This window comes from Apium graveolens, chromosome 10 (assembly GCF_009905375.1).
Source record: "Apium graveolens cultivar Ventura chromosome 10, ASM990537v1, whole genome shotgun sequence".
In the NCBI taxonomy this organism is placed as follows: Eukaryota; Viridiplantae; Streptophyta; class Magnoliopsida; order Apiales; family Apiaceae; genus Apium; species Apium graveolens.
The window spans coordinates 212,834,414-212,906,502 of NC_133656.1; the positions used below are offsets into that span (position 1 = coordinate 212,834,414).

General features: G+C 33.0%; 4 protein-coding genes and 1 long non-coding RNA gene across 7 annotated transcripts; 3 read left to right on the plus strand and 2 right to left on the minus strand.

Moving 5' to 3' along the window:
• The first annotated feature begins 7,794 nt into the window (after positions 1 to 7,794).
• On the plus strand, positions 7,795 to 13,928 carry LOC141688907 (mRNA-decapping enzyme-like protein). The gene is made up of 8 exons (XM_074493052.1): positions 7,795 to 8,192; positions 9,254 to 9,294; positions 9,540 to 9,589; positions 10,069 to 10,213; positions 11,665 to 11,721; positions 12,317 to 12,437; positions 12,792 to 13,253; positions 13,568 to 13,928. Exons 1-8 carry the CDS (start codon positions 8,034 to 8,036, stop codon positions 13,622 to 13,624), a joined length of 1,092 nt encoding a protein of 363 aa, XP_074349153.1. The 5' UTR covers positions 7,795 to 8,033; the 3' UTR covers positions 13,625 to 13,928.
• Positions 13,929 to 25,950: 12,022 nt separating this feature from the next.
• Positions 25,951 to 29,705, minus strand: LOC141692815 (protein trichome birefringence-like 9). The gene is made up of 4 exons (XM_074497755.1): positions 28,597 to 29,705; positions 27,632 to 28,021; positions 27,294 to 27,452; positions 25,951 to 26,797 (listed from the first exon to the last, which is right to left on the minus strand). Exons 1-4 carry the CDS (start codon positions 29,004 to 29,006, stop codon positions 26,464 to 26,466), a joined length of 1,293 nt encoding a protein of 430 aa, XP_074353856.1. The 5' UTR covers positions 29,007 to 29,705; the 3' UTR covers positions 25,951 to 26,463.
• A 4,850-nt stretch (positions 29,706 to 34,555) lies between these two features.
• On the plus strand, positions 34,556 to 37,144 carry LOC141692430 (uncharacterized). Its single transcript, XM_074497271.1, has 4 exons — positions 34,556 to 34,749; positions 35,045 to 35,210; positions 36,085 to 36,247; positions 36,684 to 37,144. Exons 2-4 carry the CDS (start codon positions 35,073 to 35,075, stop codon positions 36,893 to 36,895), a joined length of 513 nt encoding a protein of 170 aa, XP_074353372.1. The 5' UTR covers positions 34,556 to 34,749; positions 35,045 to 35,072; the 3' UTR covers positions 36,896 to 37,144.
• Positions 37,145 to 38,497: 1,353 nt separating this feature from the next.
• LOC141689256 (uncharacterized) lies at positions 38,498 to 40,581 on the plus strand. Its single transcript, XR_012562297.1, has 3 exons — positions 38,498 to 38,938; positions 40,244 to 40,345; positions 40,459 to 40,581. It is a non-coding gene; the product is annotated as an uncharacterized LOC141689256 (long non-coding RNA).
• On the minus strand, positions 40,416 to 44,014 carry LOC141689255 (B3 domain-containing protein At2g36080-like). Of its 3 annotated transcripts, none has more exons than XM_074493496.1 (3): positions 43,189 to 44,014; positions 42,548 to 42,792; positions 40,416 to 40,551 (listed from the first exon to the last, which is right to left on the minus strand). In XM_074493496.1, the coding sequence occupies exons 1-3, from the start codon at positions 43,877 to 43,879 to the stop codon at positions 40,501 to 40,503; spliced, it is 987 nt and encodes a 328-aa protein (XP_074349597.1). In that variant the 5' UTR covers positions 43,880 to 44,014; the 3' UTR covers positions 40,416 to 40,500. The 3 variants fall into 3 exon arrangements, with proteins under 3 accessions (XP_074349597.1, XP_074349596.1, XP_074349598.1); XM_074493495.1 differs by having other exon boundaries at positions 42,548 to 42,795; XM_074493497.1 differs by having other exon boundaries at positions 42,548 to 42,786; positions 43,189 to 44,012.
• Positions 44,015 to 72,089: the final 28,075 nt, after the last annotated feature.

Here is a 72,089-nt window from a genome sequence, read left to right on the forward strand (position 1 = left end):
TAATTAGATTGATTTAGTTTGGTCAGTATAATGGCTGCGGGTTAAAACAAAATTATACGAAACCAAAAAAAAATTAAAAGATAATTAATCATTATTTAGAAATTTTAAATAAATATATTTCAAATCTTCAAAATTTTGATTGTTCTAAATAAAAATTTTGGTCAAAATATTTGAAGTTAATTTTAAATAAATCCCGAAATATAAGTAATAATAAAAAATTATAAAAATTAGTACATGAATTATAAAAAAGACTAAAGACCGGAATAGTGTATCACAGACCTATTCAGAATTGTTGTATGATATGAAACGAGGAATGTACCTTCCTAGCGCTTTCTAATTTTCTCCATTTATCCGTGAAGATGATCATTTGCTTGCGGTATCCAAACAGTCCGACAAAATGGGAAATAGGCTTTGAGCCCGTTTAAGGTAAAATATGGTTGTGCCAAACAGGCACCAACTCTGTTTATTAGGAGTTTTCTTGTAACTTACTTTCGGTACATTATTGATGTGTATACACAGTAAGTCTCTAATTTATCGTTATCTTTGTTAATTAAATATTAATCTTTTTCCTTAAACTTATTTGTTTAATTTTTTGGTCACTGTAACTTGGTTTGTGAGATCTTTAAACGAGATTGATACATGTATTACCCAAAGACACCTTAAATGTTGTTTCTCTTATTACTTGATATTCAAGTGTGTATTACATAATATCCCGGATTTTCAAAAATAATAATTATTATTTGAAAATTTTATATTCATTTTCTAATTTGTAAGGAATAAAATTATGAATATTTATTCCTGTTTGATTAGTCTGTGTTATTAAATGGCCCAAGGTCCTAATTGTTAGTCATGTTTTGATCCCTTTAGGTATTGTAAAATTATTTTACTATTTTCAAAATTTTATTAAAACCGATCTTTTTATCAACATCAGTGATTTGAGTTCGTTTTAAATTTTAGGGATCGAGTGAATATTTTATCCGCGTTAAAAATTTTATTTGGTATTTTGTCCGGGTTCACCCCGGTGTAGGGTGCGTTGTAAAAATACTCAAAAGTTGTATTTAACGATTATTTTGTTACAGGTTAAATGAATGTCTCATGTTAATTTAAATTATTTCGAGTCATGATATAACATAGAGTAGACGAAAGTATACAATAAGGACCAAAATATTTTCGGATAATTGTTATATGTTTAAATTTTAATTAGACGAAAGTATACGTTATTTGGACGCATGTCTAATAACTTAGGTTGCATGTAGCGTGTTTTGAATGGTGTTACGTGAGTTGGTCCTCATTATAATTATTTTCGGGATTTATTGTTAATTTAGAAAAGGTTTCGGTTTTCAAATATTTATCGGACCGGGACCCTACTGGGACGTTAAAGCCTACAAAATTCGTGTTTTTATTTTTATAAAATCAAAAATCTTTCGAATATTCAATGCATTTATATTTTTAGAATATTCATTATTTTTGGGAATTTTGACATAATTTTTATATTTATTTGAATAAAAACTTTTCATCGTTAATTATTATTTTTGAACTAATTATTTTATTAAATAATATAATTAGGCCCCGTGTAATTTTAGAGGTATTAATTTTGTAATTATAAATAATTTTGTTATCAATAAAATTTTATTAAAAATCATATTATTGTTTATATTTCTCAGAAATTCAAGAAAATCTATATATATGAGTTTGAGTGTTCTTGGAGATCAATCGACTGTTTGAGCATGTTAGGGATTGAAATTCTACACCTAGAGGGGGTGAATAGGTGTTATGTTAATTATAACCGATTTTAATAAGTTATCAAATATTATCAAATTGTCAGACAGTTTGTTGTTAATTCCGAATATATGTTGTCAGCAAGTTGACACTCGATATGCATTGCAGAAAATAAATAATAGCATGTAAATAACACAAAGAGTTTTAGCCAAGTTCGACCCCTATGTCTAATGGTCTACATCCTGATCCCTTACCAAATTGATAAGAGAATATATTATTAATCATTCAAATGATACGATTACAAGATTTAATAATATATCTCCTTTTTAACATTGTCCTGATAGCAGTTTGCTGATAACACGTGTTCACTTGAGTGAATTGCCCTCTAAGCCCTATACAAACCAGCATAGCTTTCTCTAGCAAGCTAAACTCCCTGAACCCTTGTTATCCAAACTCTACTACTCAGCAACAAATGTTTACATCTTGAACAATACAAGTTTAAATGCAAATTACAATGAAACTATGAACTTTATGAATATAGATATGCGTGTATATGTTAGGGCTCAAAATAAAGATATTCAGTGTACGCAAGTTGTATTTTCTCAAATGCTATGATTTATACTTCGTGGATCAACCTTAAAACTAGTATACCCGATTATATTTATAGACTAAGTTAACTTTCAAAATAATAAAGCAACCTTTTAGTTCCTGACCAAGTCTCACGGCTTAGTAGTTGTTATTTGAACGTTAAACTCATCTTAAATTTATTTAAACTAAAGATAAGATAGATAATAAAAGGTTTGAAAACATATATCTTTAGTTTAAATTTAAATACCAATGCGGCGGCCTCAATCCCGGGGTCAAGAGTTGACGTCACTCACCACAAATACGAAAAATATAAATAACAAGATTATTATTAATATATACTAACTCGACCCCAAACCAAGATCCGATCCAGGTTCAAGTATGATTCAGGTTCACATTATTACAAACCATTTATTCAAAAATCTGACACACTCTAACTTTATTTAGCAACTCATCAGACCGCACGTGGCCTGATATACACTACCTCTGAGGAGCCGGGTTCTGAAGGGGCGGGAACACGGGTCTGTCTGACTGGTCTTCTAGGCATCTGCGATATATATAAATAACAGGTTGCAAGGGGAGCATAATCGCTCAACAGTACCAACATATGAATAACAGGATAAAAACAGTAATGTAAACAATGATAGGAACAGAGCTATAATCATGTGAACAACATTATATAATGAAAAGTTGAGATAACTGGATATCACCGATTAGCATGCTTTTAATAAAACAAACATAGTAGTGTGTTGTGTAAGTACCAGAGTCCAATTTTAGCATGCTATTCACATTTATAAAACCACTGTATCAACTACTTATACCCTTACGGGAATCACAAATCCAAATCAGATACGTAACGGATATGTGAAGACAGCTGATCAGGCTATCAACACCAGACGGCTCTATCTGCCATCCCATTTACATGTTCCGGAACTCAGAGACTAGCTAGGTCTCTGACCTGCTAGACTAATCGGTTATATAGTGCGCGCAACCGAATTAGCCTCTTACGCCAACTCGATAGGCCTACTCTAGCCCCTATGTATCCCATATATGATCGTTTTATCCAGTTTTCAAAATACTTGTAACTATCTTATTTCAAAATCATTCGTTTTACCAGCACACATATAAAATCCAGTTCGCAAATCGTTTCATTCGAGATAGGTACCCTTCAAAGTTACTTTTCCCCAAAACAAATTGAAAATAGTGATTTATAACTACAGGGGATACGTAACTTAAAACATTTTTGTTCCATTACGAGATTAAAACATTAGCTATTCATACGTACTGAACCATAAAAGAATGGTCAGGGGTACTTGCCTTGCAACGCTTTCGGAAATCCTAAGTAGCTTTCACGCTGATTTTAGTCCTGATGAGACTTGACTGGGATCTACAAACACGAAATACCCTAATCAGTTATATCGACATGCTTGATATCCTCAATCCCTAATAACCCAATCCGATAACCCGACTCGTATAATTATTATACACACAATCACGTAATCATGTAGTCCATATACAAATAAGGATATAACATTTAATATAGTCAAGTACGTTTGAAAATAAATTTTTAGAAAATTTTGGCAGCAACTCCTTTGTTTATAACCCTACCCGTCGATTACAATCGACGTCAATAATCACAACAATCCACAATTTCATCACAATATCAATTCCACAATCTCGTAATTATTTCTGTACAATCCATAATACAATTTATTTTCAAAAACATTTTATTTGTTTATAAAATTTAGGACTCAGAACAACGTCATCATCGCCCATCGTCCGCTCGTAAAAAGTTATCGCGGTATGGCGGTAAAATTTATTGGTGCCCGAATTCTTCGGGTTTCCAAATAAATTCCACCGATTTAAATAATTTCCCGCAATGAAATCTTTTATTTCACGAAAATTATTCAAATGAATTTTCTGCAGAAAATAATTAAAATTATAATAATATTCTAATTGGAAATTTGCAAAATAGGAAATAAACAACATCACAAAACAGAACACCACCCCGACTGAACACACACACAACCGCGTGCAACCCACGCGCCACCCCCCCACCGGAGACAGGGGAAGGGTGACGGTGGGAGATGAGGAAAGATGACAACCATACACCCTATTTGTACACACACATATACACGCAAGTGTATACATATATATATATATATATAGGAGCTGAATCAAGGTAATTACCGAGAACAAGCCGGAGGAGTCGAGCCCAAACGGCGACAAACACCGAGAAGCAAAAGAAAGGAACGAAACCGAGAAGAAAGGAAAAAGAAACCGGGAAGAACAGTCGAGACAGAGAGACTGGAAGAGAGTGAGAGATTGAGAGTGATGTGAACAAAATGACTAACCCTTCATGTCACTTAGTTGCACGACACATGTCCAGAATAAATGGATACGTGTCGTTTTATTTTTCTCCTGACTGACTGCAAGGCATATATATCGTTTTAATTTATAATTACTGATATAACTCGCGAATAAAATATTAACCAAAACATTATCAAAATAATCACAAAATTTTATAAATATCCCGAATTTTATAGAAATATAAGTTTCAAAATTTTAAAACAATTTTTGAAGTGCACTTTTTACCCGCAATTTAACAAATAACGAAACAATGCGCAGGTGAAATTATTCCCGAAAATTTCCGAAATAATTTTAAAATTACTAGAATATTATGAGCTTAATAAAATATAAATTTTATGATTTTTGAAGAATTCTGGATTTAGATATGGATTTTATAAATAAACAACATCAGAAAATCATTTAAGGATAAATAATTAGTGAAATGTTGATTTCTAAATTTTATAAAGTCCTAAAAATAATTATTGAATTTATAAAACTACAAAACCAATTTTAGAGACAATTCAAATATCTATGAAATTAAAACTATAATGAAATTACTTTTAAAAGTATAACAAAATCACATATCTTAATAATAAATCATAAAATTCCAAGCATATATCAATAGATCACAGATAATTAATAAAAATCTACACACTGCTGCCAAAATTCAGTACACATGTTTTATTTAATTATTTATTCAATTATTGCACTTTTAAATATTGAAAATAAAAAGAAATTATATGAGTCGTTACAACCAATCTATAGGAAAGTTGTTAGGATAAAACGATTGATAACAACTTTCTAGAAAATACCAAATGGTTTAATAAAAGAGTTTGAACATCTGAGGAGCTTTAATATTTTTTTGGACTGATAAGTATGTTAGTGCTAACTGTAGACTGGGTCATTTTAATTTTCATACTTGTTTTGTTTGTTGGTAAGGTGTTTTAAATGATTTTTTTGTGTCGTTACAAAACATTAAGCGGTGAGTATGCTAATTTTCCGGTTCATGTGATACATGTTGGCTAGCAAAATATGAGCATTCCGTAGTCGAAATGCTAATTATCCCGGTAAGGCGGTAGCGCGATATATGTTGGCTTGTAAAATCTGAGGACATATAGCATACTATACGTAGTAGTCGTAAATTAGTGTTACTGAAGTTAAAAATTTAGTTTGTTAGAGGAACATATAGACGGAAAGTAATGTTAAGTGAAGTTAAAAATTCAATTTGTTTAGTAAATTATTAGAACTTGGTCAAAATCTTATTGTGTACTGTGAGGACAGGGGATAGAAATTTAAGATTGCGTGCAAACCCTATGAGCAAGCTCCGACTCAGAAAACATAATTAAGAGGATAGTTATTCTCTCTTTAACTAACTGAGACAACCCTTATGGACAAAATTATGATTTTTAGATAACAAATACAAATAAATTATAACGAAATATTTAATATTATAAAAATATAAATCATAACAATTAACAAAAAATTGATATACATATAATATATATATATATGATACGCGTGCGCGCACACATATATATGTGGGGAGGGGGCGCTTATCTTTTTTTGCTTAAATAATAAATTGATGTCATTTTTAATATTTCATAGTAAAACTACGATAACTAAACTAAAAAACGGAGTCACATCAATAAATAATATAAACCAATATTTTATTTACTCAAAAATTAAATTTATAAAAAGAGAATTTAATAAAAAGAGCAAATGTGGTTTATCAAATAATTTTTTTAAAATAAACTCAAAAAGTTATGTAGCACATATGAAAGTGACATAAAACTTATAATTAGGAGGTAAGAGATTCGATTAATAGTGGATACACTAATTGTAATTTTTTTTAATTAAAATTGTATAAGAAATATATTTTTATAATTTTTTAATAAAAATTAATAAAATCGTAATTTCACATTTATTAAAATAACTAAATTTGTCTCTAATCTTCTTTTAATACATAGAAGCGATACTACTTAATTACATCCTTTATCCATCCAAATTGCTTAAAAAGTATTAGTGATTGCATGTAATTTACCCACAAAATTTGACATTGACAATTATACATAATTTATCAACGTTTTCAAAGTTATTGTTACACATTTTATTATACGTTAAATGTACAAAAAATGTACTGCAATCGATTTGCATGTAGACATCTTGCATTTTTTTTTGAAGAAACAATAGATTTAATTCAATAATAAAAAATCATACGATATCTACACAAATGATCAAGTCGAACAAATATAAAATGAATCAAATCGTCGATCTTCATGCAAGTCTTCGTGCAGAGACCATCAAGCGGCGATATGTTGAAGAAGATATATTTACATGTACATGTTTCATCACAATCCCAACGCGTTTGAGTTATCGACCATAAATGTAAACCAATATAAACTTTCATCACTAAATCAGATCCAACACTCACAATAAAGGAGAGAAACAAACACACTCTCACCAAGGAGAGAAAATAAACTGAAAATTTAAATAAAAAATTAAGATCTGAAAAAATAAAATTTAAAAAGAGATAATCATCTCACCCTCAAATCCAATATGTTCCGCTTGAATTAAAGATGAAAGAAAATCTAAACTCTGACAATTAGATCTAAAAATAAACTAAATACATAAGAATTCTTCCCTGAAAAGAAAGATTATTGAAAGAAATAAAAGAAATAAAATAAATCAACAGATTTGGGGCTTTCCACCGGATCAACCGACGGAAGCCCCGTTAAAAGTAGGCTGATTTTGTAGAGGAGGCTAGGTTTTCGAGAGGAGGGTAGGGTTTTAAGAGGAGAATATGATTTTTACCTTCACCTTCTTAAAAACGAGTATAGACATCTTGCATTTTAATATTAGTTATAAGTTAAATAATTTGCTTAGGAAGTAACAACAAATGGAAAAAAAGAAATTTATCGAATAAGTAAATAATGTATTATAATAATCAAAACTAGAGGATGTTTGAATAACTGAAGTGATCTATAATTTATTTTCTGTTATCATAGATTCAACCTTCGTACGCTCAAAAAAATTCTTAAACAGATAATTATTTGCAAGGCCGGGAGTCCTCGCTTGTCATAAAAAATAATCAAAACTAAAAAAAGGAAAAGAAAATATAATATTTCCCGGTGAATCCATTCCTGGCCCACGCTCTTAAACTAAGTTACACCGGGCCGAGCCGAGCCGATGACTACGTGGCCCACATCTAGAACATCTGCTGGCACAAAGCAGCACTCCCTCGCTCGCTCCGCCCCGTAAATGACACCTATATATATCTCAACTCACTCCACACTCACTTGACTCTTTTGTGTATTTCATCCGACAAAACATTTTGCCCAAAAGACGAGGCGCTTGCTGCTTTCACCCTAGGGTTTATAAAAATGACTAATCCTGCTAAATTGAAGCCCAATCTCAACCACCACAACACCAAAATGCTCAATCTCACTGTTCTTCAGCGCATGGATCCCTTCATTGAAGACATTCTCATCACTGCTACTCATGTCACTCTTTACGATTTCGACATCCCACTCAATCACTGGGTATTACTCTCTTTTAATCACGTTTTTGTTTCTAATTTTACTTGTTTATTCCTCTCCTTTTTTATGCTCATTACTGTTGTTTTATTTCTTCTCGTAAAATTAAATTTAAATTTTATGTGCTTGTTCAAATGAATTTGATTGTAAACGTCGAGTAGAACAGAAAAATGATAATTTAGAGCTCGAGAGTGTTGAGTGTTTATGTATTGGAGGTTTAGCTGTATGTTTTGGAGGTGTTTTAATTGTATTTACCAGAAATGAATTGCGCGTACTTTTTAAAATGAATTTGACTGTAAAAAACGAGGCAGGAGGTCTATTTTCAAAGTAGAGTAGTACGGGGAATCGATAAGTTAAAGCTCGAGGATGTGAAGTGATTGTTACGGGAGGGTTGGCAAGGGCCGGCGGGTGTTGTTTATTTATTGTAGGTTTAGCTATATGTTTGCGTGGTGTTTTAATTATGGCAAGGTTTGTTAGCTGTGGAGTTTATTATGCTTCTTTTTGAGAGGATTGGTTGTGTTTTTAAATCCAAGGATGGAAATTATAGTACAAATGGTTGGCGGTACTAAATGGAAATGAAATTATGACATCAGAGGAATATTAGTTATAATGATTACTATTAATTGAAAGTGGACTTCTGAATTAACGGATCTGTGTAAGGTGGATTTTGTAGAATGGACAGCGCATCACATTCACCCCTGACCCGTTGTAATAGACTTTCCGTAAGTAGATTGAAATAATTAGTGGGAAATTAAATGTTGTTTTACCATCATCTTAATCATGCATAGACCTGCTTTGTGTTTTTTGTGATGACTATTTTATCCCAATTATGGATAGTATCTGTCTAAATCTCTACATTGTGATTGCTTTGCCAAAAGACGGAAACACATAAAAGAACTCAACGTGAAAATCAATCATTAAGTCATTGTGATCTACCCATAATGGAACAGGGATACTAAAGGGTTTCGTGTTTGTCCATTGAACAAGTTGGTACTATTAGAGGTGCTGCTATGAGTTTGCCTTGATTTTTGGCTTCACTTAATTTATGTTCTTTATCTTGGTTTCAGAATCGGAAGGATGTTGAAGGTTCCCTTTTTGTGGTGAAGAGGTAGCAACTGATTACTTACTTATATGGTGGTTATGTTTTAAAGAATTTGCATGTTAGAGAGTTGAATTCAAACCGAGAGCAATGTATCATATTAGTTGTGTGGGCAAAATAAAGTCATATAATGATTCTGGTTGTTTTTGGTTATTACTTATTAGTACTTCGTTGATTAACTTTCTATTCGTAATGTGAATCTGTCACTATAGATCGATTTACTTAATTGCGTACTACTTTTTCTCCCCTTGTAGGAACACTCAACCGCGATTCCAGTTTGTTGTTATGAATCGGCGAAGTACAGGTAGCCTTTCTTTGTTATTGAAATGAATGTAAAATGATGTTTGTTAGCAATTACTCTAGGTAGTAACTCATGATGTTAGAATATTTGAATTGTGATTTATTTTACGATCATATGTACAAGGTTTATTGTAGTTGTAGGCGCCTACATTTGCATTGTATTACATATCTCCTGGATTGTCATCTTTATGTAATAAAATATGTTCCCATGATATATTTGACCAATTCTTGCTCTTTTTCTTATCTGGATTCCTTAAACCTTGTTCTTTTTTGTGCTAATTTATCCAGATCCAATCATTATTGTGACCAATGATTGATCTGGACTTCTCTAGTCAAGGATGTACCGATATATTTAGTCCATTCTAATATTCTTTTAACATCCACTAAATTTTTCAAAAGGAGAAAATTGAAATTTTCAGAATTGTCCATATTAATGTATCTATTTTCTGTTTAATCTCCTTGACATCTCTTGTGTGTCCGCAGAAAATCTTGTGGAGAATCTCCTCGGAGATTTTGAGTTCGAACTTCAAGTTCCTTATTTGTTGTATCGCAATGAAGCTCAAGAAGTCAATGGTATCTGGTTCTTCAACCCTACGGAATGTGAGGATGTTGCCAATCTCTTTACCAGGTACTCTTTCTTATTTGGTTCCCAGACTTGTAGAACTTTTTAGATGTAAGCTTGCATAATGTGTTTATTTCAAAGAATATATTCTGAAGAGTACCATTTTTCTGAATCTGAACAGTATATGCTGGATGTACAATAGGACTTACCTATTACCTGATCAAATTGCTTTAATACTTTTATTAAAAGAGAAATATACAAGTTCAAGAGGTTGTGTTTAATGTATAGTACTCCCACTTTACTGAAAAATATCCTATTCATATTTCAGTCTTTCTTGAATATTAAGGTTTAATAGGATGGTCTTAGTTTTACGAATGGGTCAATATTAGATGCACTTATGAGAAATAATTAAATCAGCTTGAATAAATGCATGTCATTGCAAATTAGTTCGGACTGACAATACATCTCATACCAAACAAGGGAAATTAAGGAGGTTTGAAAATAAGCAAAATGAAATAGTTATTGGTAATGTAACTTTAGTATCAGACATCTGATCTGGCTAATATGTCCTGTGTAAACCTTATTAATTAAATTGAGTAGCAAGACAAGGCTTCGAGAGTTTGGTGAAGCAGCACATAATGGTAATGTTGCTTTGGTGTCCTGGTATCTAAGTAGCTAGACTAGTAAAGATAAATGAATTCGTTTGAAGTTGATGCCATAAAAATATAGTCAATGGCGAGGTACACCGGTCATATGCTTGTGTGGAACACATTGGTGGTTGAAACGGGGTTCAAGTAGTTTTTTACCGTATCTTTTACATCTATGCAATATTTCTATTTATATTACTTGTTTCTTTTAAGTCAACTGAGGAAAATTAACAGGTCTATGTTTATGGATCGTTTGCTAAAGTGAACCATTACTACTTTATATATCTAGGATGTATTTAAAAAATTAAATATCTATAAGTTTAGACATCTCTATTTCCCTATTTATGCATGACCAATTGCCTGAGTCATTTTTATTAAATCATCTGTATACACGACAATCTAAAAATATTCAATAGACGCGCAATGCGAACTAAAGGACAAAGGCATCCAGGAGCACACAAGTAGAAAATATTTTGAAAGTAGCATTGTTGGTTTTTATTTAGTGTTCTTAAAATTTTCATGAATGGTGTATTTTCAGACACCCTGAATTATTTCCTTTCCCGGAGTAAAAATTGTAGGTTATACTTATATTTGTTATTTTTCCTAGTTAAGAAAATGTTCGAAGTACGTATATAGTTTGTACCAAGAGTTCTTTTCTGCCAATATAATCAACATCATCTGCTTATACACCCGCACTGCCCACCATGAACCGACCTTAAAGATATATTAAGACAGTAAATCCATATTCAAATGAGCTTTCCTGTTACATATGGAAAAATTAATCTTATTGATATATATAAATAAGGTGCAAAATATTCTGTACATATGCTTGTGAAATTTCTAACATAGTTTTGTTTTGCTTGTGTTTAGGATACTCAATGCGTATGCGAAGGTGTCTCCCAAGCCTAACATAACTTCGAACAAGAGGTAATGATTATATTTGTGAAAGTTATACGACTCAGTTATTAATGAGAACCTTGGAATTTGTAAGTAGAAATGGGTTCTAGAAATTTGGGTGTCTTACATGTCACACTACTCATAAGACAAACTCTATACTACCAGAAACAAGCTCTTACAGGGTTTTTGGCAGCTTTAAGAAGATGGTAGTGTACATAGCTGTTAATAAATTGGCACGTAATCAACCAGGCATCCAGGCGGCTTTATGAACTCTTTTCTTTGCGCTACTCAAATCTGTAGACCCAACAACGGTTTAAAAAAAAAATTCAATCGAATATTAGTTAAGTTTGAGTTATTGGTCAAATGAAGTTATGGACTTTAAACTATTTGGTGGTATTAAGATGTGAGGAAATGTATTATAAATGCTACCTGAAAATGCAAGTAATTTAAAATGTATAGAGTAAAATTGATAATCATGAACTCTTGATTGAACTCCAATCCTTCCATATGAAGCTCTAAGCCTCACATCAAACGAGATCCAGATCTCTTCCATGTAGTAAGTATATTTTATCTATGGATATTTCGTTCTGATTTGTAATTTCAAACTGTGTCGTAACATTTTTAGCGAGTTTGGGGAACTTGAAGCATCACAGACCTCTGCAGTGATTGAAGAGTCGCTGGAACCACCTTTTTCAACAGCATCTGCATATGTACCCGAGGATACTGCCTTTATAAACTTCTTCAATGTAAGTTATTAACGAACATAGTTTTAATTCGTCCGTGACTCGTGTTAGCAACTGCTTGTTAATCATTTTAAGTTCTGTTACTATGACTGTTTCTTCTAAATATGGAAGGGAAACTCTAGTATATGCCATTTTAGAATATTGTTATACTGGCTTTTGAGGGAAGCTCTCTTCTAGTTTGTTTAATCAGTATTTTTTTTATTGTTTTGGCTTCATGTAAACAATTTTTGTTCTCTAATTATCCGAATTACTGTAAATTGGTACAGAAGAAAAGGAAAAGAGTAACTAAAAGAAAAGGAAAGAAATCCAGGCTGTATAATAATATTCTTATGCATTCCTTTCTTTTTGTGTATGCAGGCAGCGGCAAGTACTGGACAGAATCCTGCAAATGTTGTTAGTTCTGAACAGCTTGGCCCCATCCCTGTACCATCATCTCGTGTTCCCATTGTTGTCCCTGCTCCTGCACCTGCACTTCAAATTCCAACCGATTCTCTTTCAGTTCCAAGCTCTTCTAAAATCCTATTTGATATGACAACTTACTCGGTCAACAGCAACAATCAGGTCACCGGTCTTGTGACACCTCCCTTTTTCACACCTTCCTCTTCTTTGCCTGTGCAGTCGGTACCACTTGTATCTGCATCTATGCCAACTATTATTCACCCTCACCCAAATGTACATCGCCCTCATGGCGCTCCAATGCTTCAGCCTTTTCCACCACCCTCGCCACCAGTATCCTTCACTCCTATCCCATTTCCCTCCCCAAATCATGAAGCATTAAGTAGAGAGCAAGTGCGTGATGCACTTTTGGTGCTTGCTCAAGTATGTCCAGTTTTTCTATTCTTTTCCCTCCTGGCATAGATGCTACTAATGTTGCTAACTTTTTCTTTATATGGGGTCTAAATTATGTTCAAGTTCTTATTTATAATACACAACTGTTTTGTTGTAATTATCCTAAAAAAATTTAGTGAATAGAATCTAGTTCATCTTTGATAATGTTGATGAAACTTCTAAAGTTGACTAAAAAACATTTTTTACAATTGAGAAAAAAGTAGATGTCAAATTCAAGTTCTGTTGGGGATAATTTTATTTTTCTCTAAATTATTTTAACACAATTGTCTGTCTTAATTTGACAGGACCAGCAGTTTGTTGAAATGTTATATCAAGCTTTTCTAAAAGTTCATCAGGCATGAGATTATTTCAAGAACTGGGGCGCTCATTCATCTGCACATGGACAAGGAAATGCTTGAGCGTTCATAATGTGTATAGATTTTCAGCAATTTTAGTAGAAAAATTGCTCTGCTATCTGCTTGCATGTAACTTGGATAGATATACAGAATAGCACATGTTTCACTGGGAGTGTAGACTCCCGTAGACAAGTTTTTCAGACTTTGGACCTAGTTATGCTTATGGTTTTGGAGTTTGGATTTTTGTTTTAGTAGTTTATGCCTTGGACAAATAATTTTTTTTGTTCTAATTTAGGACAAGTTATAAGTATGTTTCTTTACCCTAGAACAGTTTTCTTACCTTTATTAAACTTGAAGGCACAAGAACAGTCCATTGAACATTTAGGCCTTGCTCTTGAGGTTTTTAAAATGCAAGGAAGTAAGTGATGAAAAAACAAATTTTTTTATCGAATTTTTGGAGTGAAGGTATGCAAAATTTGCATTAATCAATATTTGCTTTCGTTTCTTTTTAAAACTCACAAGCATGTGAGTGAAAGTGAAATTATTTTAATAATCTTATACTTGCTTTCCTTTGTTTTTAAAACTTGGAAGTAAGGGGTTAGAATGGCTAAGACTACTGGGCGAACTTCAAGTAAATTAAATATGGCATTTATATACTTGGGTAACCATGTCTTGTGGAGCAATACAATTTACCTATTAAATTTATTGACATTTGAATGTCTAAATTTGAATCCTTTGAAATTTTTGTTAGCAACAAACATCTTGATGTATCAGTAGACTTAATAGCTGGGGTAAAGGGGTAAAATCTTGACCACTATATCTTTGAATCAGATTCAAAGATCCTTGTTGATGCATGTCAAGGAGAGCAAGGAGCTAGTTATATAAAATTATATTATTTTGTCAGATTGTGTTAAGTTGTGCAAGCACTTTTGAGTTTTGATAATGTGCAAGTTATGTTTGTCCGTAGATCCGCTAATAATATGACACATTTGTTAGTTATAAATTATATGCCTTCTATGCATGGTATGAGGGAATGAGTTAATATCCCTAGTCCCTACTGATTTATTAATTATGCACTGAATTCTTGATCAAGTAAATCAAGTGCGTTCGTTTAAAAAAAAAGGCTAGCACCTAGTTGTAGGGGGGTTTGGATGATCTCTACAACACTTGCATAGGTGCATGACCAAAATTTCTCTTCCCCAAAAAGAAAGACTATCTTGTGCATCGAATACAAAGCTGCAAATAGGTATCTTTTCTCCAACTAAAATTTGCAACTTGCACGAGTTTATACAGTTAACTTTTTAACGTTTTGCAAAAAAATTCTCCTTTAATAAAAGGCTTATCTATTTAAAAATAAATTGTGTTTCTTAGCCTTTTAGCTATATGGGTATCAATTTAAAGTGACCTGTTTAGGATTATTTGTTCATTATTTTTGTTTTCTTTAACTTAAGTCTATAAAATATTTTTTTATGAAATAGCAAGAAGTAAGAAAAATAGTTCCCCATTTCGTGATAAATTTATGTCATATGTGTGAATTTATATTTATTTGATAAGTATATATAAGAGAAATATACTTGATCTTATTAAAATGAAAAAAAATATCTTATTTATTTATGTACTAAACCCTGTATATTGTTTTTTTTATCGTAGATAACTCGCAGCCGCTACCCTTCGGGTGCGCACTAGGTAAACCTTACATACGGGCTCACGCAATAGCCTGCAAATCACGTGAACCGAGGTAAACCGCATTAAGTAATAGACACTATACAGTGAATATCATAGCATGATCAATTTATAATTGGTGGTGTATTTAAACTTAATTGTTAGAGTCATGATATAACATTATCCCCTATCGTGTTTATTTCTTTGATTTAATTTTTAATTGCAACATTGAGTTTCTCATAATTCGGTTTCAGATTCTGAAAAAAAATATTAAGAGAAAATAGTACGACCAAAGATGTATATACTCTGAAAATGAGATTTGTCAAAAAGTTTTAAAAAAATTTAAAAAAATCTCTCGCCACTAGAAGTGGACATAAAATGAGATAAAATATTAAGGAAATATAATGGGTAAGATGATTAAGAATACTTGTGACAACCGAGAAATGAAGGGTCATTAGAGCGGTACTTGTCATTTTATTGACCAAAATGATTAAATGGGGATTGCACACATATCAAGTTAATCATTTCATGCCTTAGTCAAATAAAAATTACCCAAAATAACAACCAGAAGTTGTGTGAAAAATAAAGATTACAGTTTAATGAAGGTGAATATGATTTTTCTGTAACATTTTTTTTGATGTGTTTGATCTTATAAAATTGATAAAGGATATAATTAAATTTTTAATTTTTCTGATGATGAAATGTATCTCTAATGAATACTAATGAATTATATTCGAAATTGATATTTTGATCATTGTGATTGATTAATGTCTTATAAAAATTTGTGAACTTATCATATTAGTCTACTCCATTCCCTGAAGTGAATGTGATAGTATTAATAAATAAAATATTTTAAATCTTGCTTATGGCATCGTTACAATTATTCAAATATGAACACACATGTGTCAATATTGTATGTCAGATACGAGTCATCCAAAGGGGAAGTATTGTATATATTGGATGACTCTTATATATATTTTTAAAATGAAAGCTCCAAAAGAGCAGGTTTATTACACGATGATAAAGAAAAGGGAGAGGAAGGATTTAACATGTTGCACTCTCCCAAGTGATAAAAATAAATTAGTTGATGAATAACCGACCACATGAAGACACCAACAGAAATTGTGCCTTCGAGTCTTAAGTTTAACTTAAGGCACTATTTGAGGAATTTTCTCTATGCAAAATTTTGCGAAAATATATCTTAAAATAAATCAGAAGTTTACTGAAGATTTTATGGGTTTATATAGTCATCTTGATTCTATAAAGATAGAAATAGTTATTGAATATTTATATGGACATTTATTGAAAAACCATTAGATTCTTCTCAATGATGCATATATTCTTTGTTTATAAGGCAAATTGATCACAACAAAAATTTATCGCAAATTTTTTTCTCTAAAATTTTCAAATGTGAACTACTGATATCACAACTTAAAATTTGTGAGTTTGATTCTTTTAGTTGATCATATCATTAAAAATATTCATTTGTATGATGTTGGTGAATTTATCATGCAATAAATATTATCGAATATCTTACGGAACATATTGATTCGCATCTAACCATCTTGTTATTTCTCCCCCAACGTAAATAAATTTTGGTCAACTCAGATTATTCCACCACAATAATCAAATCGTTGTTAAACTGGATGTACATTATACATTTATGGTTATCAGTTTAGAACCATATACATGTATTTCTTATGACTCAATTTAATGAGTACGTTTTCTCAAAATCAGGGGGAGAATAAATAGACGGTGAACATATAAGGATGAATTATCACTGCCTCATCTCGATCCTCATAGTAAAGAATATGAATTAGAAGTTCATAAGATAATTTATTTGTATGCTTCAATGATTGCCGAACATATATGCTGACCAAAAGCAGTTACTATATCATAGAAACCAGCTATTTATGTTCCAAATAAAATTATCCTAGAAGGACAACCTCAAGATATTAGCGTGTCTAATAATGCCTGAAGCGAGATAGACTTATGGGTTCCATTGCTAAAAATTCTTGAACTTAAAAAATGTAGCAACGATTGATAATGGCTAGATCAAGCGGTATATAACTTTTGAATAATCTCTAGAAGAGATTTTTAGACTTGATAAAAGAAAGAAAATATAAATGTAGTTTTTGAGATCTCAATATATTATGTCATGTTTAGAATAAATGGAATAATTACTCAATTCGACGTCAAAAATATTTAACCCTTGAGGTTATGGATAATAATGAGGATCGGAAAATAAATTGGCCAAGAATGTAAATAATTGATTGAGGCAAAATCTCTTACAAAGAAAAAAGTTATTAGGACTTGCAGTTCGCACACCAGAAGTTGTGCAACAAGCGCGCTATATGAACTATTTAAAACTGCAGTCCAGTCCACACAGTTTGTGGGATATACATGAATATTGCAGTGATAACAAATTGAAAATATACAATATATGAGATTTAAGGTCAGATAGTTGCACAATGACCTTGTATTGATTAAGAAGAGAATAAAAAATGTATAGTGGATAATTACATGATAGTCTGGCTTTACACGAATAATTTGATTAATATTTTACCCACTTGGCAAATGTTTAAAAAAAATATTCCTGAAGGATCTAAACCGCTGCAAGCGGTAAATCAAGTTCTCGAGAACTAACCCTATCAAATTGTTAAGGGTTTCAGACCAGTAGTCCGGCATACAATTTCATCAAATATATTTATGTTTTATTTAATGTTTATCAAATTTTACTTTATACATCAGAGTATGTACGTGCATAAAAAAGTGTATATGAATTATGATGATTTGTTAAACCTACTAATATTTTTAAGGGTAATATGAAATGTGATGTGATAACTCATATAAATCTCAGGCCCAATTGAATGGAAATTAGAATGTGTTTCTAATTGACATTTGAATGAGTTTAATCTCGTAATAAAAATATATTGGGACTATTGAGTTTATTTTATAAGTTATGAAATTTATCTCTTTCTTCAGAATTTTCCTAAAGCAATGCATGTTTTGAAGGGGAGAACCACTTTTGAGTGGAGGTTAAAATATTTCACTGAGAATTCTAATAAATTATGACTTATAAAATTCGATTAGATAAGAATTCTGTAAGGATTATAAATACATGATTATACACTAATGACATGAGATCATATGATATTCAGAGTTATAATTTATTCCTTGAAGGAAGATGATAGTCACCACTATGAAACTTGTAGAGAAAATTCTTGGTCCAGAAATACCATATATTATATTGCAATAAGATATTGATTTATTTTTATACATGTCTCAGTACATTTATTTAATTACTAGTATACTTTAAAACTAGTCCAAGATGAAGTTATATTGATCTTAAAGGTACATAAAGAAATTTTTATTTGATTTCCACTAGCCTCTTCGAAAAAGGTTTTTGTTGATTTTTCAGGTGCAAAATGTTGACTCCGATTATCATACTTATAGTCTCAAGACATGTATTCACATAATATTTGAGATATTATTATTTTGGAATACTATGAAATTAACAAATGCAAGAACTTCTCATATAAAATTGTGCTTCTGGCAACTCATAAGAATGGCTATATACGAATTTGATAGTGATTCGACATGGCACTATAAGATGTAGTTTATTTAGCAGGATTGAAGTTATACAAACTTTATAATATGCTAGCTATACAACTCAATGGATGATACGGAATATCGAGCAAGGCGTTATAAACCGGCATATTCAGAAGTTTTACATCAACAATCCTGTCAACTCAAAAATTTTATGCGACCTTAATATTAGGGGGAGACATATGCGCGTTGCACTCTTTTTTCCTTGACCATGATTTTTCCCACAGGGTTTCCTGGTGAGGTTTTTAATGAGGCAGCATCATGTGCGCATTATGAATCACTAGATTTTTTTCTCACGGGGTTTTTCCAGTATGGCTATAATAAGACATTGTTTCATATGATGGATATTCAGGAGACATTGCTTCATATGACGGATATCCCAAGAGGGAGTGTTATGGATTATGTGGATGTCCTTTGCCCTTTCATGTAAAAGACCTTTAACTTTTTATGTTGAAGACTTTTTTTCTTTCAATTCTAAACTTTTGGCTTTCTAACTTCTTGTAACGTATCTTATGTATAGCCTATAAATATGCATTGTTCTTGAACATGTAAAGATACACCAATATATGAAAATCATATTTTTGTCCCTCTGAAAATTATAATTTATTACATTTCGCATTTTGTATTATTTTTTGTAGTTATTAAAACAATCAAATTAAAAACTCCAAAACAACAAATGAAACAATTTTACACAGCAACCAAATAATGTAATCAAAACGACCCTTTACTGCACAAAATTTTCAAGTTCCAATCGGACACCGGAACTTGTTATACATATTTACATACAATCTCAAGTATATCAACTTACCATAGCTACATTAGTTAATAGGTTAGACCACTCTTTTTTTACCATTGGAGCAAAAAACTGCAAAGAGAAAAAGTTTCACCCAACTAATCGCGTGTCTTTAAATTAAATCATTTGCATATTTTCATTCTTATGTTGTTTGATGTATAATTTCTCTTTCACTGAGCTGTTTACAACAAAAATAGCAAGTTCTCTTCTCATGTTTTTGTCATTGGACACAAAAAGAAAGTACTGAAAAGGGAAAAAATGCAGGAAAACAAAGACAAAAACATTCATTCCATTTTCATAACTTTAAGGGGGTATTTTCAATTGGGATTTTGAAGGTTTTTTTATGGATTTTAGAAATCATGGGGTATTCAATTTGGATTTTAAATAATTCTTTAAAATCTGAAGGTATTTAACAAGGATTGGAAAAAGTCTTTTAAAATCTGAGTGTATTCAATTTAGATTCTAAAAAGTCAATCAAAATTTGGTGGCATTTAATTTGAATTTTAAAAAATCCATCAAAATCTGATGGTATTCAAAAGTCCATGGATTTTCTTTTATTTAAAAAATTTATAGATTTTGATGTATTTGCTAGTACATTTTTAATGTCTTGAAATCTCTTCAAAATACATGAGATTTTGATAGAAAAAACTCCACAAAATCTGCAAGACTCTACAAGAATTTGGATCAACTCCATCAAAATCCACGAAGAATTAAAATCAATGAAAATCTTTTAAAATCCATAGATTATTAACGATTCTTTAAAATCTGAAATGAATACAGCCCTTAAAATGAAGAACAAGGGATATCACTCCTCTGGGTTGTACTAAGTGTTATCAATCTTGTACGATAAAGACATTATTATATATATATTGAATATATAACTAATTCACAAGAATATTGATAATTCTTATATGCTTATTAAATCACATAAGCATATAAGAATTAACAATTAAATTAGGAGAAGGGTTTGAGAAAACACACAGAGATTGGATTTAATCTCGAGTCCAGAAAACGGTCTCCTTAAAGCAGTTTCGCCCCGCACCATCCGTGTTTAGCGACCTGCTTCCCAGGATAAAACGAGATACTAGTATAATCGATAGACCGAATATACTCTCAGCGAACTTGAACTGAGCCCGAGAACTATCACCGGAAATATTGGAAAAATTTATGACTAAAGAGACCGAGAATGAAAAAGATGACTCTTATTTTCTCGACTTAATAAAACTGGTGCCCTAAGACTCTATTTATAAAGAGAGGCTTGAAAGGACTTGTTTTTCTTTTCGATGTGGTACATGGTATTTATAAGAAACACTATGGAATAAGTTTGTGTTACTCTCGATGTGGTACATAACCACTTTTCATATTAAAAGGTAAAACTTTGGAACATCAGTTCTCATTCACCTTTTACTCATTTTGAGCTTTTAAATATGCGTTGGAATCCCCTCGAAGAGGAGAATACGTTCCAATAAATACACACCACTAACACATAATGTGTCTCACTCATATAGAGTCTCAAAATGATTCACAACTTAGTCTAAAATACTAAGTTTGTCCAACAATCCCCCACAAATGAGATTGATGGTCCAGTAGCACGCACCACATAGACAGACAGACACGGAGCTTGACTTGGTGATAGTTCCGACGATCAGATATAACATACGATAGGTAGAGAATGCTCCTTGAACCTTCGCTCGAATAAGTATATCGACTTTACTGGTAGACAGTATGACACGATGTCCTTGAACTGTTCGACCGTTTGTGTAAATGATGACATATTCATCACTATATCTTTCCTGACTCATTCAGTTCTCATGATTATGTCCATTTTGGCCCTGGAACATCGTCCTGGTTCTGCAAGAGTTTTTAAAGAATTGTGCCTCGCAATTCTCCTTTGAAGAGACCATACTTCTCTCTTACATAGGTGATCTTTATCTTATAGAGTAACCCGCATTTACTCAACCGAATATTATGTATTCAAACTTGAAATCCTTGTATTCGTCAAAGATCATTAAAAGCATAAAGCTTAACCTCGTACCTTACGGGTCTCACTGTTTCATCATCATAGAAATAGGCCAGGGGTTACCCCCACAGTGATATGGTCATCATGATTTAGTTGTCCCATTGAACCAAGTTCTTGGGGATCTCAAGTCATCAAGGTTGGGTGTCCACCATGACGCCGTTAAGCAATAGGCAAGGCTCATTCCTCTCGATGATTTGACAACTATCTCTCGGTCTAACTAGATTCCCTTGGCTTAAACAGATTCGCTCAGTTTAACCATCTGGTTAGTGGATCCAAACATTATCATTTGACTTTACATAGTCAATCATGATAATTCTCGTTGAGAATAGTTGTTTAATGGTATTATGTCCTCATCATAGATGTGAGACATACCATTTCATACACAACAATGCGATCTCCCAATTTACATATTGATTACACGATATATGCATATTGAAGACATATTTTCCTTGTCATTTAGGAATATCCTTATAAAGTGGCTATTCAGCCTTTTAACTGCATTTATTTTATGCACCAGACTCGTATTCCATCATGAATCGAGCTAAGTTTAGGATTTCTATGACACGACTGCTAAGTGTGAAATGTATTCTCGAATGACTTTTAAGGTCTTAAAGTCAAATATCTAATTTACATACTATATTCACATAGTACAATTAGATATCTTTCGTATTGCAGTCCAAGCTCACGAGCACATATCGTACACCTTAAATCTCATTGCAATCACTTCCAAGTGACCAATTTCTATTGTACTCGTGCATCTACCCAGTTTACCAACTGTGTAGCCTATGTCTAATTTTGTACAATTTTAAATAGTATAACAGACTTGCAATCCTTCTTGAGAGATCCTTGTTCATCTACGCTTGGATAAATATAAATCCATTCTAGCTATGACAACTTTAGCTTCGTTGATCTCTTCAAAATTCACATCACCAATATGTGACATGTATCATCTAAAACTTTTAAAGTCACGAAGATTGTAATCTTCAAATCAAAATTTTTCAATCTCATCAAGATTTTCAGAGATGATCCTCTTGTCATTACTTCTCGTAATGATCACATCACTCACATGCAATCAATTATGACTTGCATATCATGTGTAAATAACACATGCACACTTGTCAATTCTCTGATTTTGAATCAGTTTGACATCTCATATTGACATATTTCATATTTATGAAATAATTTTACTAGTTATTACTTAAGGCTTCACTTGTTATTGATATTACCAGCTTTTAGCGTCCCAAAAACCAGCAATTTCAGTTTGCATCATTACCGAGTTTAAGTGTCCTTCAACTGGCAATCCTTATTCACATAGCAAACAATTTTGAGCGTCCTCAAAATGGCAACCATGTCATTTATTTGAAGCCATTGCTTATCATAGCAGTATCAAATTTGCTATGCCATTATTTCGTGTCAATGTTGTTTCACTCAACATGATCACCGAAAATACAGATTTTTTTACTCTTGCTTTATCTAGAGCAACCCTCAGGTTCACGTAAATAGATATTTCTTCAAATATCTATTTAGAAAGACCGTCTCAATGTTCATTGATGCACTTTTAAATTTCAAAATACAATAATTTTAGTATCATCTTAATGAACCTTATTCTCAAAACTCGAGAATCTTCCATAAATTATATAAGGTCATCACTTTTGACTGTAATATTTTATTATCAGTCTGATCTTATACTTCCTTCAGACCCACATATATTTTCCCAATTTGAAAATTCATTTTGGTCCTAATGCTTCTATCTCGTAAGAAGATCTATATATTTTTTAAACAAGATTTTGTCAAACAGAACCACCTTCTCTATTTCTTAACATCCTTTCCCCCACAAAGGACATAGAGAGAACATGCACAATCCATTTTCTAGTACACGTGCTAGAAAATCTTGATTTATTGACTCTCAGTAATAGTCAAATTTTCTCTTGATATATTCACTTATCAAGGAATTATACGAGAAGCGCATTACTTCTATTAAATTTACGAGTTCACCTTCAAGCAAATTATCAAGACATTCGGGACTAGCAATTATCCAAGTCTTTTGCTCTCTGCAGGTTCATCCTCACATTCATCCTCACATGATATTTCTATTTAATTACAGATCTACTAGGATCCACTAGCTTATCGCATAAGCATTTCTAAACTTTGTAATAGTATTCTTACGAATCTCAAAAATTAGATTCATATATTGGATATTATTTGACTCAACCATTGTCTATGTATCCATCCAAAATATCTCAATTGATTTTGGATCTCATGCTAGCAACAGAGGTATTGGTATCAAGTTTCGAGATACCCCCACATTTCAATTATTTTCAAGAATGTTTCATTACATTCCACTATTCATAGAAAATTCAATAATTTTCTATTCTAGATACCCCACAATTTTAATATTTTACCGGAATGTCAGAAAACATTCCAAAACTAATAGGAAATTTAATTATTTCCTTCTGTGGTATCATGTTTAAGGAATGATTAGCCCTTCGTAACTAATATCCTCAAATTCAGTGATAGTCTGAGCTGATCACAATCTTTTTGCATCTCTCTCAGAGCGCAACTCAAGCATGCATCTACTCTATTTATTTAATGCGAGTAAGGTGCAACGACCTCATGAATATTCACGTTGCAAACATAATTTTCCCGGTGATTATTCATCATCAAATTTATTCACTACCATCTTAATTATCTGTATTAAGTTGGATTTACCCTTGAGTTTATAGAGCACACATCTCTCTATTTAGCTTCAATATTGACTCGACTACGAGTACGAGTGACAAATGTTTTACCATCAAACCAGATAGTAAACACGTATCGTGTCACTACCTCTCATCTGAGCAGGTTTTACGTCATTCATTAAAAACCTATAAGATTTTAATATCATGTTTAAAGAACTTCCCGTGGTTCTTATCATTAAAATTTCAATTACCGAATTTCTCTAAAATATTTGCATGGTTCATACGAACCTACATTTTTGGCTCACCTACTGGTACAACCAGAAAAGGCCCAAGGAAGAACATAAAGATTAAGTTTGTGATATAACTCCATTATTAAAGATTAAACAATAATAATTGATGTCTTATCATCACTCAATAATGATTAAAAATTAATCACTAAATAATCAAGTTCCATCATGAAGGGTTACATTTATGTAGCCATATCATTTAATTGCATAGCAATATCATGTTATGAACTTGCAAACACGCATGTAAACTATAGCATATATGATTCTTATATCAGTATACTAATAATTCCGAAATCAATTCAGAATTAAGAAACTCTAGCTCATATATATTATCAATCACCATGTTAATTAAATAAAACATAATAAGCTATCCATTAATAGCATAAACATGGACAAATTATAAATTTGGGTTTAATCTACCAATTTATAATGATCAACCCGAGAGAGATGTCACCAAATATGTCCACTTGAATATAAGTTGATAATAAATCAATAACCATTAAAGCATCAATAACCTTATAAGAAACCAATTATCCAACAACTTTGTGCTTATTTTTGCCTCGTACCTGGTATGCTTAAACAAAACACCACTTAAAATCAAATTTATATTAATTTCAAGCACATGGCAACAAGTGATCAAAGAAATTAACGCACTAAATTTAATTTAATTAATGAGGCAAATAATGGTCACTCCTATACCCATAAATAAATCTAATTTAAACAATCAAATTGACTTTTACGTCTACTCACAAGAAAGTATGAAAATTGAAGAAAACTGCTTTAAAATTGTTATCAATCTTGTACGATAAAGACATTATTATATATATATTGAATATATAACTAATTCACAAGAACATTGCTAATTCCTAAATCACATAAGCATATAAGAATTAGCAATTAAATTAGGAGAAGGGTTTGAGAAAACACACAGAGATTGGATTTAATCTCGAGTCCAGAAAACTGACTCCTTAAAGCAGTTTCGCCCCGCACCATCCGTGTTTAGTGACCTGCTTCCCAGGATAAAACGAGATACTAGTATAATCGATAGACCGAATATACTCTCAGCGAACTTGAACTGAGCCCGAGAACTATCACCGAAATTATTGGAAAAATTTAAGACTAAAGAGACCGAGAATGAAAGAGATGACTCTTATTTCCTCGACTTAATAAAACCGGTGCCCTAAGACTCTATTTATAAAGAGAGGCTTGAAATGACTTGTTTTTCTTTTCGATGTGGTACATGGTATTTATAAGAAACACTAAGGAATAGGTTTGTGCTACTCTCGATGTGGTACAAAACCACTTTTCATATTAAAAGGTAAAACTTTGGAACATCAGTTTTCATTCACCTTTTACTCATTTTGAGCGTGTAAATATGCGTTGGAATCCCCTCGAAGAAGAGAATACGTTCCAATAAATATACACCACTAACAACATATAATGTGTCTCACTCATATAGAGTCTCAAAATGATTCACAACTTAGTCTAAATTTGTTCAACACTAAGTCATTGGGCTCGAACAAACATATAACCTAACACTATACTAGGACCACATAATATCTGGTCCAACATTGCCACCAAGCTCAAATAGTGTCAATTTTCTCTTTGGGAACTCCAATTAACATAGATAATATCTGAGCCATTATATAACAACATCGTCGTGCTTGGACCAATGTTGGCAGCAATTCAAAATTTTGTACCAGCACTGATGCGTCTAGTTCTCTGCAACCCTTTACGCGTTCATCAAATTGTCTGCATTGCATCAATGCGGTTCTCAGTGACACGGTACATTCCAATCACTTTAGCTTGACTTTGAAGTCTCTTGACAAAAGATGAGCGTAGAGTATTTCATTCCAAGTGTCTGGAACTCCGGGTAAGCACCAATGGCTGCAGTCCTGTGGTGCTTCAACCGGAGTGCCTGGCTCACGATGTTTAGAAGGGTGACCGTCTTTCCTAAACTCTGTTAGATACGTGATGTTTAAGAAATACGCCTTTTTGTTTTTGTTCTCAATTTGTTTGATTACATTGGAAACATACAGATTGTTTGATGTCACGGTCTCCAATTTTGTGTAGTCTGTTTCTGGTGAGGTATTACTGTCACAGTGACCTCCATCATTCCATGCTCCATCCCTGCATGGTCAAATAACATTATTTTCATATAAATAAAACCATAAAATCTTCAAAGTTTAGGCCACTGACTTAATACAGGCCACATAAAGAGAGTAGACACGCTCAGTTCACTGTATGCAAGACAATTTAGTCATTGATGTTATATAGGCATAGCAATGGTAACTGAAGTTGGAAAGTAAAGAAAAAATGTTTGGAGTGAAATTATGACTTCCCATACTTTAGCTGTAGTTTCTTATCTTGTGAAGGCACGGTATGAACAATGGAATAAATGTAGAACTATTATACATATTAAGTTCTATTCCACGGTGCACAATGGTGTTCTAATACTTTGTCTAAAAGCATACTAATCATCCCATTTTGGTTGAGGTGGAGGAAATTATAATTTGCGTGAATGCATAATATAAGCTTTAGTATTAGATATAACATCAACACCTTAATATCCTTGCCTGGTGTCTTTTGAACATGTAAAAGATAGACAATCAGCACATGAACAGACCTGTAATGTACAGGGGAATAGCTCCTGTAGAAGACATGGTTCTTTCTAGGATCTAAATTTTGCAGAACCCATGATTTCCATGTTGTCAGGGACCTTTGAAATGCTTCTGTGATATTCATTGTCATGTTAATACTCTCCTTCTCTTGAAAGTAGAATCCCCTGAAAATCCACACAAAAATCAGCAAAGTACGACAGTCTTCTTCTATTCTATGACACATTATAGCAGAGAATTTGTCATCATTTATGTTGCATTTGATCATACATGATACTAATTTTATAAATATCTAAATATCATTCATTTAACAGAGAGAAGGAAAGAAAAAGAGAGAAGGTCCTACATTTTTACAGTTTTGTCCCGGTTCCACCAATGTCCAGTATTGAATACAAGAATATCGGAATTAGTCCACTTAGAGCCAAGCCAGCGTAGCTTGTCAACTCTAATGACTCCTCGGACACCCTGTGGTGCATTCTTAGGCAGCCGCCCTACGACTACTAGGAAAGGCTCCCGAAAGTATTCAACCGTCAGGTTGTAGTCATGGAAACGGATTGAGAGATAGCCTTTGTGTTTGGTTAAAGGGTTTCCATGTTCTTCATATATAGTTGACATGTTTGAAACTCCATGTGCAAGCATGCATAATAGTGATTCCCATTGGTTTCTCCCAATGGAGTCCCCGGCAAAGACTATACGTCCATTTCGACTCCTCTCTAGAAAATCAGTTGCGTTGAATCTGAAAAAATGGAAAGAAAAAGAGAAATCACATACCAGACTCGTTACTTTGTTATAAGTTTTAATTATTTTTTTTACTGATAACCAAGTACAAACTACAAACACTCTAGGTCTTTCCTTCTCATTTCATACTATAAATTCATGCTTATTTTGATTTTTTAAGTTGACAAAGTTCTTATTAAGAACCTTATACACTTTTGATAAACATGATTACTCTTATATAAATCATTTATTTTCTTTGCTTAAAAAGTAGATAAAGTTGTTTATGTAATATCTGTTATACATGTTTAAGATGAACTTTAACATGAACTAATCATTTATCGTTTAATTATCACAGAAGATAACGTTTACTTTCAGATAAACGAAAAAAACAGCAGTAGAAAATTGAATTCATGAAATTGTTGCATACTCGTGACTTATTTGAAACGTATAACAAGTCTGCGTTGCAATATGGTCATGTACAGTTCTGCTTTAACTTCTCATGCACCTTATTAATCATATGCCATATACGTAAATGCACTCTATACAGAAACATACATTATGATGATGCATTAGCAAAATTACATATAATTGTACCTTGGAAGATGACATTCTTTGGGCTGCCACCGCCAGTTAAGATAGTCTAAATCTGATCGTCCGTTTCTCCGACAACGAAAACCAGGGTCAAGAAAGGGACATTCCTCCGTGTACAATCTTCCCTTGTAGCTTTCGTCGCGAACCCATTCTCCATTGGAAAAATCACAAGCTTTCAACTTATGAATGTCAATAGTAGGGGCAGTAGTTGAGTAGTATTGGTTTTTTGGAAAGATCAAGGAAAAGAAAGCTAAGCTATGTAGTAAATATGATGGTGTAAAGATTAAAAAGGATGTTACAAGAATGAGAAGAAAGAAAAAGAGAAAAGAGAAATGTGTAAATTGTTTTCTGGTGAAAAATGAAAGAGAGAATGTGTTTTGTGGTGGGAGAGAATTGGGTTGAAGAAGATCCATTGAAGAGGAGGGTCGGTGGCTTAACGTTGTCCAACTTCTCTAGTTCCTCAAAATTTTCTGCCTGCGTTTGAGGAATGGATTTATGGTACTATTATCTGTTCACGTGTGTGTTTAAACTATCTACAAAAAGGAAATTCATTAAGAAATGAATGACTCAATATCATATTAAAGTAAATTTTCTAAATATTGAGATTTTTATGATTTGTTATTCTACCTTATTTAAGCAACTTTCGTCCTATACATGACATATCCATAACCTTTTTTCTCTGACTAGACTATATATGATAAATAAAATTTTTTTGATACTTTAACATTTTTACGGTTAAATTTCACCCTTCATTTGAGATAGTCTCCGATTTGACCATATATGATAAATAATTTTTTTTGATACACTGATATCCCTCCGGTTAAATTTCACCATTCATTTGAGATGATGAGTATAGGTAGCGCACAAACTACATATATGGTACAACATAACACATAAATATGATTAAAAAGGAAAAAAATGACAAATATAACATGGTGGTTTTATAAAATCAGTTGCCTACAAAACACTACCCCTCTAGTTAATAAAGATTCCACGGATTGAATACCGTAAGCGTCTCCCATATATCTTCCCTTTACAAGTCACTTCTAACAACTAGTCTTTGGAAGCGAAAATCGAAGGCACGTCCATGTCTTGGATTTTCGTAGGCCCCTATCTTATCCAACCATCTGTGTCTTTCACATATATATATATATATATATCCAGTCATCTTGTCATTTCCTCCTTATCTCACACGTGTCTCATCGTTCTTACAAGTTATGAGGCTATAAATATAGGGAACACCCAACAATCATAAGGATATAAAAGAAAGAGAAAGAGGAAAAAAATACGGACACAATCACACATATAAAGAATTTAGACCAATTCACTACGGATAAGAAACAAAACCCCAACCTAACACATGACCATCATAACCTGTTTTTATAACTAAGAAGTCAACGAGGACATGAATAACGCAGACTAGGCGGCGGAGGGCACATGAGAAAGGAGCTAAGAGAAGACGTTATTTTCATAGGCGTCATCTTTCAATGGAACACGATTTTTTGACCGCGGCGGTATATTTTGTGTCTCTTTTCGTTCCGCCTGCTGGCCTATCGGGATATCAACCTTCAATTTTTACCTAACCTTTTTAATAGAATAAAGAATTCTGATTGGGTCCGAGAAAGCGCATGCAACAACAAAAAGGAAGGGGTCCGTATTGCTCCACCCAGCCCCTCTTAGTTAATGGGGCATAAAGTCCGGCATTAATAGTTATCCCGTGGAAGACATTAGATATACTTGCTAAGACACCTAGCTAGTATTAACAACAAAAATAACAAGTAAGATTCACTCCTTATCAGCATACGCGCTCTTCTGCCTCCTTACTAGATTAAAAGCCAAACAAGCTGTTTTCACTACACTTAGAAAACAAGAGTTAAAAGTTAAAAGTTAGCAATATTTTTTTAACAAATATGACCACTTTTGAGAAAGTAGTCAATAATAACCGTTATAATACAAAACGACGAATGCATATTCGATATACACGTGCTTAACTCTGTTGTTGCGTATGAAGAGGATGGAGATAAGAGATCGCACGTGGATAAAATAGATTAATTTGTACAAGTATGATCACAAAAGTCACATGATGTGTACAATTAATAAGAATACACATATAAATGCTTATTTTGTTCTTATAACTTTACGAGATATGCATATAATGTGTAATATAATTTAAAATATTCATATTCATAATGCGTATTTAAAGTTGCTTAAATTAAAAATGAATATATTAGATTACTCCATTATGATATGCATATTTCGTCTGTTAAAATTGGTCACTTCTTTGAAATCGGCTATTTTATTTTTTGTACCCAAAATGAGTTATTTTTGTCATTCACCTATTAAAAATATTGTGAAATAATTAAAAATTTTATTAATGATGTAAAAACTCATATTACACTACACTTTTACCAATATATTGATAAAGGTTGTTGGGTCTGATCTTGAAAAATTTATCTCCAGTCATCATTGAATATATGATCATTGAATATATGAGCCGTAATATTTTATTACGATAAGCCGATAACTCTCACCTGCCGCAATTTTTATTACGGCAAGTGAAGTGCGGCACATGAGAGTTAAGCCAACGTTGCCTCCTAAAAATTTCACTTAAACTTATATTACCCAACACTTTTACTAATATATATATATATATGGAGCTGCTCAAATGAGAACCCCCATTAATGTGAGAACTGAGATCTAATTTTAGCCATATATTATTTTATCCAAATTAAATCATAATCATCCAATTAATTTTTTAAAATTTACCTTTTTACTTCATCTCTCACAACCATCTCATTTCTCTCCACCCACCATCACCACCGCCTACTCTCACCCATTACCACCATCGCTCCAACCTCGCACCACCGCCTGCCGGTTACTGCCACCCTCCACGCTCCCTCCCTCTCTCTCATCACTAACATCGCCAAACACCACCCCTGCCTCTTTTTCACCACTCACTCCGCCCATTTCCGGTGTCAACTCCCTGCGACCACGCTTTAAGATCTGAAACTACGATCCCGATATGATTTTTCTCCGAAAAAACTTCGACTAATTAAATTTAGACCTTAAATTAGTAATCCATTAAATTTTGCTGAATTTTATTATGGTTGTGTCAATTTTGGTGATTTTGGAGGAGGAGGTGCGACTATTGTGGCGTTTATAATTTATTTGTGCTGATTTAAATTTTATCTGGTAATTTCGTTATGATGTTGGTGGCTGGATTTGGTGGCGAGAAATAGTGGCTGAGTATGGTGATTTTCGTTTGCCGATGGTGATTTTTGGTTTTTCGGTGATAATTTGTTTTATTCTGGTGGTCGGTGCATGGTCGGACAAAGTTGTAGTATGGTGATTGTGGTGGTGATTTTGGTCGGAGTTGGTGATCGTTGCCAGATCTGATGGGAAGAAAGTGGATTAATGTGGTGATTTCTAGTTTCCGGCAGTAATTTATTATTTTATGGTGGTGATTTTTCATTATCCGGTGGTGATTTTTGATTTGACGGTGATGATTTTCTGATGGTCGCCGGAGGTGATGGTGGCCGGATATGGTTGTCACCGGAGGTGGTGGTGGTTGATGGGTGGTTGAATTAGATAGAAGATAGAGAAATATTAAAATTTATAAATATTAAATATTAAATCAATGGTGAGAGATGAATATGTTGTATTTAAATGAGTGGATAGGATTAGATTTCATATCTCATAATAATAGGATTTTCATTGGAGTAAGACCCTATATATATATATATTTATTTAAGTTGATGCGTGGAGATGAGGTCGATCTTAAGACAGTTGCTTATAATTAAAACAAATTCAATATAAATATGTGGATAATCATGTGAACATGAGAACATGGACTTAAAATTTACACGGTATTTTGTATTAAAAGTCATATAACCTCGCAACTCCTTGAGACCGGTGCATGTTTTCTCATACTTATATTATATAAAAATACCAAAATATTTTGATTAATAATAAATGATTTATTAATTATTTGTAAGTTACGAGGTTTTTTAATATATAAACATTATAAATTCTCGATCATCAAGACCTAAACATAATTATTCAATAATCCACTTGCAACAAATGTATTAAGACAACATGTTAGCATAAAAAAAGAGTTAAATATTAAGACAAAATAATACATATAAAAAACGGAAATCGGTTCGAATCGATTTTGTTTCGGAAAAACGAGTATTCAGGAATTCGGAGAGTACTCGGATTACTAACCGATTATTATTATTTTATTAATTTTATCTCTCTTATATTAAATTCATTTTATCTAATTTTTATGTATGTGTATTAAAACTTATTTATATTTTTTATAAGATAATATATATTTATACACAATAATAATAAAAAATTAAGTCTACAAAGGTTGACTCAGTTAATTAAACAGGGAATAATTATCCTCTTAGTCACATGTTCAAATATCACGGGAAGAGAATTTATGAATATGCCTCATGAACCAGAATCTGTCGCTTAATTGTGGTATCTTGGTTCACGCGATTTGCAGGCTATAGGCTATCGCGTGAGTCGTGTGGTTTACCCGCGCACCTACCTGAAGGATAGGTGCTGTAGGTTCTCTAAGATAAAAAAATTAAAAAATTAAATTATTTATTTATACTAATAATTTAAGATCATCCTAAAAATAATATAATTTAGGGAAATTATCAATAATACCTTTTGTTATTGACTTTTCTGGATCGTATCATTTGACATTTTTGACTTCTAAGTAGTACCATTTTAATATTGTTTTGTTTAAGTAATACCACTCCATTAGTCATTTGTTAGAAAAAACAAATGTACAATGGTACCATGGGTAATATATTTTCTCTTATTTTTTTAAAATATATAATTTTCTACTATTAAATATCTGAATAAATAAAAAATAATAAGCAAAAAAATATTACGGTGATTAAAGAAATAACATCAATTTATCTAATTTGAACTAATTCAAGAAATATGAGTATTTATTTATATTGTTTCTAATATTTTCATATTTTGTACTAACTATAATTTGAGTAAATGAGACATGATAATTTAAATAAAAAAAAAATAAGAGATAGGGATATTTCAAATTCTATTAGTATTTATTAATAATATATTTTATTGTATATAATTTTAAATAAGAATAATCATTTTTCAAATTGTTTTCAAATATAAGGTGAAATAAAAAGAAATTACGTATTAAACTCTTTTTTTTAACGTACGTATTAAACTCTTAGTTACGGTGTATTATAAATTTGGGCACGAAACTAATTGATAACTTAAGACGCTTATATGAAATACTAATATGAAGAGGATAAATTAATTAATAGAGGAAATATATGGATAAATTGTGAAAAGTATACAAAATTATATGATTTTGGTAAGGGAAAAAGTTATCACACAGTGGAAACCACTTTTTTTTGGAGACCTTGGAGACCACTTGTGTTCTGCAAGTTAAATATTGTATAAAAACATTGCAAAACATATTATTTTACAAATCATGCTCTACAAAAATCCTTATTTTATTCAAAATCTTGAATATCATATATGTACAACATGTAAAACATTACAAAAATATTTTATTCTGCAAAATATGTTAAGTTTGCAGAACATTTGTTTAGTTTGCTGAACATACACATTCTACTTATTAAAATTAAATGATCTTCAATAATTTTAATGAATTAGTGATATTCGTAAAACATACTTCACAAAATAATATATTTTATAATATTTTGATTGGAGAACATATGTGGTCTCTAACGACTACAATGAAAAAACGGTCTATATAGAAATTTTCTCTTAATCCATATATGAAATGTACCACCTATAAGTCAAAAAATCAAAGGGTACCATTCAGACCAAGAGAGTAATATTCATAATTTTCCTATAATTTAAATAAAGATTATTTGTTTGATAGTTTTTGACATAATAGTCCAATATAAATTAATAAGATTACACGTATCATTAAAATAAACATCTAACACTTTGTAAAAAAAATCAAAAAAATACAATTTCACGTTTAATTCTTTTTGAGATATAATTTTTACAAATTACTAGTTACTACTACTTCGACTTGGCCGCTAGCAAAAAATAGTTGAATCCCGTGGGGAACTGTGGCAACTACAGTGTACTATCAGCGTGGCGGAGTTGCCCCCTTCATCCAACTCTTATGTACTTACTTTAACTTCTCACCTGAATATCTCTATCAATTCATTTTATTGTTAGGATCGTTATATTCCATGTGTTAGATATAATGCACTCCAGGTGTTTGATTGTTTGTCCCAAAGATTTATGTTTGTTTTATCAAATCACTTTATGCCCGCATATAATTTTGCACATTTAATTAGGTTTTAGTCTCATGTTTATAAATATATATGATCATGTTAATTCGAAGAAGCTGCTCGTGTAAAATGCTAGAGGATTTATGCCTTTTTTTAAGTGCATTTTGTTTTTTTAATTTTTTCAGATTAAAATTGGGTGACTAGAAGATCAGGATGAAGCTGAAGGTGGTGTGGAGGAAAGTTTCTGATTACGTTCGATATGATTTGAAAGAAATTGCATTTCCGTCTTCTTTACCCGACCCCCCTCATTTTAAAAAGCGCAGAAAATTGACTTGGAAAGAGCGTTACCTAGTGAGTATTCTTTTCCTTTATCTTGTCAAAGCTATTACTTGAAAATGCTCGAACTGATGTTGCTATTGGTTTATATCAAGCCCTTAGCCTATATCGTCTTATTGTATTACATTTAAGTTAGACAAGTTTTAAGTGTCACTTTTACTACAATAAAATTCCTATTTGCCATTCTATATATGTTGATATGATGTCTTGAAATTAATGGGGCATTTTAAATTACCTTTAGGACACTATCTATGTTACAAATAATAACTATATATTTTGCCTTGTTCAACCAGTAATATGGAAAAGATTAGCAAGTGTTTAAAGGGAGAAATGGAGGTGGTCTCTTAATGTTATAGTAATAATTACCCCCTTTTCTCATGCATTTAGGTGTTTCTTGTGTACATTCAACTGCCCTAGTCTTGCTCGCTCAAGTGAAGACATGCATTTATGCTAGCTACTGAGAATTTGTCTACTTATGTGGAGCAGAGGTTATACTCATGGATTTTGTCTAGTTTAAAATAAGTCCCGAGTTCAGGGAACACTCTACAGATGGAGTTTGATAAAAATCTATGTCCTCTGACAGATCAAGAACTTTTAGAGATCCCGGGCTAAAACTTCTTATTACCGATTTTTAGAGGCCAGACAGGGATTGAAAACTTTCTACTGAACCTAGGCTAGCCTCTCCTTGGTTCTCGCACTGGATGATAATTAGTCTTGTATTAAGGTGCATCTAGTAAATCTGATTTCAGTCAGTTTGTCTTTTAAAATCTGATCACAATTCTTTACATTTTAGTAGTATGCGATCTGAATAACGATGAAATGAACTTCCTTACAAGTCTTTTTCGCCAAGTTCCTTTCAAACATTAATTTTTTTATCATCACTCTTCAGGTTTTAAAGGAAGCATCCAGGTTGTATTGTGCGAGCTGGGTAAGGGATATTGGTCCTGAACTTCGCCCAAATGACTATAAGAAGAAAGAGTGGAGTGAAGATAAGCCCAATGGGGTAGACAGTACAGACAGACAGAGAGAGCCCTCAACGTTAGAAGATCTTGGTAAGAAATTCCTTTAAAATACTGTCTAGTCAACAATCTTAGGGTTCATTGAGCTTGAGTGGTAATCAGTCTACGATAGTACTAGAAATACCATAATTGCTCATCTCAATTGGAAAAAATTATATTATAATTACTCATATCTTCATTATGTTCAGTTGCCTTTGTCTTTACCTAGATCATACAAATTTTGAATATTACTGCATATGTGGTATAGTAGAACTCGGTAAATTTTCTTGGTTGAATAATATCTTTGTGTAGATAATTACTACAATACTACTACGTTTACAATTACGACGTAGGTCATTTTACTTCAGTTTCCTTACTAACTACCTTCCTGTGTTGTATCAGAACATAATGCATATGCTGTTTCTGAACGTAATAAATTTTCAGTTGAGTTCTTATAAGTTACTCTATAGTTTGCTTATAATTTTTTTAGCAATTGCTGCAAGAGGTGGCATGGAGGCTCTTAGGCCAGCTTTGCAGCGTGTTTACATGACAAGAGCTTCAGCTTATAGAGATGGTCTTAAGAGCTTTATACAAGGGTATCAAGAAGGTATTAAAGAAGTCATGGAGAAGAAAGAAGAATATGATTCTCAGCAGAAAGAAGATACTGAAAAGACAGAAGACGCTCAGAAAAAAACATCCTGAATACTCAATAAAGCATATCATTTGTGAGTTTTTCAGCATATCAACTATTGCAAGTTTGCAACTGGATGTTTAGTTTCAGTATGATAGTATGGAAGATGTTGAATGAAGTATCCATCTGTTTTATAGTTTGCAATTATGTAACAAAATCATGGTGACTATATTTATGGAAGATTCCAGCATCTCCCATTTCCTTTCCAACACTTGTGCCATTTCGTGAAAGTTGTGACGGTATCTTTTTTTTTTGCCCTATGTCCATTTTATAAAACTTGTTTCCTTTTCATGCATGCATTTAAAAAAAATTAGAACTACAGTATCACTCACAGTTTCATTCATAATATGGGAGCTGAAAGCTCTTATTCTTTAGTCACTCCTGTGATAGATAGCTTATCGCTTCATTTTTCGGAATGGAGTTGCTCCTGTGTGTCATCTTATGCCTTTTTGGGTGATAAATACTAATTTGTATACAAACATCAAACTATCTTAGCTTCTGATTAGCTAATACATTGTCTATGTTTTGTGAGTGTCCGTATGCTCCATTTCTGGTGGCATAGTGACCAATTTGTATTATTTAATTTAACCTGGATATCTTTGCAATTAACTCCTGATCTGACCGAATAAATGGACTCTAACGAGCTGGTCTTGGGATAAAAAGTATCCTAGGTAGAGATGGCATCTTACTAAGTTTTTTAGATGTTAATTTGAATTTCATTTCTGTATGTTTGTCATGTTTAATATTCTTGTGAAATTTAATTCTTAGTTGCATTTCTACAGACTTGTTGTCATTTTTCTAAACAACCCTCCCCCCTCCCTACCGGCGACAATTTTCTTGTGTTTTCTCTTCCTGAAGCCAAAATAAATTAAAAATTACCCAGTATAGGACTGGGGAAGGCGATGGAGGATTCCCCTTTCCATGTCTGTTCAGGACTTATTTCTTTGGTTTGTGATAAAGTTGAGCTTCTAGTTGCTTATTCAAATTAAAAGTAGGGAGAATGGGAAATGTGGACTTTATGTTTGTGGGACTTTAGGGCAGGATGGGAATTTGCAAAGGGACCCTGGTAGCAGTTGATGAGAAGAGAAATTGAGGTTGTCAATCACAGTACACATACATGCAGAGATTGAATTAGGAGATTAATAAAGGTATGAAATAGTTGAAAGCAGACGAAGAGTCTTAGTGCCATTAAATTAGGTCAGGGAGTGAAGTGGGACTAATAGATGCTTGAGAACGACTTGCATAATGTGAAGAGCAGCTTTGCTGGACCAATTTACGGTGTTGCACTTTCCAGGTAACGTGGTATGAAACATTACAAATGTGATATTGTCAAATTGTACCATTTTTTTCCCAAGTTTGGGCCTCATTTCTGTTGCCTGACTCAGATATGTGGACATATCTATTTGGTAGTTGTTGGTGGGGGCTTATATTGCATGATTCAGGTCTTTTGATAATAAAAGTCTTGCATTCTTAGTCACATGATTTAAGATTCCTCTTCCATCTTATGACCCTGTAGCTTTATCACTGGTTCTGAATCCTTGGTTGAAAGCATCTATTTTTTGGTCTGTTTTTTTTGTTATATCTGGTATGCTGCGTCGGTTCAGGGGTTCTGATCGGTTCTTTCGTGCGAATTAGTGTTTACGATTATTTAAATAATTGAGAAAGAGCCTGCTTGTTGGACCCTTTGTTGGTTCTTTGGTACTAAATTTTGTTTATAAATATTTCGGAAATATGGATCAAGAGTTTGAAATGATCGTTTAGCAGGTGTTTGAGGAGATTGACTCACATGCTCCGCAAGGTAGAAATAAAATTGACAATAAATGCATGGTTTTCTTATGCTGTACTTAGGCACGACTAATTACATTTCCTCACTGTTAGTTTTGAGGGCTGTGTTTAATCTTTCTTGTTAACTCTCCATCATTCAAGGACCCTGAATTCGCAGAGCCACTAATTGCTTGGACACACTACTGACAGTGGAGACCATTCGGTTGCATTCTTGTCTTAATCGAGATGGGTCCATTTAATCAACTGATGTTTTTTCACTATTCGCAAAGGTAATACATCCCTTTCTATGCATCCTTTGTTGTTTTTTCTCAGCTGCTTGGTTGCTCCTTGTGTCACAGTTTCTAAATTTACTTGCAACTTGTTCAAGCATGTGACTGGGAATTGGTAACCCTGTAGCCATTACTTCATGGGGGTTATGAGTCTGGAATTATTAAACATGTTGGATATGTTGCATATCCAATTTAATTACAAATTTTGTTAGGTTTTAAATATTTGCATGGTTGTAAGACATTAGAAGACATATAACTGCAACTGAGCAATTGCAGTTACATGTCTTTTTACAGAATAGGATAATTAGGTTAAATGTATGGCTCTCAGTCACATTCTTATATTTATCTCTTAGGAAACCCCTTTATCTGTATTATGAGTAAGCCTCTATCGAGGAAACGGATATCCCACATTTATAGGAGTATTAAAATTTTTAATTGATGTACCTAATTCTCATCTGACTAACAAATGGACTTAAATTCCACAACGAACATACAAATCCAAGAAACATGTTGATTTCCTCTTTTGTCCTTCACGAACTATAAGATGTGATTGGCAACACTATAAATATCACGATCTTATTATATCACCGTCTTTAAAATTAAGTCATTGTTGATGCCAGTAATTTCTTATCTCCAAATTTAATTCGATTTAGAAATTTATTTAGGACTGTGTATCTGCAACTTTTAAAAAATGAAGCGAACACCGCAAGAATAGAGTATGAAGTCATTACATATTCTTAAAATGTACGCCCTTTCCCTCTTTACTTGTCCATTCTAAAATTCTAGGAGCAGTGTAAGAAACCTGGACTGAATTACACCTAATGTAACTGAAGAATAATAATAGTGAAAGCACTAATGCAAAAACTAATTAACGGTGATTCTTGATCAGGGTTGGCAAAATTTAGGCTATGAGAAGTTTAGGTTTGAGGTTTGTTAATCTCGTGTTAAACAAAAAAAACCGTAAATTTACAAAAGAAAACAAGGTAAGCACTTAAACTATGAACATTCCTAAAAAGCAAAGATAATATTTGTATTCCATCTTTTTGGAAAAGAGGGATGAAGAAGAGTGGGCTTAGTTGTGTCAGAGTCATCCAACCAAAGTCATTTCCTCTCCATACCCACTACTACTAAACCAAGCAACCATTTTTTCCTACTTGTTATGTAAAGCAAAATATGTGATATGATGATGGTGAATTCTGTATGAAAGATCTGTAGGTACAGAATCTCAACAGTAACATTCTGTATATGTTGAATCCTGGTATTGCAATGTACCGTACCAATTTATTCTTACTTCTTCTTGGGCAGTTAATTCTACATCTGGTGGCCCCGTCTCCTTGTCTTTTCCTCTGCTTTCACCCGCACCATCAAACAACCCTCCCTCCTTAACATTCTGATCCTGCTGCAATAGTAAGTAAGTAGTAGTAGCAAAGAGTCCTTCATTTTTTCACTTTTTTTTTTTTTTTTGTTTCACTAAATTAAAAGAGGATGAAAAAATGTAGCTAATGCATTTGTTTCCTCAGTGGTCTAAATAGTCAAATCTTGGTTGTCAACATCTGGAGATCTTATCCTTGGTAAAACCTCATCTGATTGACATCTCTTGAGAAGTTGATATCCTGTAGCAATGATACACCAAGTGTGAAAATACAGCAATTATTAGCACCCCCTCCTTTCCTTTAATGAGGATCAAAAGCATTGACATTATATATAAACAGTGTTGAGCACATTTCTATAAATATAAACCTCATTTTTTTTATATCTCCCATTCCTAAGGTGGACCACATATTAATTGATGATAGAGATAGCTCAGTTATTGCTACATGTATTTCATTACAATTTCTGAATTCATGTGTGTTGTACACATATAAACAATATTTGCATTTTTCTGTATTGTCAGGGGGGCATCATTTCCAATCACTTGTTGACTATAAGAGTTTAAGAACCCTGACTCACCCAAACTAGAATCTTCCTTTGGAAAGATACCAGAACCAGATCAACTAATAAATACTCTATCCCTTCCCATTTTTAACATAGTGAAATTTCCCTGGAGGTTTGGTTTTTATGGTTCATTCCTAGTTTGCAATCTGGTTAAAAACAGGCTTGGTCAGAAAGTATTGGACCTGAAATGCTCATCCATTTATTGACTACCCCCTTTATATGGGAAAACTTACTATCCTATCCTGTGGATCTCACCACAATTGCTTCAGAATATATCTACTGCATGTGGACCAATCTTCTGACTTTCAGTACATAGGTAAACTAGCTACTGGCTAGCTAGGTTAATCCCCAAAGTTGTTTATTTGATGAGTTCATATCCTTTTGGCCTTTTCTCTACACACACCAATGAAACTCATGTGTTACTTTAGTAAACAAAGTTATTTACCTTCCCCCTGGGGAATTTATATACCATATTATAGACTATAGTGTCTAAATACTTACAAACTCATATAGATGTAGTTAAATACTTGCTGCATGTTGTGTGTATATCATTTACAGCTTGCCTAGGGCAGGTGGGTATGTGTGTGTAAATATATGATTAGCTGGTGTAGCAAGTTATCCCAAAATTTCTGCAATATCCTTCAATTTACTGTAAGTACAGTGAAAAGATATTACTTACTCATCCAGACTGACCAGATTTGGCGAGACACTGGAGTTTTCTACTGTTCTTTTTTAAGTCAGATATGGGATGGACCTACATTTTCCCCCAATAAAATACTACATTTACTAATTCTACTTCTTACTTCTGTTTCAAACAAGTTACATACATGTTAGTATGTTACTACTTGCATAGAACAACATATTTTCTGGTGGACATATCAGTTTCTGATTCTTATACAAGTTCTTGATTTTTATACAAGTCTGAAAACCATATTTTTAGAAGAATGAAATGTTTTTGTATATAATTCTATGCTGAGGCCAAGAAAATTGAAATATTACATTCCAGGCTCAGCTACAGTTTGTTTTGAATATACATTTTGATTTTTTTTCCTTTTGCTAATTATACATTCTAATTGCTTATGTACATGTATATAGGTCAAGTTCTTTCCCTCAGTTACAAAGTAACTTATCCTATTACCTTGGCCAGTACTGCTTGATTTGGGTGTATAAATAAATGTTATTTCCTCTTTCTAACTTGGACCTTGAAAACTGTCTTTTATAGCTGTGTACAGTGAATTTCATTTCTGAGTACCGCTAGATATTTCAAATAGATTTACAAATTTTTTCCCAAATGACGCAGCAGCACTATATATAACAAATTTTGATTCACATGCGAGGGGCTCATATTATATGATTCATATGAGGGGGCCTCATATTATAGTTATGAAAGTTACCAAATTACACATTTGATGAACATATGGGAACATTGTGAAGACCTTTTACATTTTTCTCATTTCATTTTGTTAGTTCTTGAGATGCAAATCTAATTTGCAAAATTGAATATAATAACGGTTCACTTGTACACAAACACACACATAGAAATTACTATAAGTTATCCAGGATAAAGTTGTCCCATTAGGAGAGACACAAAGCAAACTTAAACATGAATAGCTGGCATATACTACTAGTATAGTTGTTGTTAGCTCTCTGCTAGTCAAAACTACAATGGCTTACCATGTGATGACTACTATGATGCTTTGAAACATGAGCTCCTCCATTAGAGTAATTATAATGCTGGTGGAGGTGGACATGAGCCTGATCCTGGTCCTGATCCTCACTCTGGTTCGAACCATCTGCACCCACGCCTGGTTCGTCCGATTGGCATTCTAAATTCACCCCAAATAGCCTCACCGTCTTGGAATTCCCACCCCCAGCTGTTGTTTGATTCTGCGAACCACCTCCTCCTCCTCCTCCTCCTCCTCCTATAGTAACAACGCCACGTGCATGGTATACACTTAATCAAATTTACATTTTACAGCAATATCGATAATTAATGTTAGAAATCTTGACTAGAACAAACTTGTTTATATGACCGAAGAAATATTTAATGATGAAAAAGGGCAATTAATAGTAAGGTGGGGATTCGGATGTTATTTTCGGTCGTTCTAGAATTTATTAAAACTGTATCAGGAAACATACCAGAAAACTAATAAAATGTGTCGTTTAATTGGGTTGTAACTCGTACGAGACATTATTAGACTAAACATATCCTGTATATCGTACGCCCTGTAAATTAGGTTGCGCAACACTGCTGCTCCTAATTAACGGTAGAAAATTCCAAAAGAAGATAGGGTTTGAGCTAGGTTGAATAATACCTGGTGCATGAAGGCAGTGAGCTTGGTAATTCGTAACAGCTGGCTGCCCGTTTGAAACTACTGTTGCATAAGGGTAGCCTGAGTAGTAAACTCGGGTCCATCCACCACCTGACTGATTCACCGTGTTTTCCGGTTGAGGCGGAGCAGCGTTCCGCCTCCTCCAGCCAACAAAGAAGCGGTCACCGTCGTCCCGGGACCTCTCGAAAACAACAACATCACCAGCATCAAGTCTTTTTTCTTTAACAAAACGGCTCCAACCTTTAGTTAAAACATAGCTCTGACTACTATTCCAATAAGAGTAACGAAACCTCCATGTCTTGCCTGACTCATCCTCAAAACTCAGCAACAATCCCTTCTCCACCGATTCACCACCGCCATTGCCCCCGAGGGGGAAGTACTTTTCGGCATGTTGCTTTGGAATGACCAAGCGATTCAGCTTGCCAACATCACTCGGTGTGAGCGGCTTCTCAAACATAGACTCTTTCTGTATGTATATAACGTGCTCAGCCGAGTCTTCTTGAACTCTGTGTTGTTCTGTTTCATTTTGATGATTAAGGTTAAAACTGAGAGGGGTGGTTTGGGTATTTAGTCGGTGGTTGAAGTTTGTGTTTGTAGGAATTTGGTCCATAATGGGAGTATGATGTTGGTGTGTCCACCACTGTGTTGGTGGAAGCTCTTGGTTTATGGACATGTATATGTGTGTAAACCTCTGAGAGAGAGAGAGAGGCTATGGAGGGGGGGGGGGGTTGGTTGTGGCGGTGAATATGATTTTGATGGGGGAAACTGTGGAAGGCTATATAGACTGAGGGGGTAGCTGTGGATGAAAATATGGGGAATAAAAGGAGATAGTTACAGGGTGGGGGGGGGGGGGTGAGTATGCATTATATGTACTTATTGTGCAAGTACGAAGGGTGCTGAAAATCAACTTTTAAGGTTTTGCGTAATGAAAAGTTTCAAATCATTTAAACAAACTACTACTACTACTACCTTACAAAAAAGATACGTACGCCTCTCATTTTTATTACTTTCGGCTACTTGCTCATATCACATATTTGTAACTAAATAATACCATACCCCATGTACGTATATTAAAATTCATCTTACATACTATTATGGTTTGCATGTCAATTATACGTTGTATAATGTAAATTTGTGCCTTACATTTTGGGAATCAAGATTATGAAACACAATAACAATATTTACGAGTTGAAATTAGGAGTGTGTAAATTAAGATATGTAGTTTTATGGTAAAAAAAAACACCCAAAAATACACACAACGAGAAAATGAGTGGTAAAGCATTAATCATGCAGAAGGGTGTGGTTTACAGTATGATTGAATCTTATCAATACATACGTAGGTATACATGTTTTGACTTTTAATTTACCTATTGTATGACCAGGACCTCTGTTCAAAATATTCAATATTCGACCATAGGAATTAATTAATTAATCTGTTAAATAAATATAGTTTTTAACAATTTATTTGAGAGGAGATTGTTTATCCACAAATAGTGATGGGAAGGTTAAAACTTAGAGAAGTTGAATGAAGGGAACATTAATGGGGCTAGCTAGTTGCTTAATAGATAAGAAAAAAGAAGTCCTGCAGAAATAAACCAATTGTTGTTTGAATGGTTGCTTGGTACTTGGGTGTTAAATTAATACACATACGAAATACTTGTGAATGTATGATTTATTAAGACGCATGTTACTTTTTATCTCGGCTGTCTTAGCATAATCATCCCCCTTAGAGTTGGGACCAACCTCACACCCCCCCTCCGCTTTCGATATCTACACCGTTATATATATATATATATATATATAGAGTAAAGTTCTATGGAGTCCACCTTTAATTGAAATCCTCGGAGTCCATATATGTTTTGCAAGTAAAATATAGCTTAAAATATTGCAAAACATATTATTTTTCGACAAACATCACTATTCTATCAAAAATCTTGTAGATTGCATACATTTTACAAGCAGAACATTGCAAAAATATATATTTTACAAAACATGTTTAGTTTGCAGAACATAAATGTTCATGTTGCAGAACATATTGCAGAATATACATATTGTACCGTAAATATATGAGATTTGCATGATTTTGTTGAAGTTATGCTATTTGTGTAACATGTTTTGCAAAATAACACGTTTTACAATATATTTTATTTGCAGAACGTAGATGAACTCCGAGGACTCCGATAAAAAGGTGGACTCCATAGAACTCAGCCCTATATCCTATTTTGAATTCTGAAATTTTCAGAGACAGTTTGGATCATCATATTTCAACACGATATGGTGAAAACGTAATTTTGTTATACTTTTAGTATATTAAAATGTTTCTCCATCTTATTAAGAGGATTAAAGTTTCATTATCCAGACGGTCATTTGGTACACACGTACATCAACTATTTATCCAAAACAGCTTTAGGGATTTGTTGTTTAAATATGTTATAAGATCCTCGTCATAATCACAAAATCAGAACAACATTTTACGGGGTGTTTAGATATTTTATTCCTATATAAAATTTATTATTTTGTTTTTATTTTTCACAGCATACTAAAAAAATTACTCCCTCTATCCTATTAAATTTTATACATTAATTTTCGGCATATTTTTTAATACTCCTTTAAAATATAACTCCATAATATTTTTAATTTTTTTTTCTGAATAATTTTTTTTTGTTTGAACTTTTATTCAAAAAAAAGTATTATGAAACTATAATTTATAAAAGTGTTGAAATACACACAAATAGTAAACGTAGAGGACGGAGGTAGTACTCTTTTTTTTTTTTTGATTTGAGGATAATTTAAGAACCCTGTCGACCCCTCTGATTCTGACACTTTGGGATGTTATAATACTACAGGATGCAAGCTGTGTGTTTTAGAAGTCCAGTCAATAAAAAATTGGAGTATGAAAGATGAATAAAATAGATTACGAACTTTCATGTAGAGTCCCTGCAGTGCAGTAGTAGTGTATAGATGCAAAAATGTGTGTGTAATGGTAGCAGCAGTAGAGTGTGTTGGGATCAGGATGAGGGGAGGGGGGGGGGGGTTGAGTTTAGAGTGTCGGGTGAATGATCAGATCTGCCAGCTTGCCGCCCTATCTGCCTGCTATACTTGCAATCGGATGAACTCAAGTAAATTACACATATACAATGTATATTCACTTAGGAATTTCAAAAATTGAAACTATTTAATTAAAATAGTAATATATAAATGATCGAAAATGGAATAAATTACATAAATAATTTTGAACAATTTACAATGTTGTAACCATGATATTGAGAGGCAAAGGGCAAAGAAAAACATATAAGTTGGTGGAAAAGAATGAATCACGTGGAAGAGGACAGCAGTATGATTGATGTTAGGCCATTCCTTAGTTTATCAACTCCCCCAAGAAAAAGATTGGCATTGGGCCTCTCAATCCTCCTCCCCCCCCTCCCTGTCTTTTATTTTTAGTATACCTTTTCCTATATTCATCTCCACAAAACAATGAATGACTAATTAAAATACTGTAGTAGCTACCGTATGACTAAGATCTACAATAATCTTGTCTTTTCAGCTTTTAGCTCCGATCTTTACTTTCTTTCTCTCTGTGTTTCGCCGTATCCGCTCTACCCCTGTAAAAAAAACCGCCTCGGTTTCTAAAGTCAAGCACTTCCTTTTGCTTTTAAGTTTCTGATTTTCTCTTTATGGATCAACTGCAAACATTATACTTCTAATTTATAGTCACCTCACAAACAATTTTTAATTTGATTATGTTTGGGTACACTAAAATAGTCACATACTATTTTCATTTCGAAATAACTGTTTTCAAACAGATTGTTTTAAGATGAAATTTACACCGTATGAAATTATTGGATCACTAATTTTTATTTTTAAAATAACTCTATATCATAAATAATTGTGTAATTAATAATCAATGCAATAAATGTGTATACTACTAAGATAATATTAGAGTTTTTCATTATCTGTGAATTTTTAAAAGTAGACAATTATTTTAAAACAAAAGAAATATATATTTAATCAGATGTTCGTATCAGATTACAGACCTCAACTAATATTTAATGAAAATAATATAATAATTTATAATCGTAATTTTCAACTTAAATCCGAACATTAAAGAGATAATATGTATCATGTTAAGGAGAGAGAAGAGCGGGGTATTTTGTCCGTGTAAATACAAATAACTTAAACAAGGGCTTTGATTTGCAGAGAAAATAAGACGGAGAGGAATTATATGAATAAATGAATGGAATAGAAAAGGAACAACCAACCCCGTTACCAGTTAGCATTCGTGTTCCATTCCAATCCTCTCACATTTTCCTCACTCACATCACACTCTCACCTGGACCTTTGTCTGTCTCCATCTCCCCCCCCCCCCCTCATTCATATTTTATCATCTCCCTTTCCTTACTAACACATGTGACTTGGAATCTTTTATTTATTATTAATCATTGGTCGGGTTACAACAACAACTATTGTTTATAATTTTCATTACTTTTATTACACAACTACCCTAACTTTTTGTATCATCATATCATTCTAAATTAAAAATTTCACCATTTCTTAAAGGTAACAATTCCGGGATGGTTAGGATGTGTCAAGTTCAGTTTTGTTTACATGTTCATCATGATAGTCCACTTGAGTCTTCCTTTTTTAGATTTTCAACATGAATTCCATTCACTTTTCCTATATATCACTACCCGAAATCATATTCATACTCTGTTATACACGGACAAAGTTGTTACCGATAAGATTTTTACCTAGTGACGAATGTTCAAATTCCGTGGATGTTAAGTTCGATTTCATCCTTACAATATGTACGGTTCTTGTGACTCATTTCCATGAAAAACACATATTAGGTTGTTTACTAAACACGTGATTAATTGAGCGCGATGAGATAGCTCAGTGGTTAAGGGCTTATGTCTTGTCGTCCCAGTTTCTGGGTTCGATTCTCGCTCACCCCGAAATTTATTAGGACATATATTCAATTGTAAGGTGTATAAGCTAAATTAGTCAAAAAAACAAGTGATTAATTATATAAAAATGGTGCCCTAGATAAAATAAATGATGAAATAAAAGAAATTCTAAAAAAAAAAATATTAAATTGGGTCTAAAGAATCAAAATGAATCTGATATACTTTGAACAGAGCATGTGTGACATGAAATGGTATGCAAAAGCCACCTAAAATATCCAGGGGGGCAGATAGATTCAGAAGCCATTATTTTCCTTCCCTGTCAAAAGTTTGATTCATGTTGAGTAGTTTGCTCCACTCACAAACTTGTACACATTATATACGGATGACCATGGGGACAGTTGAATAAAATAAGAGGGGTGGAACAAGACAATCCCAACATATATTTGGGGAAAGTGATGAGTTTGAGTAATATAATCATAATATCTGCATTGATTTCCTCAACTTACTATATTTATGCACCTGGTCCTGGTCCGTAAACACCATCCCTCTCATCACCTGCATTGCATATCTATCTATCTTCTTGTTTTCTTTTACAGATCCATGTTCAAACCAAACTATGCCATGTAGGTTGGTTATTAACCGCAGTACGATAAACATGAAATTTTTCTATTTCACCCAAAAAAATTATTATAACAACTAAATAATTATGATATAATATATCATGTAGGTGACGATTTTGATTTCTCTTCGGGTTCTTATTTTATATCGAATATATCTGATTTTTTTTAGTCTAACTCCGATCCACCTGCCCGAAACGGGTTCAAAAATTGTGATACGAACCCGACCATATCCAAGTAACCCGAAACTAACATGTTTGACTCGAAATTTAGAATAAACCAATAAATTAGAATTAAAAAGTTTTTATTTGTAACATTACAAAAATAAAAAATTGTGCTAAATTAACATAATAAATTAAAATGTAATAAAACACAATATTAAAAATATTTTATAAATAATAACCAACCATGTATATACATTATTATTATATATATATATTAATTATTTAAATAAACTGGTCGGGTTCGGGTATTTTGGGTCAACACGAAAACGACCCGATTTTTTCGGGTAAATTTTTACCCAACCCGAACCCGACCAGAAAGTCAAAAATCCCGACCCTAATTCGTACTTTTTACGAGTTAGATTCGTGTCGGATTTCGGATCATGTTTGATTTTGCCATCCCATTATCATATTAAGAGTTACTCCATGTCCTATTAATTTTTATACACTTTTTTTTTGAATTATCTCATTCAATTCTATACATTTCAATACTTATAAAAAATGTTAAAAATATTTATAATATAAAAACTTATCACACCCATTTACGTTCACTAATTTCTTCCACTACAGTTATTTATACATTAAAATGTCAATGTATTAGAAGAAAATAATTTTCAGGAACCGTAGATAAATACGCCATTGGTATATACTATCAAGAGTTTGACAGAGATTCGGACTTATTTTATATAAACACAACGATATCTATAATCTTGAGTGAACATGTATTTATGTAGAAATCATTAAAAATCAAATTTACAGTTAATTATATTCCTTAACCTTCATGGTGATTAGTTTGTTAATTGCAATGATTCGTCATACACCAGTACAATGTAACAACATAAGTGTCCAAAAATGTACTTAGGACTAGGATCAGTGTACGCAAATCTATAGGTTGATACGCATCTTCCCTAGATATATATTAAGGACCTGATCTCTTAACCCTTGAATAATTAGGGTAGATTTACTCATTTGGATAATCATGCAGTGGCATTTTCGTAGTTATGTGCATAAGTCTGATGAATCGAAGTCATTTTAGTTGGAGAACTAGAAAGTACAATTATTGTTATGTAAAACTGATTATCTATTCAATTATTTATATGTGAAACTGCGGCCAAAAAGCAAAGATAAGACACTGTTAAAACAAATACTAATAACAATCCTAACAATTTGTTATTTTGAATTTCATTGAGGTTGCTTAAGTTTTCTGATAATAAATCTTACGTGACCTGAAATCACACCTGTATTACTGTATATATTCTTGTTATCTTATAGGAGCATTTCAACTCATAAAGAAATAAAAATTTCGTTCTAAAAAATGACCGATAATTTATCTTAACATTAGGGCTGTCAAACGGATAATTCGGATACGGATATGCCTATATTCGTATCCGTATACGTAATCATCGGATTCGAATACGGATAATATCCGCTTTATTTCGGATACGGATAATTTCCGCTTTTTCTCGGATACGAATACAGATATTTCAGACGAATATCGAATTTTTTGAATTTTTTTGTTGCCCCTACCGTTTTGACGATGATTATAGAACATTTTCAACGATTAAATACACATAATATATTTATATCTGTATAAAGTAAATGTACAATATATATATAATTTGTATAATGTATTATTTAATATATATACACACACTATAAACTAAAAAAATAAATTTTAAATTATATATACTTTTATATTTATATAATTTAAATATTATGTATAATTTAAATATCATATATGTATTTAGTTTCGGATTCGAATATCCCAAATTCGGATACAGATAATATCCGCTTTTTCTCGGATACGAATAATATCCGTTTTTTCTCGAATACAGGTGCGGATTTTTCGAATTTTTTTGACAGCCGTACTTAACATAAGTAATGTTCTGAAAGAAATGCGAGTGGATGCTATGTTAACCATTTTCGAAATTAGTTGAGATGCGTTCTGAATATTCCTTCACCAAAAGAATTAATAATAATAATTTGTGACTTATTAAAATTATAGATAATATTTTTTTACTGACCTTCATTCATCAAAGTTGTGAATTGTTTTACTTATTAAAAATATATTTAATATCTTTTTATTGACATTTGTTCGTCGAAATCGTGAATTGTTTTTCTTTGGGGAAAATATCAAAGAATGAAAAAGAAAATTAAGCGTCAAAACATATGCAAATGAAATATATTTTTTTCACCAATGTTAATTAAACGATTAATAAAAAGTGTCTAAAATTTTAAGATATTAGAAAAATATCCAATATAATCTTATATCACTTAGCACTCTCATTCATTTTGTTTGATAGTTTGATTACAACAAATATTACAATTATTAATACAAATATCAACGACAAATGCTCTCATACTAACTATGTTAAATAATAAATTATTGTAAAATCTTAAGGTGTCAAACATGATCTTATACCACTTTGGGACACAAACTAAGTGGTTTAGGATGAGAAGAATGAACGAATAGGGTTGAGACTGCGAACAGATACAAGGCGGGAGGGGTGGGGGACCTTTGGTACATAAATGGGCACACCATCAAACGTGATATGTATAGAGGCTGTGTGTAACTTGGTTGCTGGCATGGACCATCTGCATTTGTTACCCGCACCTTCCTTGCTCCTCTCTCTCGCACACACATTTCTTAGTAATTGTTTTTTTTTTGTTTTCTTCCTGGCTCTCCCGAGCAACTAGTTTCATAAGCTTAAATTCTGCTGCAGGACACTCTAAAATATTTGTGCTAGCTCTTCTGACATTTCTACGGCGCTGCAAATTAAAGGCTGCTTCCACAAACATGCATGCAGTCATTGTAATTCGGCTCAGAATATATACCACCTGCAACATCTGTAAAGTTCTAATACACGAATATATGCATGTAAAATTTAATTTTGATCAAGTTATGGGTTTTATATATTTATTCTACTGAAATCTAACTAATCTACTCATAAGTTATAACCTTATAAGTTATAATAACTATCATCAAGTTGCAAATATGTAATATTCTCATAAGTTCTTTTTAAGTGAAAATAATTAAATACTTTTGTGACTACACTAATTTTGAACAAAAGATCATTGTCCCTGTGAGTCTGTGACTACATAAATATAAATACGAATATATTTGTTCTTGCGTTTCCAGTTGGACAAAGGAGTTGATTTAAACGCGTGCAATCCTCAACAAAACGAAGACAACAAAATGTGGGTTAGGTCCCTGTGACAGAAGGAGACACGAGAAAAAACCAAAGGCATAAACGCCCTGAATCTGACACTACCCTATTTACGCTGAATTGGCCTAACCCCGCCGCTAGCTGCCCTACCTTCACGGCTTTACTTACCACTCAGGCTAGCTACGATTTTAGTCATTTACCTCCTCCATCTACGATTGTTAAAAGCTGACAACGCAACTTATATATTTCGTGTGATATGTGACATATGTCCCTGCAGTTGCATACTCTGCCACCTAAACTTAACTACAGATTTGTTTGAATTACACTCTTTGCGCACTTTTACCTGATGCATTGAACGTTATTACTAAATAATAATAATGATTAAAAATAGCACATCTACTTCTATACTCTTTTTAAATAAGGTAAACCTAATTTTGGTAGAACGCTGTAGTACCATAATATCAAATATAATACTTCCTCTGTCCCTCTCATTTGTTTACAGTTTTTTTCACATGCTTTACACGCATTTTAAGTCAACTATAAAATATACTTCCGTAATTTATTTTTAAATTTTTTTTTTTTTTATAAAAGTTTGAACATTATATTTTTATTTATAAGAAAAAAAAATTAAAAAATAATTATACAACCACATTTAATAAGAGTATTAAAGTGCGTGCCGAGTACCCGCCCCCAATGTAAAGAATTGAGGGGGACGGAGGGAGTAAAATTAATTGATTTTACTCCAATTTAAGTTCCATCCCCTAAAAATATAAATTAATTATACTTAATTATTTAATTTTACCTCCTATATTTTACTCTAATTCAAATATGTCTACGTAATAATTAAAATATAAATTATTACTAATTATCTAATAATAGGACCAAACTATATAACTAATTATTTATTTAATTTAATTTTCTAATCTCAACTTGTACTTCAGTGATTATCCTGTGAGATGAATTAGTCTAAAAGCAAGGCTAGATATACAAAAAAAAGTTACAACAAATTGTTACAAAATGAGGATAATGTGACGAAATAATTCAATTGATGATATTAATGTGATACAGGGGATTCATTTATATATAGTTAATAAAAATAAAATTTTATATAATATTATTTGTATGACTATTTTAGGAACTAATTATCTACCTCCAATATTTTTACTAATTAGAACGCAAAGAATGTATAACAACATGACGAGTTCTGCCGACTTGCAACTAAAAATAGAGATATTATACGTTAAATTCTAATCTATATTGCAAAATAGGAATGTATAACGATGGCTAGTATTTTTATGTTACGTTGAAATATAAGTGAGATGTATTGGGGGGCACTTTAAGATTTTTGTAATTTCGTATATAATCCGCGAGAACCAAGCATTCATCGTGCACTTTTAGACAACTCCAGCTAGATATATGATAGTACTATAACACAACCCAGCCCTAAAAATTGTCGAACAATTTCCTACAAGACATGTGAGCACATTAAAACAACACAAATTATTACTAGAGAATACCAAAATATGTGTTGGAAAATATTAAATATCTTGTGTCCATTAATTAACACTCTCCGAATTATCTGATTCATGTCAAGAGAACTTTTATCAATCTTTTTCCCTTCAAAAGTTTTGTTGAAAAATTTCTATAAAAACGATTTTTTTATTGTTAATTTATATCTGTTAGAAATGAAAAGGCTAGGATGTTGGAGATGTTTCTAATATGATTATACTAAATTATAAAGCTCATTCTAATAATAGACATAATTATATATATGTATAAGCAATCTTGATAAATTACTAATTTAGGCTTAATCCAGTGACGTGTACATAAACTGAGACATAGTACAAAATGACAATTAGTATCAAATTAATTTGGCGCCGAGTATGCGAGTATGCCTTTACTCAATTACTCCAACACGGGAAATCAGATGAGGTTAATTAGAGGTTAAAGTCTTGATTTAGCCAATAATAGTAGATCTGAACTTAAATGATTTATTATATATTAATTCTCGAAATTTTATTAAATACATATGAGAACTTTTAAAAATTTAAAAATGAAACTTCCAACCATTGAGATATGTTCGATATACGCCCCAACACTATTTTCATTCAAAACATTCAGAAATTTTATATCGGACATTCTGATAAGGGTAAGGAAGCAATTAGCCTAAGTTTTATAATGTTACACAGCAAAAAAAATGTTATATACATAAAAACCTTTTCGGTACACACAATTATATTCAACATATCAATTAGACGACTTAAAACCACATAAAAACAACACTTAATTAACGCAACAAAAATTTGAGATTGGATTTATTTTACAAAAATGTCAAGAAAAGCTGGTAATTACACCCTACTAGTATGTTTCTTAATCCATAATTGTATGCATGCTTTCGATTATAGTATAGCCGATATTGTTTATATGATCAATTTTGTCTATTTGAACTCAAATTATATAGTTTATCAATCTTGACTTCATTTATCTGTACAAGTTCAATTAAAAAACAATCCACTTTCTTTGATTATTGTCGGGAGTTGATATTTGAATTCAAATTACATAGTTTATCAATCTTAACTTCATTTATCTGTACAAATTCAATTAAAAAAAACAATCCCCTTTCTTTGATTAATGTGAACTTATTTCCTGGCAGGAAGTTATTATGGCTCCCTGTTGTGTAAAATATGCTTTAACATAATAAGCTTAAATCACATTGAAAATCCTATGATTTAGTTAACTTGTAATTTTATGAAAGATGTAGTGATGTTTCTTTAGTCTGTAAAATTATTTGAATACAGCCAACAATCTAGGAATAAATCTCTGAAAGAAGATCAAGCCTGATCATGTCTCGGAATGAAGATAAACGGTTTGGTGAAGAATAAAATTGTGGATTGAAAAATGTTTTAAGTCAAGTGTGAAGAAGTCACATATAAAGTTATATTGAGAAGTATATCGAGAAGTCAATTTGGCATGTAGAGAAGTCACCTCACTTGTAGATAAGTCACTTCACTTGTAAAGAAGTCACTTTACTTGTAGAGAAGTAAATTTTGGCCTATAGAGAAGTGGATATGTCGATTAATCAGTAGAGAAGTGGAGATATCGACAAGTCAAAATACATGTAGATAAGTGGAGATATCGACAAGTCAGAATACATATAGAGAAGTGGAGATATCGACAAGTTAAAATGCCTGTAGAGAAGATGTATATCGACAAGTTAAAATACATGTAGAGAAATGAAAATATCGAAAAACCATTTATACATGTAGAGAAGTGAAGATATCGACAAGCCATTCTACATATCGATACAGACATCTCTAGACATTTGAAAATCTCGATAAAAGCCTCAATTACAGAATGCATCAACCTTGAAGATTCAAGATTATTTGTCAACAAACCGTTTTATATTTAAAATAAAAAGTCTACAAATGCAGCTTGAAGAGTGCAAGATCGATGGTCAAGATGAAGTGGACAAAGCAGGCTCACAAACCTAGTAGATTGTATGCAGACGGAGCCGCGACTGAGGGTTTTTCAGGTGTTCGACGGAACAAGCCCCTCAAATATAATATGGTACATTTTTTTATGTAGGTGTATATAAATATGTATAGTCAAAATGAAAATAAAATATTAACAATAAATCTAAAAATTTAAGTTTTAAGATTAAAAATTTAAGTTTTAAGATTAAAAATTTGTAAATGAAGAAAAAGAGAAAAATATTCTAAACTAAATAATCTTTGATTATAATCTTAAAAAAGTCACTAAATTTTAGAAGCATTAATAAAAAAATCATAATAGCATACATAAATATTTGCATTAAAAATTGTAACCAACACATTCTTTACTAACGGTGCATATAACGTAAACTCCAAGTTAACTACTAATTCAATAATTTCATCAATGTTAATTAATTTAGCTAGTTAATTCTTTTTCTTTTTTGATAACAACATATACAATATTACACATGTATCATTCATGTAATTATTCAATCTTTAGGTAACTAATTTATTTTTAAATTATATCCATTTTTATATAAATAAATATATTATAAAATAAGTCAATTTAACTATAAAATAAAATAAATAATGGGTTTATATAAATTTAAACAATTGTACATATAAACAAAACATTATATATATATATAATTTATTTATTTTAGATAAATTTTAACTCTCTAAAATCTAATAATTTGGTAAAAAATATTGATAATAAAAATAATTTAGTGATAGAGTTTGCTTAAAAAACTAGAAAAACATTTTTAAAATTATTTATATCATTATATGTACTTTTTTATTTGTTTAGGAAGTTAATTTTCATTCTCTAATAAAATTATTTTATGCACGTTGATTCTTATTTTATTTTTATAGGGCCTTTAAATTATTAGGGCACTTTTTCAGATTTTGCACAGGGTACTATGAATCTCAGGCACGTCCATCTGTGTAGATTTTTTGCACTTAAAATAGAAATAGACAAAAGGACTTTAAAAAATGTGTTAGTCTATTTTAGTGCAACTTCTGTAAACCGTGCATGTTGATCAATAAAACATGCCACGGGTCCTTAGTTCAGTTGTAAAAAAACACATCTAAAATTTCTTGTATTCTTTCATGAAGTAGTTGTGTTCTAAAATATTTAAGAACGCGGATTTGTAACATAACTAATTTGATTTTTAATATAAAGATCAAGTAAGTTTTGATAATTGTTTTATGTGTCTTCCACAATCATTAATTATCACTACAAATTTCATATAGCATTACAAATTTCATTTAGCATGTTAGTTCCAAATCTTAAATATAAAACTTGATTTTTTGAAATCAATTGACAAAGCCAAAAAAAATCAAGAAACACTCATTCCCCCCTCTCCCTCTATGTGCATTTCATACCTAACACTCCTTGTTACTCAGGACTTTTGTGGTCGACTTACTCTTTATATTTTAGATGTGGATAAACTTGATAAGGACTTTTTGAGGTCAAATACTAGAGATTTTTGGTTATGGTGGTTTGTTTTGCTTCTATTATAGAACACTTATTATAGAACACTCGGGCAATCTCTAGAAAAGAATACTTTAATCTTAGATGATGATAATGTAAAAAAATTAAATCATATGTTGGTAAAAATAACAACATGATGGATATGTATGTTCAACATACATCTGGCCTTGATTTTTGAAATGTAGGAAAAATGAATGGTGATAGTGCTGACAACAATGATGTAGGGGATTATATTGATAATATGGACTTTGTAGATTGTGAATACGAAATGAGTGATCGGGATGATAGGAAATATTCTGAGAATGTTGATGAGGATGTTGAAAAGATGAACTTGACTCTTCTGATGAGTCAAGTGGTGATTCATTAGGTAGTCTCCCATAAAATGAGTATGTTGACGACATCCAAGAAAAAAAAGTATTTTCAATTTATAAGAATTCTGATGATGCACGGTTAGAGGTGGTAATGATATTCTCAAGTCATAAGCAGTGCATGTATACTATAACAAAGCTTTCTTATAGAGGAGGGAGGTTAGTGAGGTTTGAACAGAGTGACAAAACAAGAGTTAGAGTAGTGTGCACTCTGCCATGCAACTGGTTTCTCTATGCAACATTGAATTTTGATAAAGCTTTTCCGTTGTAAATTTTTAGGCCAGGTAAATGCTTTATATATTATATTACTTTATATATTATATTCTCTAGAGTGTGGTGTCTGTTGTATAGTTTATGAATACAAGAATGGTTTTTACCTAGCATGATATATATTCAATGTTTGACAAATCACACATACAAATGGGCTTACCACTGATTTATTCTTGATAAACTATATGAAAAATGTTAATAGACATTACACAATAAACATCAGTCACTGATGCCACCGATGTTTAAAGGATAATAGATATCATCCCACGTTAATTTGATGTCTTTCTATTTTTAAGACATCGTTTATTTAGAAACCGGTGTCTTAAATTCACTTTTTAAAAATCTGAACAGGCGGCTTCCCCAATTCTTTTCCCCTTTAATCAAATATTGTCCTTTTAACCAAATTTTTACTCCCTCGTTAATCATTTTTTGTTTCCCTCTTTTGCAGACAAGCAAATTAAATAAAAACTAACACCCTCATCCTCACTCTCTCGATATTGCCTTTCTCTCGACTCTCTCTCCTTCGTCTCTCTCTATCTCTCTCGATTCTCTCTATCTCTCTCACACAACTCTCTCTCCGTCAAGAACATATCTGCTCTCGGCTCTCTCTCTCTCTTACACCACTGCTCACCACCTTCGCTCTGCTCTTTCCCCTCAGTTTTCTCTACTATCTTCGCTCATCAACTATCTCTTTGTTTTTATTAGTTTTTTCTATTCTCTTTTTCATATTATAAAGTGAAATTAATTGGTCTTCTCTGCATTTAGTTTTTAACTGGGAGTTTTTTTAATTGAAATCCTAATTTATTTAAATTGGGGTTTATGGAAATTGAAACCCTAATTTACTTATTTGAATTTGTTTAGTAGATTTGACTTTGCCGGTGCTGGAGCATGTTTAAATTTGTACACAAATCCATCAGTATTCAAAGTGGAAGCATCAATTTATGGGCTTTCGAGTGCAAAAGTTCAGAAGGAAAAAAGATCTCATCAATCCAAGGTTTATTGTCTTGAACAAAAGTCATACGTCTATGTTTCCACTGTTATGAGTTTGATGGTAATTATAGAAATTTAGCTAAGAGGGACAATTGTATTGTTGAAATGTTAAATGCGATGTTGGTGTTGGTTGTGTTGAAGCCCTTATTGTTAGTACATTTTTATTTTTTAAAATTCTTATATTCTAGTTATGTTGAAACCCTTATTTGTCGTCACTGTTGATAGTTTTGGCATCTGGATTTTGGTTGGCTCTGGGGGACTCTGAAGAGGTTTCGATTGCGTTGTCTCAAGCGTTAAAATCTCTTTTTTTGATATCATACAAAAGGGCTTTAACATATGCACATATATCGATAGCTTCCTGGTGCATTACTTGAGTTTTATAGATTGAATAGTTCTTATTTGCGATTTGGGGGCATTAGTATTGTTCAGCATGCTTTAATAAAGCTTTCTAGACAAATCTAGTACTAGCTATGAATTAGTTGATGATTATTGAGTTTTATGTACATTACTTTATGTCATGAACACTTTACAAGTTACAACTTGCTAGCTTGGTAAAGAATTGCATCATTTTTATAGGTATGTTCATTTTTATAACTTGTTGTATTAGAAATTTGATGCCGTTTAGATTCATCTAAATTTGTTCAACGGGTGGTTTATAATTATATCAAGCCATTTTTAGAGGTGTTCACACTTGGAAAGAAGAAACCACTAAGAAAAGTTACAATGATATAACATATTTGCTAATCTATTTTTCAGAGTATGACATCATACATATTTGGATACATGAATAGAAATATGTTCTACTGGCCATGCATATTGTTATGTACTGTGACAACATTAGAAGCATTAGGCCTTGATATTCAGCGTTGTGTCATTAGTTACTTTAATGAATTTGGAATGCAAGCTTCTGTACAGAGGTATTAATTGAGCTTTTTTTCGCAAGACACACATGTACACATGCCTTCATATTTCTCGAGCTCTCAACCTTTTGTTATTGTTTGACTACTTTAAAATATTTTCATAAGGTAATGAGTTCTTATCATTAAATTATTTATGTACTATATATTGTAGGAGACGGAGCACATAAGATAAGTTCTGAAGACATGAAGCAGGAATTATAATCTTGTACATTGTTATTCCCTAACAATACAACAAGAATTACAGAAGGGGGGTTGAATGTAATTCTGGCTTCTTTTTCAAGGTTTAAAAAAAACAGTTCTTAACTCGACAAATATATATGTGTCTTGATTTGCAAAGTGCGGATTTACAAGTTGAACAAACAAACTACTGAGAAATTTTTGACAGATACAACTTTTTCTATTTCTCTTCTAAAATGTGTTTGGTTAGTTATTTGTTCTACTAGCTACACTTGGTTTATATATCACCAAGTTTACATGGTAATAAGACAGGATAATAAAACAAAATCTATCAAGTCTAACTCCATGCTACTTCATTACTCTATTCCAGCATCTTTGAATATCTTCATAATAGCATGGAAATGGTAATGCTTCTTTGTTCTCAATTTCCTGCTAAACAGGCAGCCACATTCCTTTTGCAAACACTCGAAGCATGTGACCGTGTTGTCACTGTCAACAGATATTTTAATTTGATCATCCGTCGAGTACATGCTTGTTATCCATCGGGTAACTTTGTTGATCATTCATCGAGACTATATTTGATCATCTGTCGAGTGCTACAAACTTCACTAAGTTAAATCTACTAAGGTGTTTTGATTAATTTATCATTAAGTTCACAACATATTCCTAACAATCTCCCCCAATTTATGTCTACTGGAATTGTAGCCATAAATTAAGAGAAACTTGATGATAACAAAACACCCTAAAACTACAACTTGAAAATAGTAGATAAAATTGATAAGTGCTGCAATATTTACTGAAAATTGAACAATGCAAAGTATACAAAGAAGTTGCTCACAATCATTATCGAGATGCTCCTCTAGTCTGAGTAGATAAGTTTATTTTCTTGATTGTCTGGATTTCTTCCCAAGCCTCATGTTGTTCTCTTCTATCTGATTTTGGAGTTGTCTGTGGAACTCAAGTTCATCAGCTTCTGAGAGATTTAGCATTTCCTGCATTTCCAATAGAGTCTCATTGCTTGAGATACTCAACTGGTCCTCCAATCTGAAGAATCTTCTTACTCCCTTTTCATCCCTGAATTCCATAAGCCAATAGGGCCTCAAATGCACTCTCTTTCCTATTAAGGGAATTGACAGAGTTTTTGGTAGTGCATCTTTGGCTCTATTACTCCTCAGCTCCTCAATCTTCTTTAGAACTAATCTTCTTGCAGTCACGTTGAATCCAAAGTTCTTTTTGAAAGATGAGTAGATCTTTATTAGAATAGATTGGCTTTCTAGAAGGATCCTGTGAAGTGGCCATATGATCTCTTTTCCTCCCTTATATTTGAATACCAGCCTTTCAGGTAGATGTCTGTAAGCATCAATTCCTCTAACTTCTTCCAATTCATCTAAGTAGAGGTTAATGTCAGAAAACTCTTTGATATCATAGATGTACAACATATCTCCTTTGTTGACTATGGATTGAGATTTGACTAGGGTCCTGGATTTGAGAAACACTGGTTTCACTTTCTTGCTTGCTCTATTCTTTGTCTTCTTTGGCTTGAAGATAGGAAAGTTCAGCTCAGAAATTGGCAAACTATCCTAGTCCACTAGCTCATCCTTTGGAATTATGGGCTCACCATGAATATTCCTAGTTGGATCCACCACCTTGAATTCTTCAAATACCACTGAGGGTTTTGATGTTTGAGTTAAAGTTGTGGGCTTTTTAGGAGCATAGTCTTCCATTTCCTCATCATTGAAGTCCAATTCTCTCTTGGAATGGAGCTTGTATCTGAATTTTCTTTTCTGTTGTGGTTCTTCTTGCACTTTTTGATCCTTAGGTTCATCAATTACAGATGGTTGGGCAGAAATCTCAGTTATGGTCTTCACAGCTTGAAGTTTGGCTAAGATAGCAGCTTGCTTCTTCTTTTATTTGAGCTTCTTAGCATCCAGAGCTGCTTGCTTCTTTTCTTGCCTTATTCTTTCTTTCTCTTCCTTTTTAACTTCCACAAACATAAGGTGTCCAACCACTACACAAATTTCCATACCATTTCTGTAAATATTGGCAAATCTTCTTTTGAGTGTTGAATCTACTGGATCTTTGTATAATGCAATTGACCTAGCCAACAACTTCTTCTCATCTGGCCTAGGTGTCTCATACACAATATCCATAGGATTTTTGTCTGAGAACTTTGAGTAGTTTCTTTTTGGCTTCATGATGAAATCTGCTTTTGGAGATTTGATGCAAGATGTTTGGCCCTTTTCCAGATAAGTCATACTCATTTCATTCACAGAAATATTCTTGACTTGAGAGTGATGGATGAATATTTTGTCTGGCTTCTGAATTGGCCCAAAATTTTGTTAAATTTCTGCATCTATCTTTCCCCATTTTTCTTTCAACTCCTTCTCAGCTGCTGCTACTTCAATCTTTAGAAGTTTGTCATCTGTGTTTAGTTTTGCTGCTGCCAGATATGATGTCAATGTTGTCCATGGCCGGTGGCTTTGTGAAAGCAATTGTTGGCACGATTACTTTGCTGAATTGGATGTTTAGCACTTTCTGCTCCCCCTCACTCCTTGATCCCTCTTGAATGATTGGGACAATAACAATTTCTTTTTCCCCCTTTTTGTTATCAGCAAGTTGATTTTAGGAAGAGGTTTGTGCTGTGACTAGCTTTTGAAGCAAGTCTGTTTCATGTGCTTGATGTAGATGAATAGATGTTAGAGAAGCTTCCATAGCAGTCATTCTTTTATCCAAGAAATACACCTTGGTTGCAAGATCAGTGTTCTTCCTTTGCTATCTTTTAATATCAATCATTGTAGTTTCTGGAAGTTTAGCATCCAATCTTTCAGAAATGTCCTTTTTTATTTGATCAAGCTCACTTTTGATAGAAGTGACATCATGATTGTGTTGAAAGCCTTTGATTTGTTATAATTGAAGAGAATCAAGGTGTGCTTGTAGGAGCTTCTTCGTGCTGGCATTTGTTATGGATTGAAGAGCAGATTATGTCAGACTTATGAGTTGAATGAGGGTGGTCTTGAAATAATGTTCATCATATTGCTTTGAAAATGCCAAGATGGCATACCAGATCTGGAACTAGGGCCTACTTTTCCCCTATGTCCAGTGACCCCTCTTCACTATCATCACCAAAGAATTCTTCTGATCCACCAGCTTCATAATCTATGTCATCACCAGTTGTAGAAGGCATAGTTGTGATGGCATCCTTTGCCCTTTGCATGGATTGAGTAGTGTGCACCAGATTCAGCATCCTTTCTGCACTTTCATTGCCCTGTCCAGCCAAAAGTTGATATGCTGGAACAGGATGAGTAAATGTCTCAGCATCCAAAGAGGTGGAATCTATAATAGCTTGACTATGCTGAGATAGATCCTCTCTGTTTTCCTCATTCACATTCATTGACTCACTAATAATGATGTCCACCTTTATTTCTCCTGTACCTGCTTTTCTCTCATGATCTCTCTTTTCTTGCATCAAGGGCTCCCCTTGGCTTCCCACCCTCACCTTCACCATCTAAGGTAAGACTCCTCTCACTCACTTTTGCCAGTCCTGAAGAAATGGACTGTATTTTATCACTCATTTTCTCTCTTTTTCCTGGGAGCAACCCAGACTCTCACTCAATTCACTCCCTTCCCTTAGTCCTAAGAGTGATTCTACTACTACTAAGTCTTCTGCACTTGTAAGAATTGAAAAAATTGAAGTTGTGCAGAGACACCCGACGGATGAGGAATATCCATCGGGACAGTAGTATGGCTATCCGATGGATGACTGCTGTCAAGCTTATCCATCGGGATACAATCACTTCTTGACGGATGATGAATATCCATCGGGATAGAAGAAATGAATGAGTTTGGAGTGGAGACTATTGTAGACTCTGTGCAGATTGATGAAAATTTAGGCACAGATGTCTCAACAGACTCAGAAAGAAATGGCAAGTGAGCCAACAAATCATCTAAAAGATGATGCTCACTTGCTTGGATTTTTTACTTCTCCAAAAGAGTTAAAGATGGAGAATTTGGAAGTGATGTATTGATCATGTCAACATCCAGTGAGTTGTGGGTGAGTTTGGTGTTTGAGGTGCTTCTATCACTAGAGATTTTGGCCGTGACTCCACATTTACTGGAGCCACATCAAATTGACTTTGAGAGGGTGCAGTAACTGAGTCTATTGCTTCAGTTTGCACTGTGTGTGCACCCTGTGTATCCCCGGTTGGTTTAGATTTCTTCTTTCTGGCATAAGTTTGGGGTGAGCTTGTATCCCTTACCCTCTTGGCCTGTACTCTTGTCTGAGAGTTTTGTTCAATAGTCACATCCTTTTGGGATGATGGAACTAGTAATGAGCTTAAGTCCTTTTTAAGCACTACAGCTTGTTGAGAAGCTACAGTGTGGCTAGGCTTGGAAACACTCACCTCTCCAACCTTATTCTTAGGGCTTCTTTGATTTTCACCCTTTCCCTCACCTTGTTTACCTCTCCAACCTCTTTGTGATGGTTTGCTCTATTAAGATCAACAATTATTCTTCTTTCTTGAACCCAAAAATTCAGCTTGTTGGTTGGGTTCTCAATCACAATATTCTCAATGAGATGGTTAGCAAGCATCATAAAGAATCTAGCATAATAGACACTTTTACCTCTCTTATTGAGTTATCCTAACTTAATACCTAACTCAAACACGACCAAGTCACTAAAATTGAAATACTTATCAGTAACTAGCATGTAAAGCATGTTAAGCATGGATATGTTGATAGAATCAAAGTTACTAATTTTACCCGAAAATACTTTAGTTACCACATCACACAGATAATTCCATTCTTTTCTAAGACCCAACCTTCTAATCTCACTTAATTTAGAGGTAGTGAGTGCATAGCCCATGGAATTCAGCATGTTAACTATATCATTGTCTGTGTGTGGAGCAGTAACAGTATTATCAGGAATTCTAAAGCATGCTTTGACAATATCACTATTAATGTAAAACTATTTACCTTTAAGAGTGAAAGTGATGGTCTTTTCAGTTGAGTTAAACACTGCAGGTGTCCATATCTGCTCTGCAACCTCACAGTAGATGATGGGAGATTCCAGCATAACATAGTTGAGTTTACAGCTTTTCACAAAGTCCATCATTTTGTGATAGTCTCCAGACTGTTGAATCTCCTTGTTCACTAGAGCTGTGAAGTTGTTCTTTTCATAGATATAACCAGTTTGGGACATGATTTTCACTACAGGTGCCATTGCTAAAGATTTGAAAGTTGTAGAGAAAAGATTTGCTTTTGAGAAGAGAGAAGTTAGAGCAATTGAATCTTGAGAATGATAAAAGAATAGAATAACAATGAATTCTTCTTTTATACTATCTCAGAAATAAACTGTCAAAAATAATAAAGTAAATTAAAGTAACTAATAAAAATTGCCCAAAATAGCCATTTAAAAATGAATAAACTGTAAAAATTCCTTCAATTATCCGTCGTGTTATGCTTACAAACTATAAGTATATCCGATGGATAATGTTCAGAGTTTTAACGGTTAGGATTGAGGCAATTCGACGGATGAGGATAAATCAGTTATCCGTCGAGTTATAAAATACTCCAGAAAAATAATTGATTTTTATTGACAATTAATATACCGACGGATGATCAAACTCGATGGATAATGAGCATCCGTCGGGATGTTAATTTTGACTTAGCCAAAATTTCATCCAAAGCAGAAAAATCAATTAAATTTCTGGTTGCATTACAACTTGCAAAATATCTGAAATAATTCAAGAATAATTAAGCATACCTAACTCACTTACCAACCCTGAAAAGGTGGATTCATCAAGTGGCTTGGTAAAATGTCTGCAAGCTGCTTTTCACTTGCAACAAAATGAAGTTCCACAGTACCATTCATCACATGTTCCCTTATGAAGTGGTACTTGATGTCTATGTGCTTTGTTCTTGAATGTTGCACTGGATTTTCAATGATAGCAATTGCACTTGTGTTATCACAGAAAATGGGAATTATATCCACTTGTAGACCATAGTCCAACAATTGGTTTTTCATCCACAAAATTTGTGCACAGCAACTACCAGCAACAATATATTCAGCTTCAGCTGTAGAAGTAGAAACTGAATTTTACTTTTTACTGAACCAGGACACAAGCTTGTTCCCTAGAAATTGAAAGGTTCCTATTGTACTTTTTCTGTCTATTCGACAACCTGCATAATCTGCATCTGAATGACCAGTTGGATCAAAACCAGAATCTCTAGGGTACCAAATGCCAAGTTTTGGTGTTCCCTTGAGATATCTGAAAATTCTCTTAATAACTACTAAGTGAGATTCTCTAGGATCAGCCTGAAATCTAGCACAAAGACAAGTAGCAAACATTACATCTGGCCTACTAGCTGTTAAGTACAGAAGTGAGCCAACCATGCCCCTATAGCTTGAAATATCCACAGACTTTTCAGTAGTGTTTAATTCAAGCTTAGTTACAGTGGCCATGAGAGTTTTTACAGATGTGCAATCCGTTAGATCAAACTTCTTTAAAAGATCGAGAATGTATTTAGTTTGACTAATGAATATTCCATCACTAACTTGCTTAACTTGTAAACCAAGAAAGTAAGTTAGTTCTCCCATCATGCTCATTTCATACTTACTTTACATCAATTTGGCAAACTTTTTGCAAAGTTTTTCATCTATAGAGCCAAAAATAATATCATCTACATAAATTTGAACAAGTATACTAGAGCCATTAATATTTCTAAAGAATAAAGTTTTATCAACAGTACCTCTTGTGAAGTGGTTTTCCAAAAAAAACTTTGACAAAGTGTCATACCAGGCTCTAGGTGTTTGCTTCAGTCCATAGAGTGCTTTCAAAAGATAGTAGACATGATTTGGGAAATTTGGATCTTCAAAACCAAGAGGATGACTAACATAGACTTCCTCCTCCAAATCTCCATTTAGAAAAGCACTTTTGACATCCTTTTGATAGACCTTGAAATTGGCATGAGCTGCATAGGCTAAGAAAATTCTGATGGCTTCAAGTCTTGCAACAGGAGCAAAAGTTTCATCAAAATCTATTCCTTCTTGTTGACAATAGCCCTTAGCAACCAATCTAGCTTTGTTCCTGACTACTATGCCATTTTTATCCATCTTGTTTCTAAATACCCATTTGGTGTCAATTGGATTCTTTCATTTAGGCTTGGGTACCAGCTTCCATACCTTGCTTCTTTCAAATTGGTTTTGCTCCTCCTGCATAGCTAAAATCCAATCAGGATCCAACAAAGCTTCTTCTACCTTCTTTGGTTATTCCTTAGATAGGAAGCTACTGTATAGACATTCTTCTTGAGTTGCTCTCCTTGTTTGAACTTTAGAAGATGCCTCACCAATGATGAACTCAAACGGGTGATCTTTAGTCCATTTTCTTTGTTGAGGTAGATTAGCTCTAGATGAAGAGGCCTCATTGTTGTCTGGATGTGTGACTAAGTTTTGATTATTAGAAACTCCCCCTAAGTTTGTGAATCTTTCATTTGAGAAAGGGGAACTTTCTGTAAGTGATCTATTCTGACTTTCAACTTCTCTTAATGACCCGACGGATGGTGCACTTTATGTCCCGATGGATGAAGCTGATTGTCTCCCGACGGATAACGCAGATTGTCTCCCGACGGATGAAGCATTTTATAACTCGACAGATGTTAAATTATGTGTTTCATTAGTAGTAGAATTTTCTGCATTATCCTTATTCACTGTTTCTTGATCACTTTCATTATCACTGTCATCACTAACCATCTCCACATTATCAAACTTGAGGCTTTCATGGAAATCTCCAACTTACAGTCCTTAAATCTTTTTGTCATCAAACACAACATGTATTGATTCCATAATAATGTTGGTTCTTAGATTGTAGACCCTATATGCCTTTCCTACAGCATATCCAATAAAAATTCCTTCATCTGCTTTAGCATCAAACTTCCCATGTTGATCAGTTTAATTTCTCAAGATAAAACATTTGCAGCCAAAGATATGAAGAAAATTTAGAGTTGGTTTCTTGTTCTTAAATAAGTGGTAGGGTTTCATACATTTTGCTTGATTAATCAAAGAGATATTTTGAGTGTAGCAGGCAGTATTCACAGCTTCAACCCAAAAATATGTTGGTAACTTTGATTCTTCAAGCATTGTCCTTGTAGCTTCAATAAGAGATCTGTTCTTTCTTTCCACTACACCATTTTGTTGTGGAGTTCTTGCTGTAGAAAGCTCATGCATTATCCCATTTTCTTCACAAAATGATCTCATCACAAAATTCTTGAACTCAGTTCCATTGTCACTCATGATTCTCCTTACTTTAAAATCATGATGATTGTTGACTTGCCTTATGTGATTGATGATTTCACTAGCCTCATCTTTAGACTTTTGGAAATATATCCAAGAGAACTTTGAGAAATCATCCACAATTACAAGGCAAAATATTTTCCTTGAAATGGAAAACATATTTACTGGTCCAAATAAATCCATGTGAAGCAATTGAAAAGGTTCTTCAATTGTTGAATCAAGCTTCTTTCTGAATGATGCTTTGATCTGCTTTCCTTTCTGGAAGGCATCACACAATCCATCCTTAGAGAACTCTACTTGAGGAATGCCTCTAACCAGTTCTTTCTTAACAAGCTCATTCATGGTCTTGAAGTTTAGATGGGACAGCTTCTTGTGCCATAGCCAACTTTCATCTTGACTTGCTTTGCTAAGACAAGTGACAGATTTAGCATTAGATGAGTTGAAGTCATCTAGATACACATTTCCTTTTCTCACACCAATGAGAACCGCTTTGTTGCTTCTTTTGTTTGTCACAACACAGGCTTCTGAATTGAAGGTTACTGAATTGCCCTTATCACAAAGCTGGATGATACTCAACAAGTTGTGCTTGAGACCATCCACTAAGGCAACCTCTTCAATGATGACATTGTCTTTTAAAATCAAGCCATATCCCACAGTATAACCCTTGCTGTCATCTCCAAAAGTAATACTTGGGCCAGCTCTCTCCTTGAACTCTGTGAGCAGGGTAGAATCTCCAGTCATGTGCCTTGAACAACCACTATCCAGGTACCAAATATTCTTTCTATTTTTCTGCACACATCAAAATCAAATCAAGTTGATTTAAGTACCCAAGTTTCCTTGGGTCCTGCCTTGTTAGCTTTCTTCTTTGGTTTCTTAGGTTTGATCTCATTTGAATTGGGAATTTCTGATTAATCCTTAGTCATTTGAGTTCGACCTTTGAAACCAGTCATTAAAACAGAATTATCATGCACATTTTGATTAGCAGGAAAAGGCATGTTGTTTGCAAACATGTTATTCCAGTAAGGCATGCTAAATGGCATTTGAGGCATACTAAATGCAGCATAATAAAGATTAGATGCAAATGGCATATAGGCAAATTGTGCATTCATATTCTGAGTAGACATAACATTCATAGGCATGGTAGGCATGGCAGTCATGTTGGGAAAAGTGGGAGGCACAGACATAGGAGTAGGCATGACAAGTTTGCAATTAACAGACAGGTGATTAACACTACCACACTTAACACAGATTTTTCTTGGTGTATATTTATCAGGTGTGTAGTTGTTATGCTTGCTAATTCCTACTTTCCCATTTTTATTATTTTTCCTTTTAAATTCTGTTTTAACCTCAATCTTTTCCAATATTAACCTTCTTCTCCTTCTTCACTTGACTTGATTCTCCTGAAACAAAGTTTTTGGAAACTGGTCCATATTTTTCATTCAGCTTGGCAAGCTTAGTTTTGCTTACAGGTTTACTCACAGCCGACGAATATGACTCTTTGTCACTCGACGGATAATCCTTTTGGTTATCCGACGGATGATTCTCATCATCCGTCGAGTCCACATCTATTAATAATCCTTCAACCAAATTGGATTCCAACTTCTCCTTACTCTTTTTCCAGGCTGCATCACAAAAGGACTCAATACCTTGAACTTTAGTGATTTGGGCATGGACATCTCTGGATGATTTCCATGCTTTAATCACTTCATGTTCTCGTTCAAGCTGCTTCTTTAAAATATCTTCTTTCTTCAAGGACTCAGTTAATTCATCCTTAGCAATCTTACACTCAATTCTCAATTTTTCAAATTCAATAAACTGAGACTCTAGCACATTGTTCCTCTCACTTAAAAACAAATTATTTTCTTTAATTTTAGCATTTTCCTTAGTGAGGGACTTAAGTGTAACACGCAAGTGATATAATTCTGTGGACATGTCATTGATTGCATCATTACACTCAGCTTTAGATAAATGTGCTAGGTTAGTGGTGATTACCTGATTACTTGAAGAACTTGTTTCTGTTTCATCAGATTTGGCCATCAGGGCTAGGTTGACATAGCTTGTTTCTTCATCTTCATCCAATCCATCAGCTGTCCAGAAATTTTTTTGTGTAATGAAAGCCCTTTCCTTTTGCTTGAGCAACTCAAAGTATTTATATTTATAATCAATAGGCTCAAATTTCTTTTTGCTGGAATCTAATTCTACACTCACTGGCAAAATGCCTCTGGTAGTCGCCCTAACCATGGTCATCAATTCCTCAGTGGTCCTTTATTCATTCTTGTCAGGATCCTTCACGGCATCCTTCTCAGCAATAATCCCTTCTAGGACAACATCCTTAACCGATACATCCTCAATATGAACATCATCCGGTCCCGTGTTAGGACGCTCTATCGGATCCACAATCTGATCTCCAATACCTAATAAAATATCATCGCGTTGTTGCTCCTCAACCTCAGGGTTCGGAGTCCCGCTACCATATACGATAACGAACTACGCCTCTATCACGATATTTATAAGGGTTCCCCTAAGGGTTTTAACTGTCAGTACTACGTTAGGTAGCCCGACTATGAACTTGGCAAGAGTTCTTATTATCTTAGTTAACGTATTATTTTAACGCCATATCATCTCTGAGGTTTATAACGCTTAGCTCTGATACCACTTCTGTAACACCCCCAAATCCGGGGTCGGGGATTCGGGTTATCACGAGTTCCATTTCCCTTATCAATACTTAATCTTAACAGTCAACCAACTACTGCGTACTGTGACCCCACAATATACACACACACACCACAAGTTATAGTCTCAGAGATGAATACCAAAAATAACACAAGTCATTTTATTCCACAATTATAAGTCATTACACCTCAAAAGGGTTTCTGAATAAATTTACATATTCTTTGCCATTATTACAATTCATAATATACATAAGTCTGGTACATCAAAAGTTGAAAGCCTAGCCTACTGGTAGCTCCTACCTCAGCTACAATGGCATCAACGCCTACAGGAAACTGTTGAACGTTTCCTATCCGCTCATAAATTTGGAGCTTGGTCCTGTTCATCTTGTCTATCTGTTGTTGTGTGATGAAAGAAGAAAGCAAGGGTGAGCAACAAGCCCACCGAAATAATATGTATAACAATATATGAGCATTCTCATAGTACTCAAGAAAGTCTTGGTTAAGAAGAAATGAACCAAGTTGATATCTTAACGCGACCAAGTCGCAAAATATTCAGTATATATGTATATATATATACTTTTCAAAATCTTGGAAGTCCTCTTCCATGCATAATATACACAGAGTTCCAGTTTATAAATGTATAAAAATATCGTTGCAAGGTGATCTCATATATCTAACCTTGTCTCAACATTTTTGTGAAAATCTTTGTCATGCATAAGATAATCATTAACCAGATATAAGTTGAAAAAATGAAGTTACAAGATACTCCAATATACTTATATCTTTTCCGAATACTACTTGAACTACCACCGTTCAAGTTATAATTAGTTTCAAAAGTTCATCACACTGATGAGACTACAAGATAAGACTTGAATAGATTCAATCTTTGAAATATCATTATAAATAATGAAGTTACGAGATACTTCATTAAGTCCTGATATATATACACACACCTATATATATACATTTCATACACTCCTTGAAAACCTCTGTTATGAAAATTATAAACAGAGTTGTAATATCCAATGAATTTGGAAAGGAGAAAACCTTGGCATAAACCTGATATCTTGCTGATCAGGCAAATATACCAATAAGTAACTTTTTCTACTAGTAGATGGATGAATTCCCCACTGGTCATCACCCTGGCCGTAATAGGACCTTATGCTAGACTGCCACTCAGCCACTTACGCATTTGATGGACTCCCACTGAGCCACTTACACTTTCATGGACGCCCACTGAGTCCATGTTGCTTATGCCGACTCAAATAGATGAACTTACTTCCCGAACGATGGGCAAGTAATCAAGA

Excerpts from the sequence above, each read along its gene's own strand:
- LOC141688907 (XM_074493052.1), top strand. The coding sequence starts at position 8,034 with ATGACTAATCCTGCTAAATTGAAGCCCAATCTCAACCACCACAACACC. Across the intron at positions 8,193-9,253 it reads ACATCCCACTCAATCACTGG|AATCGGAAGGATGTTGAAGG; the intron begins GTATTACTCTCT and ends TCTTGGTTTCAG. Across the intron at positions 9,295-9,539 it reads TCCCTTTTTGTGGTGAAGAG|GAACACTCAACCGCGATTCC; the intron begins GTAGCAACTGAT and ends CTCCCCTTGTAG.
- LOC141692815 (XM_074497755.1), bottom strand. The coding sequence starts at position 29,006 with ATGGATCTTCTTCAACCCAATTCTCTCCCACCACAAAACACATTCTCT. Across the intron at positions 28,022-28,596 it reads AAAGAATGTCATCTTCCAAG|ATTCAACGCAACTGATTTTC; the intron begins GTACAATTATAT and ends CCATTTTTTCAG. Across the intron at positions 26,798-27,293 it reads TATTCCCCTGTACATTACAG|GGATGGAGCATGGAATGATG; the intron begins GTCTGTTCATGT and ends TTGACCATGCAG.
- LOC141692430 (XM_074497271.1), top strand. The coding sequence starts at position 35,073 with ATGAAGCTGAAGGTGGTGTGGAGGAAAGTTTCTGATTACGTTCGATAT. Across the intron at positions 35,211-36,084 it reads CTTGGAAAGAGCGTTACCTA|GTTTTAAAGGAAGCATCCAG; the intron begins GTGAGTATTCTT and ends ATCACTCTTCAG. Across the intron at positions 36,248-36,683 it reads CTCAACGTTAGAAGATCTTG|CAATTGCTGCAAGAGGTGGC; the intron begins GTAAGAAATTCC and ends TAATTTTTTTAG.
- LOC141689255 (XM_074493495.1), bottom strand. The coding sequence starts at position 43,879 with ATGTCCATAAACCAAGAGCTTCCACCAACACAGTGGTGGACACACCAA. Across the intron at positions 42,796-43,188 it reads TCACTGCCTTCATGCACCAG|GAGGAGGAGGAGGAGGAGGA; the intron begins GTATTATTCAAC and ends TTGTTACTATAG. Across the intron at positions 40,552-42,547 it reads ATCATAGTAGTCATCACATG|GATATCAACTTCTCAAGAGA; the intron begins GTAAGCCATTGT and ends TCATTGCTACAG.